Source organism: Trachurus japonicus, chromosome 13, assembly GCF_045865225.1.
Source record: "Trachurus japonicus isolate A0001 chromosome 13, Traja_1.0".
Lineage (NCBI taxonomy): Eukaryota > Metazoa > Chordata > Actinopteri > Carangiformes > Carangidae > Trachurus > Trachurus japonicus.
In genome coordinates this window covers 16016588-16086729 of record NC_140919.1, presented here as the reverse complement: position 1 = coordinate 16086729, position 70142 = coordinate 16016588, and the positions used below count along the sequence as shown (strand labels likewise).

Below are 70142 nucleotides of genomic sequence, written 5' to 3'. Positions count from 1 at the left end.
TTTACAGCTGAAAAGGAGAAATGACAGTCTATCAGCAGATTAAATGAAGTCTAACTCTTGTTAACTTTTTATAAACAGGTCATGTGACGACAGTTTACAATCAGGGGTCTCAAACTCCTGGCCCGGGGGCCACTTCTGGCCCATGGCCCCCCTACATCCGTCCCGCATCTTGACATAAAAAGTAAGGCAAAATGCTTTTAACAGCACTATTTTTTTAAACGTGCGATTAACGTGCTAACCTCGGGCCGCTCCGTAGTTTGGGGAAATAGAGAAGTTTCTTCTCTCCAGACGTGACCAAAGACAGTGACCACACAGATATACATATACTGACTAGATGCCGCCTTCTGCTTCTCAGCGTATGTCAATAGCGCCGCCATCTTGGTCCGGGGTTTCTGACCATAGACATATACGTCTGACAAGCAGTCCGACCCGGTCAGACCCTTGTAGAACAAATTTTAGCGTATATATGCATGTGGATGTGTGTCTGAGTATGGAGCCCCTAAAGGGACATGGAGGGAAACATTTTTTTGTGAGATCTCGCAATATTTTTTGCGAAATCTCGCAAAGTTTTTAACCTACCCCACAACCAGGGTAGGTTGTAACACAACCTGGGGTAAATTGTAACAGTTAGATTAAAAACTAAAAACAACTGAGACCAAACCAAAAAAACATGCATGTTCCAACACTAAAAGCATCTTCCTATGGTTCAGTATGATATCATATTCTGATAATACCAGTGAATGCTGAACATGTATGAATGGGAATCTTCAACAGGAGTTCAGAAGCAGATCATACAGTACAATTCCAGGAAAGATGGTGACACTTAATGACACTTAGAGTAATAAAACAACAAAGGTAAAAGGTGTAATAACCGTCCCCACCCCTGTCAGCCATTGTTTGACTAGCTGTACCACCATGGTGGTTTAAAATAAACTTTGATGAAATTATTATTATTTTACCTAAGAACCTGTTCTTTCATCTTATACAAGTTACCTAATTCAAACTTCAACGGTATCAATATTAGTCAAAATTTAGGCTTGGTCCAAAATATTAGTTTTTGGCTGTAAAACCTACACACTTATTGTCTTACAGATATAGTCTTACAGAAAAACTGAATGTTGAAAAAAATGTTGGAAAGCATAAGAAATACCCACATCTGGGTGTTTCTTATGCTTTCCATTCATTACCCAGGGGGCAAAGCAAAAAAACGGACACGGAGCGTTGTAAAAGGTTTGACACCAGAAATTATATCTAGGAACTTCAAGGATTAAAACCTGGGTGGACAACCCGGTCAACTAGCTGCTGGAAAGCTACAGGGGGCTAAAACCCCTTTCTGGGGTCATTTTGCTGGCGAAATGATGTAAATGCAAATATTTAGGTACTACAATGGCATAAATAGTCATACAACTATAAAATTTGGCAGAGAGTATCTTGACACATAGGGGGAGGCATGAAAAAAAGATTCTGGGGTTTGTTGCAACTCAATTTTAAGATATCTCCCTCAACATCCCAAAAAAGACAAAAAAAAGTACTGTTCGCCTGACAAATTCTCATGAAAATTATTATTTTTCAGCACTTTATGCAGAATATCTATGCTTAACATGTATATAGAAAATTTCCTTAATTCATAAGCTTCCATTTGAGTCCAAGATAGCCTTTCTATCTCAAAAGCCCCACTTGCTGTGGCCAACGGTCTTCTCTATCTATCTGTTCACTTTGGGGAGACCAGAAATAGAATGGTTTCTGATCATGCCAGTTAACATGTAGTTTTTCACGATAGGTGTTGCATTGTTTGGAGACAGCCTGTAGCTTTCCAGTAGCTAGTAGAAAGGCTATCTTGGACTCAAATGGAAGCTTATGAATTAAGGAAATTTTCTATATATATGTTAAGCATAGATATTCTCCATAAAGTGCTGAAAAATAATAATTTTCATGAGAATTTGTCAGGCGAACAGTACTTTTTTTTGTCTTTTTTGGGATGTTGGGGGTGATATCTTAAAATTGAGTTGCAACAAACCCCAGAATCTTTTTTTCATGCCTCCCCCTATGTGTCAAGATACTCTCTGCCAAATTTCATAGTTGTATGACTATTTATGCCATTGTAGTACCTAAATATTTGCATTTACATCATTTCGCCATCAAAATGACCCCAGAAAGGGGTTTTGGCCCCCTGTAGCTTTCCAGCAGCTAGTTGACCGGGTTGTCCACCCAGGTTTTAATCCTTGAAGTTCCTAGATATCATTTCTGGTGTCAAACCTTTTACAACGCTCCGTGTCCGTTTTTCAAAAAACTGGGATTTTGCCCCCTGGGTACATATTGCTGTTATTTCAAGCAAAAAAGAAAGAGATGGATTAATCGCGATTAACTCAGGAAATTTTGAGATTAATCGCGATTAAAATTTTAAATAATTTGACAGCCCTATTCATCATACAATATTTGAAAAACAAACCCCGTTTTCAGAAATATTTGTGATTTTTTTTATTTTTATACTTGTCTCGAACACTGAAGTGGCCCCCCACTGCATGACAGTGCCAGCAGTGGCCCCCAGCTCATATGAGTTTGAAACCCCTGGTTTACATGATAGTTTATGTGACTTTTGGCTCAATTTAACTCCAACAATACATACTACACTTAACTGTTAGGCGAGACCGGGGATGGTTGTAACAATGGGATGGTTGTAACAGCATCACTTTCACCAATAAGGGATGTACCCACTCATTCCTTGACATATGATGTGAATTTGCATGGCTGTGTCAATAAGTGTGTAGGTCTTACAGCCAAAAAACACTTTTTTAGGTCAAAAACTAATATTTTGGACCAAGTCTATCGATACCGTTGAAGTTTGAATTAGGTAAGATGAATAAGATGAAAGACCAGGTTCTTAGGTAAAATATGAGTAATTTCATCAATGTTTATTTTAAACCACCATGGTGGTACAGCTCTTACAACAACAGCCCATACAACAATGGCTGACAGGGGTGGGGACGGTTGTTACACCTTTTACCTTAAAGGTAAAAGGTGTAACAATTCTAAGTGTCATTAAGTGTCAGCCATCTTTCCTGGAATTGTATGAGCTGCTTCTGACCTCCTGTTGAAGGTTTCCATTCATACATGTTCAGCATTCACTGGTATTATCAGAATATGTTCTTAAAGACAGCTTTCTAATCTTAGGATGCACACTACTGTCACTGTTCTTCATTTAGCCGTCAGTGATTAATTCTTTTTGTTCATACTGGGCCATAAGAAGAAGCTTTAGTGTTGGAACATGCACAATAAACTTACATAGATGCATGTTTTTTTGGTTTAGTCTCAGTTTTTAGTTTTTAATATCACTTACAATTTACCCCAGGTAAACCTACCCTGGTAGCGGGGTAGGTTGTAACAGTGGCACTCCTTGCACTTGACATCAAATAGTGAATTCTGTGATATACTTTGAGAAGTTTGGGGCATTGATATTTGTAGAGGACAAATGAGGGTACTCTGTGTCAAAATTTGAGAGCCCTACCATGAACACAAAAAGTGTTACAACCATCCCGTCTCCCCTACACACGTCAAAGGTGCAGTGATGCAAGTTAATGCAAGTGTGCTCAATATTACAACCAGAGGCGGAGGCGGAGTTGGAGGTGGGCGGAGACCTGAGTCACATGACCGGACTGAGGTTGCAAGTTTAAAACTGCACTGAACAGACAAGAATCAACTTGACGATTTTGATTTGACTTTGACTTCTTTATGATTAAATATTTGCGTAATTCAAAACTTTTTTTTAATTTTCAGACAAGTCAGGTTTTGTTTTTGAGACATGATGCAGTTGTTCAGGTGTCTTCTGGTAGGGTTTACATTTAGTCATTTGTCAGAAGCTTTAGTGAGGAATATCAGTGAGCTTCAGTGCTGCAAGTAAGCCTGCAAACTACACAACTTACTAAGGTTGTCAGAAATAAATAATTGACACTCAGACACTAATTGATACTACAAATTAATATCAAATTAGATACATATTTGCAATTTGCTGATACCAACAGTGCCGTCTTCCCTTCCTCAAACTGAAACACATTTTAGTATCCTACTTCTTCAGATATTTCTGGCAATATGACTATATACTTTATAGTCTTTTTTGTTTTTCACACGAGAGAACTACTATAACTACTACGAGAAGTACTTTTATCACATCTTATACCTTTCAGTTGTGTTAATGTGTATATATGCATTTAGTTGGTCGTCAATTATTGTTCTTGAAAATCTGTCTGAGACTTATTGTGACTTATTTGGGAATAAAACTGTGTTTTAACTTATTTAAATGTGGAAACTGAGGTTGATCATCAGACTTTCTTGTAACTCGACTTGTTTTTTGACTCTTTTTACTCAACTTACAGCTCAGATTTGACTTAAACGACCTCTTGATTATTACTACAACTTGGGACTTGAATGTTCAGACATGAGACTGTTTTCACCTGCAGCACCTGTTTAACAACAACATAAACACAGGAGCTCATGCAGCCTGAAGGCAGCGGTGACACAAAGGTAGAAGAGAGGTAGAATTGTACACAATGTTTTATGTGTACATTTTGGTTCTAGTACTACTTACATAATTACAATGTATTACATTTCGTGCAATATCTACACACTTCTGCTTGTGCAACTGGGCATCGTGCAATACAACCTGGCACTTTAAACTGATGTGCACTTTAGGGCCTTGTGCAATACTATCTAGCACTTACATTCTTATAGGGAATCGTGCAATACAACTTGGTACCTATGCACTCCTGCACTTTAGCACTTGTCACTTATGCACTTCATCTCCCAGAAACTCCTATGGACCCGTCCCCCTGCCCATGGAACGTGTTTGAGTCGTCCTGTTGTCCTTTTGTTGTCTACATTATTATGTGTATTGTCATTGATCTGTTTTAACGTCATGGGACTCCGGATGGAAATTAGCACTTATGCTACAATCCGGCACAATTACATGTTTTTATGTCTATTAATGTGCACTGTCCCAAATAAACAAATAAAGTAAAGCCAGATCTGTTCCTCCTCATCAGACCCTCCTCCTCCTCCTCCTCCTCCTCCTCCCTGGTTTGTACAAGCACATCCTGGATTAAAGGCTGTGACAGTATATAAGTGTGTATTTGTGTGTGTGTGTGTGTTTGTAAAGTTTACTGGGTACATTGTGTGAGTTCAGCTGCTCTTTGTTACAGGAAACAGTGAATTGACGCCCACCGTTTGACCAAATTAGCGCATCCTATTGTCTCCGGCGTGATGTCGGGCTACGTGATTGCGCGCGAGCTTGGCTGTCATCATCGCTGCTTCCTGCACAGAAAACAACAACTCTCTCTCTCTCTCTCTCTAACGGGACTTTAAGGCGACACATCGCCGCCTCTCTCTCCCCTTCTCTCTCTCTGTGTTTTGTGGGATGCTCTGGTTGGATGAGCCCTCGCATCGGAGTCACCACCATTACATCATCTATTCCCACACAGCCTGACACGAAATGCGAGCTTTTTAATATTTAAACGGGATCCCGATCGTTTAGCAGCAGCAGCAGCAGCAGCAGCAGCATAAAGGACGCCGAGGGGGGATTAAACATGAAAACATCCACACAAATATCTGCGGGAATGATGATGATGGCGTTTCAATGAGCGGGGAGGAGAGGAGGGGGAGAGGAGGAGAGACGTGCACCGTCATCAGCATCTGTCCGCCAGCTCCCTTTGTGTTCACCGGAGAATGTGAATGGCGAAAGATGACATGGCAGAGGTAGATCTGGCATCAAACGGAGCGGAACCCCCCGGCGAGGCCTCGTTTCCCTACGAGGAGTACGAGTGCAAAATCTGCTACAATTACTTCGACCTTGACCGCCGGGCTCCTAAGATCCTCGAGTGCCTGCACACGTTTTGCGAGGAGTGCCTGAACACGCTTCACCTCCGGGAGGAGCGGCCATGGCGCATCAGCTGCCCCGTCTGTCGCCACCGGACGCCGGTGCCGGATTATCGGATACAAAACCTGCCCAACAACACCAAGGTGACGGAGGATTTTCCGCTCTACATCGACTCGGACCCCCTGCCTCAGGACGCGCTGCCGCCGTACCCTCCGCCGCTGCACCCAGCCCTGGTCGCCCTCCGCCGGGAGGAGGCGTCCGGGACGTCCACCAGCCAGAGCCAGAGCCAGAGCCAGGCGACCCCGTCCACCACGGTGTCCACGGCCACGACCCTCTCCCAGGACTCGGTGCGCTACGACAGCTGTCAGAGCTGCAAGAGGGTCGCCCTGACCACCGGCTGCGTCTGCGTGATCTTCTCCTTCCTGTCCATGCTGGTGTTGCTCTTCATGGGCCTGATCTTCGTGCACAGCCACAGCATTCCTCCGTCGCCGGCCGGACCCATCTGCCTGTCGGTGGCCAGCATCCTGGCCATGTTCTCGGTGGTCGTCACATGGCTCATCTGCTGGCTCAAATACAGACCGGACCATGAGACAGGCCGCGCCTCCGCCACCAGTAACTCCCGGAGAAACGCCTGATAGATACAGGCTGCAGGAGGGGATGCAGGGAGGGAAGGGAGGCTGCTGGAGGCTCAGACTATTGATGGAGATGTTGTGCTGTGGCTGTGTGGTGGTTCTGTACATAATACTGACAACTGATAACTCCTGCTCCCTTTACTTTTTCTATAGGAATAAATCTCGTCCAGAACGGCCTTTTTGATCAGTATAGCAAACACCCACAGGCCTTCATGTTGTTTGGAGCAATAGGCCGACATGATCCTTGATGATAATCTTGTTTTTCTTTTTGTTTTCACCCCCCCTTATTAAGTTATTATATGCACTTGAATTTGCAGAACAGAGCCCAGCTGATGGGCGTCTTGAGGAGTGAACTTCAGACTCAACCCACCCTCCTCCTCTCCTCTCCTCTCCTCCTTCTCCTCCCTCCTTGGTGTTGGTCTGAGATGCAGCTGGTTTGATGACTGAATGTGAAGTGTTTCATTTCCAGGGTTTGACACTCTCCCTCCTCCTCCTCCTCCTCCCCCGTCTCCCCCTTGTCCTGCTAAATGATATGCATATCCCACTATGCCACTCACTGTATGATAACTGTCCATGATGATGATGATGATTCACTCTTATATCTCAACACGCACACACATACACATACACACACGTATCGTATTGTACAGATATCTGGCGTTATAGCTATGTTCACTCCCAGGTGGTGGATGTTTTTGGTTTGTGATGGAGGCTCGTTTGTCCCTGTTGCAAAAAAAATACAACAAAACAAAACAAAAAAAAGACATCCAAACTGTAAATAGTCCACACACACACAGAGAGGCGGAGGCGGTGGTGTTGGTGGTGATTGGTACCTCTCCTGAACCCTCGTGCTTTAACTTACCTTATACAGGATGGCACTGTTTTCATTACTGCACCTCTTCCAAGGCAAAGGGAAAACATGACAACAACAAAACAAAAAAAAAGCTGGCTTGTGATTTTGAAAGAAAAACCTGTGTTTGGCTAAACTTTTGTGCATGTTAGGCTACTGAGAGGTCAAGGCTTCTTTAGTTTTTATGTTGTGTTTCCTTCTTTTGTTTTTTTTAATGGTAAGGGATGATGTCATGTCTCCTGACTCCTGTGCCTCACCTCATTGCTGAACCAAGCAAAAAAAAAAAACTTCACTGTAATCATGCACGGGGGCTCCCACCACTGACAGCACCCAGCCGGGGGGTGTCGGCAGGGATTTCCTCCTCCTCCTCCTCCTCCTCCTCTTCCTCCTCCTGTCACATTATCTACATATCGGTAGTGAAAAACAGGGTTTCCAGCTTTCCTTTCTTTTCTTTTTTTCTCGCACCTGGCTTTGGAGGAAGGTTAAAGAAGACACATGTGTGTCCGTTAAAGTGTTCGAACAGGTCCAAGTTTCAGCTAATTCCTGTTTCTCTCAGAGCCACGTGGTGTGGGATCAATCAGACCGCCATGGTGGGAAAAAATACAGAAAGACAAACCTCCACTCTGGTTCCTCAGAGATCGTCAGGAGTCGTAATGATAAGGATAAGGATAAGGATAATTATTACCTCTGGAAAAGCAGATCAGAATCAGAAAAGCAGCACCTTCTACATACAAGTCCTTTTTTAACACAATGCAATCACTGAACTGTAAAAAATATAATTCACTTTATATGGGAAAGGTTGGGATTAGCTCCAGACTAAACGAACTACAACTCAAGGCCTATACACTTCTTATTCTGATATGAACTGTGAACCGCTGGTCAATCCTGTGTATGTACAATCTAGACCATTTATTTATTGGTAATTCTCGAATGTGGCAAAAAACAAAGTCAGACACAGAGTATAAAGACTATCAAACTGAGATTTGCGATTTCTTTTTTTGCACTCCTCTGGGACCTTCTCTAAAAAAAGATTTAGTGAAGAAGAAGATTCGGACACCATGCAGAGTTTAACTTTGATATGTCCCTACCTCATTGCACTATAAGAAAGGAGGGGGAAAAACAAAAAGCAGAATATAACAGTTCAACATGAGCTCCCCTCAACCTCCAATGCTTGCTTCAATCATCCTGCTCAACCTTTACCCCTCCCTCCCTCTCCTAACTTCTAAACAATGCACTTTCCCCCCTTATTTGACACAAGTAACGGGGTATTTACCTTTGACTGAAAAAAAGTGAGCATATTGTATTTATTTCAGAGGACCTAGACAAAAACAAAACATAAAAACAATGTTGTTTGGTTTTTAAATGAGAATCTGTGGTTGTTGTTGATGATGAAGTTACCAAAATGTATTTGCACAGAGAAACTGTTCTTTCTTCTTTATGTGCTGTTTTACAAACATACAACACATTTCAGTAATAAAGACAAACGTGATGAGACCCAGCGCTGTCATTATCTCTCCTGGAGCATCGCAGCTGGTAGCCATAGAGACCGAGCCTCATCATCATCCTCATCACCATCACCATCACCATGCTTTCTCCCTCTTACATAATGACTGGTAATATAAATTGAATATGGGCCAGCTTGACACAGTTAGCATCCTGCTGTGCATCAAATATGCCCCCTACTGGAAGACAAAGGATGCTACATGCTATTAAATTTAAAAAAAAAAAGGGGGAAATCCCAGCCCACTCGTTCAGCCTGGTTGCATTTCTCATGTAGGTCTGAGTTGTGTAAACTTCTGGTGGTGGTGGCGGCGGCTGAAGGCTTGATTAAAAGTAAATACATTTTTCAATACGGGGCTGGATGTGCTGATGTGCTGTTAATATCACAGGCGGAGATTTGTCATATGTGTTTATGTGGTTTTCACAAAGCTCCCATTTACTTTTATATCAATTAGGCCATTCAGCAACAAGCTTTTCCTCACACACACACACACACACACACACACACACACACACACACACACACACAGATTAGATAAAACCCAGTGTTGACCATTCACCGTCTAATCACTGGTCACTATTGAGGCCTTTACACACACACACACTCCACATCGTGTTATTAACCAAAGCTTCCTTGCTCCATAAACACAAACACACACATATAAATGAATATATATGTAGGCTACCTCCTTCTACTTCTTCTCTCCATGTAAATAAATCTCTGCTCTCTGATTGGTCGGTTCGAGTGTGGCAGCATCAACACTAAAGCCTATTGTATGGAGGGCCTTGGCTGTATTTTTCAATTAGCCACAGTTACACTGATTAGGCTACTGGAAAATAGTTGGAGGCAAATATGTGTTTACAAATTAGCCATGACAACAAACAAAATCAGATGACACGTTGTTACGGTGCTAAAGCCAATGAATTTAATGCCTCTCATTAGATATTTAGGTCTGTTATAACGAGCTGCTTTTACAGTTTCTGTAAGTTGAATTTAGGAAAAAAAAAAAAAAACACTCCACTGTTTTTAGTCAAGACTTATGTATTTATGTTTTTCCTTCTCATTTATTCACATCCAGCTATGATTATTGTATTTTTAATTAACTATTTAAGTTATTATATGAAATACTTGTAGCATATATATGAATCAAACTGTATAAAATAGGCCATAGTAGCATTTAAAAATGATGATGAGATACATTAAACAAGAAGAATGCCAGATTTTAAGCTTTGATAAAAGTTGTTTAAAAACTAATAAACCTCTACATAGTGTAGAGGTGGTATCATAAAAGTATACTATACTAAGTAGTATAATAAGTATGTAGTTAGTCTAAAGCCTATACTGTCTCCACAGGAAGACGTATAAAGGCATTTTACTTTATGAAAACGGTCTAAATAAAGTAGGTTACTCCAATAAAGTGTGAATATATTACAATATCTTTGGTAAAATAATGAAATAAAGCACAAAAACAGTCAAGTCTAAAAGTCCCTGACGCAGCATGTGACCACGTCATCCCCACCATCCCTTATTAGTGCAGCCTGTTAATTATGAGGCAGCAGCAGCAGCAGCATCATCACTGGCGCATTGGAAACTAATTGATTTGACAAAATATGTGTTGTGTGTTGTTTGTGAAGGCTGGGCCCCTCCACGCGGAGCAGAGCAGAGCATGTGATGCAACTAATTTATTTCTCATCAAGCGAGATTTCTTGACTTTGAATTTCATCCCCCCGGTAATGGATTGGACACGGAGATTCAGTGTCGCCTTTTAAAAGAAAGGGCCGCGGTATGCATCATGCCTCACTCTCTGTTTTCCATTTGCCCCCCCACCACCACCACCACCCCAACCCCAACCCCAGTTTCTTTCTTTCTTTCTTTTTTTTTTTGGCTGTAATATCCAGTTTCACTAAGATCACTGACACTCCCCAATCGTCACGTTCGCGTGCGTAAAAACTGATGTTTTTTCCCCTCCTGCAAATGTGAGAAAGTGAAATAACTCGCAGCTTTTATTGTCTATAATAACTCAACTTTTACTCAAACCGCTTCACATATTCATCCTGTAAAAAGCCGTGCAGCACTTACTTGTGTTGTGTGATTTATAGGGGCTAACCCTAACCCCCCCCCCCACACACACACACACACAACATGGTAATAATGAAGCTCATCTGGTTTATTACAAATGTAAAAATCTGTTTTAAAACAAACTCACATTTCCCTGCAGCCTTTGAAGCGCTGTTATGGCAACTCGCAGGGTTCATTCAATGCGCATGATAATAATCTGGAAGCCCGGAGGATGATAATGACATCCTCATCCTCCTTAGCAGGTGAAAGACCCCCCGGTCCCGCTGCTTATTTTAAACCCAGCGTCCTCCCATTGTCCGCCTGCGTTCTTCTTTCTGACAGTAAAGACAACATTTGAAGTGCGTTTCATCAGAGGTAAATGTTAATTGAAACCTACTTATAACCTGCGGTGGGGGTATCCTCTCTTTTCTTAAATAAAAGGTGAATGACAGTGACCCCCGTTGTTACAGCTACAGTAGGTGAGCAGGGTGAGTGGGAGATGAAAGGGGCAGATCAGGTGCTGGGGGGGCTTTTATACGCTTTTAGTTTTGCATGAGCCACAAGAAAAGTTTCAGGGTTTCTGTTTTGACAAATACAGATGTTTGCCCACTTTACAGCTGGTTTTTTTTTATGTTTAACCTTGGTTGCACATTGGTTACACGAGGTTTAAACCGCGCTTGATTGACATGAAGATGGGGCTGGCTGACCCAGTTCCCGTGGTGCCGCCATGTGTCCAACAACATCCATGAGTGAAATTAAATTAATGACAAAAACTAAATTTGAATCAGGAGGTTCTTCGTGGCTGCAAATTTAATTCAACAAACTTTTTTCCCAATAAAAAAAAGAAGAAAAAAAAAAGAAAAAAAGAGGAAGCTCCTCTGCTGCATCGCACCGGTCCGAGGATCCACTTTGGCTCAAATGGCGCAGAGGACGGGATTGTCTTCTGTCCGGGTTGATGGACAGCTTTTGTCCCGGTTCAAAGCGCAGGAGCGGAACCTTTGCCTCAGTGATTGATTAGAGGGACTAAAGGATGCTGTGACCCCGCGCGGAGGGACACAGAGCTGCGGCTGCTGCTCTAACTCTCGTTATCTGTGATATACTAAATGCTGATTATTGGACTTTTTTTTTTTTTTTTTTTTTATTGTTTTGGGACATGAACACGCACCTTTCTCTCTACGGTGGCCGGTGGAGGAGCTAGACAGGACTGGTGCTTTACGGCCGCCCTGGCGTCGTATCCTGCTGTGGCGCACGCCCCCCACCACCTCCTGCCAGCCCCCCACCACCCCTCCAGACTGTCCTCGGCTGGCTTGGTGCTCAGCCCTGACAAAAAAAAAAAAAAAACCTCTACAATAAATTCCTTGAGGTGCACACACTTTAGCACCATTTGTGTCATATACGAGGCCGTGGGGTGGAAACAAATTAGGGGTCGCGCGCGATAGCACGCACTTGGACAGTTTGGAGACGTTGTTTTATACGCACAGATTAGTGCCAGACTGGATCTGAGTGATGGATGTGTTTTTGTTTTTATCAGCGAGGGAGGAAAGGATGACGTAAAGCATTAAAAGTAAATAAGGTAAATTATACAGCTACTGTTTCTATGTGGCTGAATATATTTGGATATATTCTTTATCTTGCCTTAAATTATATTATGTTTGGAGGTTTTGTTCAAACATAAAGCAATGGAAAATAATCCTAATGCAAAACAGTGCAACTGTAATAATTATATTTTAATCCAAAAGTTGTCAGATTTTATTGAGACTTGTTTTTGTTGTTTGTCATCATTTTGGTGCTGGTATGCGATGTTAAAATATAATGTAATATAAGCTGCATTTCTATTCTCATTTGCACTGAGTTACATTAAAAAAGTTGAGTTTATGTTTGTAATTCCACACTAAAAGTCAATGTAACCTACTTTCCACAGACTATTTATTGTGTTAATCTTTAAAAAGTAGGAATTAAAGATGATAAGTCTGACATTAGGTGGAAACGCTCACACGTGTAGCTACCACCACACTGTGTGCTTCTGTGCAGACCTGCTGTTAATTCATCACATTAACTAAATAATTATTCATCGTTTATTCCACTTTTTCCCCACAGTTCCTTCATCACGGGTTTGGAGACTGGTTTCACACACTAACAACACACACTCAGTGCCTCCACCGTGCAGCTCCCCTGTCCTGTCCTGTCCTGTCCTGTCCGGACGGGAGCTGCAGTGACGGCGCTCATTGGAGGAAAGTTTTCGGCCTCGTCCAATCACCGCGCCCAGCTGCGTGCCGGGTGTGCGCGCTCGGCCAATCAGAGCCGGGAGCGCTGCCTGGGTCGAGAGAAGAGCTCCGCTACTTTTGACGGTCTCCCTTCACTTTGAACCGGTGTCAACAAACAACAACAACATTATTTTCGAAGCTCAGCTGCAGCAGCCGCGAACCCAGGCGACTAAACCCGAGGAGACAGACAGAGACACAGACAGAGAGAGAGAAACCGACTCCCCCTGCGCGTCCAGCAACACATCTGACTGACTTTTCCTTCTTCTTTTGTCGTCATATCTGTGCTGCTCGGAGGGTCGTGGCCGGATAGTGAAGGCTGCTCCCCGGGCGCGGCTATCACCCACAACCCGAGGCTGCGACTGTAACCCAGGGAGGATTTTTTATTATCACCATTATTATTATTATCATTATTATTAACGGTTGAATCCGGGTGTTGGAGGAGTAACAGCAGCCACAGCGACAGCCTGCCCCCCCTCCCCTTCCCTCCCCTCCCCAGCCAGGAGGAGAGAGATCCCAGCAGGCACCGGGGTCGTGGTGGTGGTGGTGGAGGTATGACTGCGTTGGCGGGGTCAATACCCAGGATGATGCGACCCACGCTGGCTCAGAACTACCCCCGCAGTGGCTTCCCCCTGGAAGGTAAAGCACCACACGTGAAGAGACTTTTTTAGTGAAAGTTAGAAAAAGTCAAACAACTTTTCATATCCTACTTGTCTTGTCCCAAACATGAACTCATAAATACAAACTCTTCTTTGTAAACAATTAGTCTCCTGGCAGCAAAAGTGACATTTATAGTATTTTACTTATTATTTTTATCCATACTTTTGTGACTTATTTTACTTTTTTCCTGCAAAAAAATGTGGTTGAATTTGATCAACTTTTAGTGAACTTGTGTGCAGTTGTGTGTAATAATATATTTTGCATTTTTATACATAATTATAATATTTTAAGAAGTTAATTTTATGAAGTAGCATACTATTTACAGTTTTAATAAACTAAATATTTACTGTTAGCCATTTTTTGCAGCGTCAAAATAAAACTTGATGTGTTGTTTTTATCAGTGCATTGAGCTCGGTTAAGCCTCGGTGTGTGTGGATCCTCTCATATATTATAACTCTGATCAAACGCAGTGTCAACCCCGCTGGGTCAAGGCCGCGTCAACCAGCTCGGAGGAGTTTTCATAAACGGCAGACCGCTGCCCAACCACATCCGACACAAGATCGTGGAGATGGCCCACCACGGCATCAGGCCGTGCGTCATCTCCCGGCAGCTCCGGGTCTCGCACGGCTGCGTGTCCAAGATCCTGTGCCGGTACCAGGAGACCGGCTCCATCAGACCCGGAGCCATCGGAGGCAGCAAACCCAAGGTGAGGACCAGGAGATGAAGACTTATAGCACCTGATAACCTGTTGATATTCAGCTTTTGTATTATTTGTTTTTATTCTATTTTTTATAATAGACTGTGTTTGCCATCATGGTGCCCCCGGGTGAATAAACACTGAACCTTTTTCTGACCTCTGTAGCAGGGAACGACGCCGGACGTAGAGAAGAGAATTGAAGAATACAAGCGGGAAAACCCGGGTATGTTTAGCTGGGAGATTCGGGATAAGTTACTGAAGGATGGGATATGTGACCGCAACACCGTGCCTTCAGGTAAAGAAGGGCAGAAATGAACCAAATTATTATAATTATAATAATCATTATCATTAATAATATCATTATTATTATTCCACATGTTAAAATAGTAAAGTAAGGAAAACTTTCTCTAATACAAATCTGGAAAATATTTCTAATTCCTAATTTTCAATGACCTTTATATATTTTATGCATAAATATATACATATATTTTTTTTATGTTGTCTGTAAATATATATATATATATATAGATATATTTATAATTTTTTTTTATTTTTAACTGATGAGCAGTTTGTGGCTCCACCTTTGCAGTGAGCTCCATCAGTCGCATCATGCGGAGTAAGTTCGGGGGAAAAGGCGACGAAGAGGAGGATGAGGAGGAGATGGAGAAGAAGGAGCTGGAGGAGCACGAGCGCAGGGCCAAACACAGCATCGAGGGCATCCTGGGAGACAGATGTGAGTGCAGCTATCTATCCATCTATCTCTGTCAGAGTGTTTGTTCCTGTTGCACAGAACAAGTTGGCTGCATGTTGTTAACACACACACTCACACATACACACACACACACACACAGATTACAGACAGAGCTCGGTGGAGTCAGAGGTTTTTATCTGGTATAGGCCTATTTTTTTTATTTAGCGTTCAGCTGCTAACGTGTGTGTTAGAGCTGCAGCTGTGTGTGGAGAGAGGGAACAGGTCGTTTATTATCTGTTCATCTTCAGTCTGTGTCGTTTCCAGAGAAGCTGCGGCTGCAACGTGTTGATTGGTTTGGAGCAGAGTTTAAAGCAAAGTAAAGTTGCACGTGAAGTTTTTAAGCATGTTGTAAAGTTGTTGGATGGTGAAGGAGGGGTGGGGGGGGGTGAGTGTGTGTGTGTGTGTGTGTGTGTGTGTGTGTGTGTGTGTGTGTCGTCCTTTGTGAGGAATTCTTTATCGACCATATCTCTCCTGCTAATGCCTTTCCCATGAGGCCATACCGTAAATCAAGCAGCAGGTGATGGCTCTGTGCGGGAAAGTGTGTGTGCATGTGTGTGTGTGTGTGTGTTTAACTGTGTGTATGTGTGCATGTGTGTGTGTGTGTGTGTGTGTGTGTGTGTTCAGCAGTGGTTTAAAAGCTGTTTGGTTGAATGGCCGTGTTTCAGCAACTCTGCAATATTAGGATGCAATCATTTAAAGAGAAAACATTAAAACTTTAACACAGCATTAAAAATTCATCCGCCACGTTTAAGTGCATCGCGCGTGAGAATATAGTCCCTCTTGCACGTCACTCTGCGCGCGTTGTTTGTTTTATGGTTTAATCATTATTTTTATGCAACAAATCAATTTTTATTAGTGGTTGAAACGGTGATGTCCACACTGTAAAAAAAAAAAAAAGAAAAAGAAAAAGAAGTGACCACCTGCAGGACTCAGGGGGGAAATTAAAACTTTAAGTTGTTTCTTTTCTAGTTTTCTAAAGTGATTTAAATCATATTTATAGTATTTTTTGTGGGTGTTTTACAGTGTTGGCTCAGGCCTCAAAACCTTCATGGTGAAAACCGTGTGAAGCAAGTGTCACAGTCCAGAGTAAAACATATTTCCCTCTATAATTGGAGATTTGCGAGCGGTCTTGGGCTCAGTTTCTCTGCAGCTCCATTAGAACCAATTAGACCCATTTCAACGTCGGTCACGCTCAACTCGCTCGTTTTAACTCAAACAGCTCAACTTTTTTTCTCTTCTCCTTCTCCAAATGAGCTGAGTTAACACCAGTCGGTGCGAATTTAGACGCGAGAAAAACCAAACTGATGATGATGATGATGATAATTTGCGTGTCATCCATTTTTTTTTATTCAAATAAAACCAAATTAAATGTTTTTTTCCCTCCCTCTCCCCCTCTCTTTTCCACACGAGAAAAGTTAATTATACATTAAAGTGCAGTTCAGAGAAATTGAAACGGGCCATGGCTAATTCCTGGAAAGTAGATGAGGCAATTAACTCAATTTAACTACATAAATATGACTAATTTAGAAATGTAAACAGCCTTTTATTGCCTATAATGAGATAATAAATTAATAACATGGATCCACCTGAGCATCTACAGACTCCATCTCTTCTCTTTCCACTTTTTTTTAAAGCACTTTATGCAGCGAGGTGTCAACATGTGTCCCATCAGGAGAAAAAAAAAAGTGGAGGTGGAGGTGTTGGTGTGTGTGTGTGTTGGTGGGGGATAAAGGACCAGTGTGAGGAGACAAAATGTCCCCCAGATGAGTTGATCAAACATTTGTTCAACGGTTTCCATCTCCTCACAAAGACACGCCTCGCGCGCACAACGGGACGCTCGGGGATGAACTTGGGAGACAAAGGCGCGAGAGTCTATTTGGGGCTCACGCTTGGGCTGCGCGCGGACAAAAGGCCAGCTTGGAAACAGCTTTGGGCCGCGGCTGATAGAAGAAGGAGAAGAAGTATAGATGGAGTAGATGAAGAAGGAGAAGAAGGAGGAGGCGGGGCCTGTTTATAATTCAGACCGGAGAAAAAAGGAGGAGAAGTGGAGAGGTAGAGTAGAGCTCCTCCACAGAAAAAAGAAAAGAAAAAGAAAAACCCGACAAAACACATTATGAGGCCGCAATGAAGGATGAATTATTCAGCGAGCTGCTCCGGCACCGTTCACCGAGAGAAAATGGCCGTTTTCACCTACAAAATGTTTCCTTTCGGGGTCGGCCAAAGAACGCGACTGCCATTCACACTGACAATGGAGGCCTCTGAAATCCACTCACGTATTGCTGGAGGATGCGTGCTCGCCCCCCCTCTCCCTCTCAACCTCCACCCCAAAAAGGCCTGTGCACACGCGGAAGAAGAAAAAAAAAGTGCACCAAACGCTTAAAAAAAACCTGCAGGTTTAAAGATGCGCAGAAAGTTACAGATCTGTGCCAGTCAGGCTCGGGAGCGCGCACGCATATTTATGAAGAAGGGAGAGAGAGTCCGTAAAACATAAAAGTTGACAAGTCAATAATAAACTCTCAGGTCCCAGATAGACGCTGTAATTTCGCCTCTGTAATAATATGTGATGTAAAAATAGCTTTACGCGCTGATCTTGGTTTTTCTGACTTCAGTAATTTCCTCCGCGTCCTTTTTTATTATCGTCACTGATTTAAAATGAGAAAAAATAAAAAAATAAACGACATTGTCCGATTGATGGAGTTCAATGGTCGCGTCTGTCATAATATTCAGACTGTAATTAGTCAACACGAGTTAGGCCCGGCTATATATGAGCGCATCCTGCTGCAGCTCCATCACTGTTGCTTTGATGAGTCGCCAGTCCCCTCCCCAACCCCTCCAACATTAATAATGTCTTCTAAATGATGTCGATATTGTGCTATGTCACATTTAATGACGGAGGGAGTGTATTAAAGAGTGTTTTTGGTGAATGGGGACCAATGTTCTCCCCGGAGAGCCCCGGTCTGGCCCGGAGCGCATGCAGCCGCACAATGGGGGCCCCGGCGGCCACCACCACCACCCGTCCTGCGCTGCATGCGCACAACTCCCAAAACTCACCCCCTCTCTCTCTCACCCTCCCTCCCTCCCTGCTCCTCCTCCTCCTCCTCCTCCTCCTCCACCACTTGCTCCTCCAAATCTCTTCAAGCAGATTAAATCGACTCCTTTATTTCATCTCACTTTCATCTGGAGAGGCAACACCGCCCCTCTCCCTCTGTTTCCTATTCTTCCTCCTCTGTTTCTCGCAGCCTGCGGCGCACAGCTCGTTTCATATCTGGGCCGCATCCTCCTCCTCCTCCTCCGGAGCGCACAAAGGAAAAGTCACTGCAATCCCACTAAGTTTCTAATTAAATTCATTATTAACCTTTGTTGAAGCACTGGTGACAAATATATTATGTCACATTTCCAACTTTCGTCAAAGCAGCACATCTGATATTTTAGATGGTATAGAGCCTGTCAGCAAATGAATTAACACCAAACTATCAAAACAGCGCCTTATCAGATCAATAATAGAAAATACAAAACCACATTTTCGGCCCTGTTTTTTATTACCTGTTGCTGACTTTTCTGATTAGTCACAGCTTTTGTGAATGGAGGCTTTAGAGCATTAAAGTGTTCAGTAAAAACTCTGCTGTCCACTTAATTGAATATTGAATGACCTATGTAATAATACCAGGCTTATTCTGTCTTGACGAGTAAATTAAACCACATTTTCTCTCAAATCCCAGCGCAATAAGTTAAAATATAAGTTAGAAATCCATACTCCATCCATCCATCCACCCCCCACCCACCCCTCCACCCCTCATACTCCACCCCTCTCCTCTCCACTTTCTGGGAGATATTTATATATTTGGCTGTAACGCTGCAGCACCCTCCAGGCCTGTTGTTACTGGGCCGGCCCAAACTCCCAGCGTCAGAGTAATTAACCCTGGAGACAAAGTTAATGATTAAAACAGTCACGGTGTCCCTGCTGCTGCCCCCCACCCACCTCCCCACCTCCCTGCCTCCCCCTTCCTCCTCCTCCTCCTCCTCCTCCTCCTCCTCCCTCCTGCTTCACATTTTCACAGTGTATCTTTTAGAGTCCATACTTCGTTAGGTGAAATTAACCAGATAATACAGAGGAGCCTTGTTGAGGGCCGATACATTTCCATTTAGGCCAGCCACGTGTGTGTGTGTGTGTGTGTGTGTGTGTGTGTGTGTGTGCGCGCGCGCGCACAGACACACACACACACACACACACACATTCCACTCTGCAATGCAAACAGTCAAAGGGATAACTTTATTTGGTGAAAGGGGATCCTGGAAAGGGCTAATTGAATAAGCCCGGGATCTTTGAAAAACCCCTACCATGGTGAGCGCAGTCATCATGTCATAATTAGGTTTATTGAGGTGCATTCCTTCAATCTGCCTCCATTCTCCCGGGCTCATTGTATCCAGGGCCCGGGCCAATAGCCGGGGGACAAAAGGGAACCGTGAGCGAGACAATACATGAAAGAGCCATAAAGATTTAGTTTGGCTTTGTCACAGAAACGGAGCAGGACTTTGTTTGTGTAAATAATGCCCGTGAATGAAGGAAACTCGGGGGCTGCTCTGCCACTCGGGGTGAAGGATGGCGTGCTGCAAATGTAATATGTGGGCACACACAACTGGAGCGGTGCCAGGGAGCGGCTGGAGGAAGAGGAGGAGGAGGAGGAGGAGGGAGGAGGAGGGAGGAGGGAGGAGGAAGAGAATGGGTGGAGAGCACAGGAGGAGCAGTGTGTTTAGTGGGATGATGGTGTTTACAGAGGCGTCTGACTTTTCTACTGTTGTCTGAGAAATTTTAATATCTAAATTTTTCAGACATAAAAATATGCAAAAGTGACATTTTAGATATTTTACAGTTTGCACATTTTGATTTAACCTTCCTCTTGTGTTCGGGCCGGCACCGACCTGTTTTTAGGTTTTAAATGCATAAAAGTACCACATAGTTTTTGTTTACTGCATCAAGACCTTTTGACTTTGTCAGGAGCCTCTATTTAAACAGAATAAAAAAAATAAAAAAAATCACAAACTTGACATTTGTGTTGTTAGGGTCGGTTTCTCCCCAGTTATAACGATAAAAACAGTAATTAAAGTTAAAAACTGAAATCACGAGTGCAAAACCGACCTTTTCATGGATAAGGAAGCCTAACAACATAACCAAGAGTTTAGAAACAAACGGGATAATAAATAATTGTTTTTAGTGTGTTTTACAGCTGATTTAAGACTCGGGTCAAAACCGACCCCAACACAAGAGATGGTAGCAGAAAGTGAAGGTTAAACTCATATATTCTGCTGTTTCGACACTTAAAGAAACTTTTTAATCGATTAGTTGATCACCAGAAAGGATTAAAACATGTAATTTTAGGATTTGGTTGCGTTTATCGGTCAAAATTTTTAGGTTTTGCTCCTTTAAGTCATGAATAAAAATAAAAAAAAAAGTTCAACAGATGGACGAGATGAATGAAAATAACAGTGGAAGCTGCAGCTCCGACAGTTTCTGTCTCATCAGCTCCGACAAAGGACGGCACCAATAAGCTCTCGATGGATCCTTTAATAGCTATTGGCTATTAAACGGCCTGAAGCAAGAGCGCTCTGTCTGTCCGCTCAAAGCATGAATGTGTCGCTCAGTGAGTCTCTCTGGGCACGAGGGCAAAGGGGGACACGAGGGCCAAGTGGTGAGCACCAAATCACTCTCCTCTTACCCCGGGGCTCTCTCCGTCCCTCTGTCCCATCCACTCCTCCCCCTCCTCCTCCTCCCCCCTCTCTCTCGCTCGCTCTCTCGTGAGTTTTTTCTAATAAGCCCATGCATGATGACTATTCAAGCATGAAAACATAGTTATCTGCAAATGAATGGCTGCTCTATGCTTCATTAAAGCCTCTTTTTCCTTTCACACTCTTATTGTGACCCTCTGATATCAATTCAAAGGGCAATTAATGAATGCACACCAACTTTGAAGTCAGGGTGATGTCTGAGAGGGAGGGGGGCATGTGTGCATGTGTGTGTATGGTGGAGTTGAGAGTTGAGGAGGGGGGGTATTTGGGGTATTCCCCCCTTCAAGACCCGCTGTAGCGCCCCAGCCTTCACCCGTGATGGACTAGTCACATTGAGCCGAGAGCGAGCGAGAGCCCCAAAGACGGTTTGAAGGGAGTGAAAGAGTGAAAAGGCCCAGAGAAGGTCAAGTAGAATGGCTCGCCTTAGAATAAGGCCCCTCTTTATCTGCTGCAAGTATGCACTATAGGCACAACAGCTGGGGGGGGGGGGGGGCAGAGAGAGAGAGAGAGAGAGAGAGAGAGAGAGAGAGGGGTTGTTTTTTAATGTGCATGAGTGTGTTTGTGTGAAAGTAAGGAAGAATGTGTGCGTGTGAGAGTGTGTTTTCGTCTCGTATATTCGTGTGTTTGGGAGCTCGACAGCTTCTAATGTCTGTGGACGTCATTGTGCGTGTTACTCTGGGGGGGTGAGGGGTCGAGTGTCAAAGTTTACAGAGGCCAGCCAGAGGCCAGTAAATGCAGCACGGTGCTCTGATGCCACGGGGACGGGACGGGACAGGCAGCTGTCAATCAGCTGACTGATGAAGCCTGACTCTCTTCACAGAGCTTTGTTAACTAATTAGACCACAAGCTTTTTTTTCGTGTGTGTGTGTGTGTGTCGGGCTGGGAAAAGAGATTTAAAGGGATAATTTAACATTTTGGCAAATTGGCCCATTGCCATAATCCCTATAGTCATAGCAGTATAGGTTCGTTACCTTTAATTGTCGGCGCAAGCTATTTTTAGATCGGCGGAGCAGAGCCGCGTTGCTCAGAGCTACGCTACGGAGGCTAATGGGATTTCTTGGTTTCCCTCATCAAACTCATCAAATACACAATCCAACAACTCCAAAACGCTCTGGTGGACAAGTTGTGACCTGCACATTCACCACGCTATGAGATAATAACAGAACGTCACGAGACAGAGTTGTTTTCGAGGTAAATTCATGCAAAACAGCTGATGCACGTTGCCTTCAGGGGCAGTTTTTCAGCAAGCAGTCTCTGTATTTGCCTAGAAATCAACTCTGTCTCGTAACCTTGCGTTATTATGTCATAGTGTGGTGAATGTGCAGGTCACAACTTATTCACCAGAGCTTTTTGGAGTTGTTGGATTGTGTATTTGATGAGTTTGATGAGGGAAACCAAGAAATCTCATGAGCCTCTGTAGCGTAGCTCTTAGCAGCTCGTGGCTCTGCTCCGCCGTTCTAACCATATCTGACCATAGGGATTATGGCAATGGGCCAATTTGTCAAAATGTTGAACTATCCCTTTAAGTTAATTTATTTAAAAAAAAAAATATATATATATATACTGTATATACACACATAATGAATGTTTGACTGTGTAGAACCCGATTGCAGGTATTTCCTTGTTCAAACAGGGATTCACTGCCAAACCGTTCCTCACTCATTCATTCATTCATTCATTCATTCATTCATTCATTCATTCACCACCTGAGAGCTGAAGTTCGGAAACACAGATCTGCCCTCAGCCCTGTAACATGAATGCAGCATTATAACACGACATTACAGGCCTCAACATGACTTAGGCTATTACACTGAAAACCATAAATGAAACCGTGCTGGATCGGGTTCTTTACTTATTTTGCTTGAGGATGAGTTTAATATTAAATATCAAATGAAGACAAAACAGAAGTTGTGATATAATTGGTGCAGATGTGCAGAGGGAGGACGTGTCACACTTGACACTGAACTCGACTTTATTCGTCATATTAGCAACATCACAGACGAGAGTCAGAGCCTGCAGCAGATCTTCACAAGACGCTAACAAACTGACTCATGCATTTGTGTTTTCACGCTTGGATCACTCTAATGTCTTTACTAAGAAAAACACTGACGAACAGCAAAAACTCTTCAGCAAGAGTCTTAATCAAAGCTAGGTGATGAAAGTGAATTACATCAGTGTTTTTACACCGACTGATAAGATTTCAAAATTGAAATGTAATTGACTCTTTAAGCCAAAAATATGAAAATAAAAAGGTTTTAGCACCTTCCTATCTTTCAGATTTCTGATCCGTTCGCTCGGGTCACTCTACTCTCAAAGTTTAGTGGAGCTGCAGCAGATCTTGGATCACACTCTCACCACATGTCAGACGACCGGCCGCTGTTAATGCGTTCAAGAAGCAGCTCAAATCTTATTTTTATGGTTCTGCTTTTAATGAGTTCCACTTTTATTTGAGATTTCTTTTTTATGGCTTTTTATATCTTACATTTGCTTTTACAAGTATCAGTAGTTTCTGACCACCAGTATCTGCTCTGTCGTCCTGATGTTCTCGTTTCTTTCAAAGCATTTTGAGCTGCATTTTCCCTTATAGAAATTAAAGGAATAGTTCACCAAAAAATGAAATTCATTCAGTCATTATTGACTCACACTCATGCTGATGAATACTCCAGAGTAGTTTTTTATTCCTCAAAGTGCATCTGGAGACCCAGGAGGGGTTCGTAGTCCCAACAAAATCCTTATATGAGAGTAATAGCACCCGACACAAAAACGTCCATAAAACTACACAAAACCATTTAATATTCCTCCTTACTCCTCGTCCACTGCAGTCTAAGTGTCCTGAAGGGATATAGTCCAGAGTTTACTCGAAACAACGTCATTTAGGACATTTTTACAGCCTAAACAGTCCTGTATTGAATTTGCCTGGTGCGATTAATCGATTAATCGCATGACCGTGAGATACATTCAATACAGGACTTGGATTGCAGCAAACGAGCGGTATGGAGGAATATTAAATGGTTTTTGTGTAGTTTTATAGACTTTTTTGTGTTGGGCGCTATTACTCTCATATAAGGATTTCGTTGGACTACGAACCCCCTCCCGGGTCTCTAGATGCACAATGAGGAATAAAATATTCCATTTTTTTGTAAACTATTCCTTTAAGTTCATTATCGATTTTCTTTTTTTTTTTTGGGTAAAGTTGAGGGGAAACGGAGTGTGTAGTAGTTTGTGTCACATGAGTGGATGATTAGCAGCAGCAGTAGCTGCAGCCTGACAGCGGGGTGGAGATGATGAAGCTGTCAGACTTCCTCCCTGTCAGTGAACCTGCTGGCTGTTCACCTTGTTAGATCTCCAACCGGCTCCCCACCGAGAGTTAAAAGACAGGAGGAGAAGAAGAAGTAGTGTGTGTGTGTGTGTGTGTGTGTGTGTGTGTGTGTGTGTCAGGGGGCTGCGGAGGGTCGACTTTCCCCCCGTGGTGCTACAACAGGAAACAGGATTAGAAACACACGTATAGCTACAAATGACAGGTGATCATTTCCTGCTTCACCCCCCTCCTCCTCCTCCTCCTTGACGACCGCATCCGACGCATTTGTGCTTTTTCTTGTCAGGTCATTTTTTAAACTTTTTTTGCGCTGAAACGAGACTGTGATTAACGACAGTTTAATCTTGTGTGGTGACGCACATCATTGCTTTTTTTTTTTTTTGTATTTTCACACAACACACACAGTCGCAGCTCTGGCACACTCTCATATACAGGGCAGCTGTGAAGGTTGAAACTCCTCCTTAGCAAGTCAAGTGGGTTCAACCTCCTCCGTCATCCCCTCCCTCACACACACACACGCACACCATCTTTTTCTTAACCCAGCAGAAAGAGTCGCAGATGGGTCCATAAGCTGTCAGTAAAGCCATTATTCGGCCCAGCATCTGCCTGCCTTGACTTCTATATACTGTTTAATGCAGTCGGCCAGTCACTTAGTCCCCCGGCTGCTGAATAGGAGCAGCATGGTCGGCCCGCCCAAATAAATGCTGCGTTTGTCTCCTCTGCCTTTTGTTTTGTGTGTGTGTAGGGGTAGGTGGAGAGAAAGGAGGGAGGGATGGAGGGAGGGAAGGGGTAAATGTGTCAGAGCCTCGATTTACCCTCGGTATTAACCAGGAGAGTTACTGGGATGTCCGAGGAGGGGTGTAAACAGTCCACATATGGTCCGTCAATTCCCCCAAGATCCCCCAAAATCCAAGTTTTGTCACATCGCCTTTCTCTCACACACTTGTGTACTGTCTCATGTCTCAGTGGACATATTTAAGCCTTTGTGTCCCCATCCAACTCCCCACCAACCCACCCCCCTTCCACACAGAAAAAAAAACTCTTTCCAACAGTCTGCTTCAGCCGATTCCTTCTTCTCCTCCTCCTTGGGTTTTTCTCTTTTTCCTGGGATGGCGTTTGCGCGGCGGGAGCCATTTTGGGGCTTTCTTGGCTCCGGAGAGGTTGTTTTGGCTTGGAGTCCCGTGCACTGTGTGCCTCTCAGGGCTTCAGTTTGGTTAAATTAAACAGTTTTCCTTTCTCCTCTAACCCCGTCCAACCCACCCACCTTCTCACCACCCCCCCCTCACCCCCTCCTTTTCCTCCAACTGCTCGTCTCTTATTTTGCAGCTTAATGCTCCTCGGCTCCCGGGCGATCTTGCCGAGGCTGCTCTTTCCTCCTGCTCAGATAATTTTACCCTTTTAAGGCTCATATTTTCTCATATTTCGATGAACTGACAAGAGCCAAGACCACGTCTACAGCAGCAGCTGCCCCCCCCGCCTGCCTCTGCCCCTGCCACCCCTCACCCCTCCACCACCCCCAACACACTCGCTCCCTCTTAAGCCGAGGTGGAGCAAAAGTATACAGAGAGAAGTCAAGTGTTTACAGGGGCCATAAATACAGCATTTTAAGATATAGCATATGTATACAGGCAGGGAGCGATAGGAGGGTTAGAGTGGATAATTCGATTGGCTAAGGCTATTTGACGGTGCCAAATCGATGTGATCAGATCTTAGGGATAGCGAGGCGATGACGGCAAACGGGGCACTCTGAAACCACAGGTTTACACGGCTGGAAAGAAAAAAACAAAAAGAGAAAAGTCTGGGAAGTAAAAGGGAAAAAGGTTTCACCCTCATCTCTCCATCTCCTCCTGCTCCTGCTCCTGTTGCTGCCGTCTCCTCCTGTCAGGAAAGGAGCTAATACGACGCTAAGATGCAGATTTGGTATCAAGCTTCATTATATTTCATCCTGTGTGTGTTTTTATTAGTATTGACCACAGTTGGTTGAGCTGCATAAAGTCGGGGGGAAACACAGTGTTGGGCACATGTGTGTGTGCGTTTGGAGGACTGCAGTCTTTGGGTGTGTGTATGTGTGTGTGTGTTTTAGTGTGTTAATTAGCGAGCTTCAGGTGTGATTAGGTGGCTCCCTGTCGTCCAGGTGAATCCTCATCACCTGTCGCTTTGACTGAGGTGGAGCGATGCTAGATTGCTGCTTCAGAAATGAGAGAAAATGTTTTTGTTTTAGATTCTGGTTTTTAAAGAAATTAAGGTTGTTGCAGTTTCCTAATTGGTTCATTTCCAAAGTTAAGGACGTCAGAGAAGCCGTTATCGATCAGGAGCTGGATTCATCACCTGGAAGTCACAGTTTTAATGTTGGAGCTAACATGGAGCATGTTGTGATCTGGTGAACATCCTGAACATGTTCATTAGTATCTCTTTGTGAATTTTGCCATGAACTAAAGGTTATGATACTATTTGTAGATTTCTATAACAAGTCACTGATCTTTAGACGTCTTCTTATAACGATGAGGAAAGAAAATCTGGTTTCTTGTAATCACGTTCCAACAAAATGAGAAAAGCAAATAATTAAACGGGACAATTAAAGGTTTTCTCACTAATTGTAAAATCCAGTCTTATATAGGCAGTTATTGCAATTTGGGTGGGAATGGTCATTTATGTTTTTTATATTAATTTGATGTTATTCTGGTTTGGTCTTGGTCCCTTTACGTCTTCTTGAGAATATGATTTGTTGTCCAGGGTGTATAGTGCTGACAATGCACAACTATGTTGACACACACTTAAGCTGCTAATAAAGTTATTTTAACCCCTTAGGCATGGATGCAAATCCCAAGGGGATCAATTTCTGAAAAACATGAATTGTCCCCCCCAATAGAAATACCTTAAATTATTCAACATTGAACAAATATATTTACAGACTTCACCTTCTTCACATTTTAGATTCACATCTAAAAAAGAAAGGACTGAAATGGTGGAACAAATAACCAGAACCAGAAATCTCTGGTCTCCTCTACTACGGTGCAAATGAACAGACGCTGATGACATCAGCAGGCTTTAAAAAAACGCCCCCCCTCAAACTTAGGGCTTCATTTTGATATTCATCCATAATCAATAAATCATGCATAAAGTAGTCCCATACACCGTGTAGAAGCCAAAATATATTTTTGCCTGCCATTTTGCTTTAGGTTTTACGTCATTGCGTTGACACATTGAGAGGGTGTGTTTTTTTGTTTTTTTTTATTGTGTGTGGTGGCGGGAGTTTTGAACACAAAGAGAGAGAGAAAGAACTAGAAGCTCATATATTTTTTGTTGACCGTCAATTCACCGTCATTTCACTTTACCATTATCATTATTATTACCTATTGAAAGGGCATGTATTATTTTCCCCTTTTGCCATAACTGCTTGTTGGCTCTTTTTTGATTCTTGTTACAATAAACACTTTAAACTGATCGTGGACCCCCGTGGAGTTTTTGGACGCGTCACAAAAGAGCTTTAAGTTCCTCGGCGGCTGAAGTTTGTTGAAAGACAGCCGCAACACACCGGGAGAAAAGAAAGATGGTGAGAAGAATTGGGGATCTGGGAGGGTCGGAGCGAGGCATTACATGCCCCTTAAAGACCCTTAAAATTATGATTTACTAATATAACAATTAAGTAAGCAGTGATACGCACTGTTGGCTGTTTAGGACGAATTAACAAGAAAGGTGAGCACGAATAATGATTCCCTGTGCAGTACTTTTTGAATGATTTGGCAAGTTGTGATTTATGGTGGCATGGTATGAGCTGCATATGGGCAAAAAAAAAATCACTTTTGTGTGCCCCCCCCCAATCAGATCTGCACCCCTGCCCTTAGGAATCAGAAACTCCCCGACCGTGCACAACCTCAGCTCTGTAATGACACAGAAAGAAAAAGGAAGTGTGAATCTTTTAGAGTCTGTGACTTGTTGGGAACTTTCACCTGCGTAGAAAAGGACTCACAAACTGTGGATGTACGACAACGACGTCAACAAGAGCAACAACGACAACAGCAACAACGACAACGAAAACCACCACAGATGCCAAGACAGACTCTCTATCCCCACGGGGACATTTACATCCACAACAACAGCCCCCGTTGCCCCCTCAGGTGCTCTTACAGTTCCCTCTGGAGGAAGGGGCTGTGTGGTTTTTTATTTTTTTTTATTTTGGGGAGGGGGGTAGAATGCCCCCCGGCTGTGCCCCCACCCCACCCCCCATCTATCCCACCTCCTCCACCCCCAAACCCCTCTGCAGAACCTCTTTATGCCCCCCACTCCCTCCCTCCCCTCTCAGCTCCCCCATGGGGCAGGTGACAGCCCTCCACTGTGAAGGGCCGAGGGAGCCATGACGGATTCCACAGATGGAGCGTGGAAATCGCCGGCAAAGACCTCGGCTCTGTGGAGCAACAAAGAGCCGAGAGTCAGAGAGAGAAATATGGGTGGAAAAGAGAGAGGGAGAAGGAGAGAGAGAGGGAGAGAGGGGAGACAAAGAGAGGGTGAGGAGGAGGGAGGAGAAGGTGGCGCTTGTTTAAAGAGGGTGGTGCAAAAAAAAAAAAAAAGTGTGTTTGTCGAGGCCGAAGTTCGAGTTTGTGAAAGTGAAAAATGTGCAAGTTGGATGTTTTCTAAAAGCCGGCGGCGATTTTCTTTTATTTATTTTTTATCCCATCCCGCTGAGGATCAGTGTAGCGGCCTGAACCGACGTCGCTATCGTCACAGCCCATCGTCTTATCTCCTTGTATCTTAACAGTAAAGTGATGTAGCGATCCAAGTGGAGTGGACTGGAGCAAATGAGCCCCCCCACTTCCACCCCCCCAACCCCCACCCGCCTCACTCCTGCTCCGAGTTCCTCCGTGAAGGATCTGAAACCAGGACTTTATCACCACCAGACCGCCGGGCCGCCCCGAGACTTCAGGAGGTGCCACTCTGTCGCTTCTTTTGAAAAAAACGTCCTGAAACCCTGGTAGCAGTCATAACCGATAGGTAATTCCAAAGTGATTAAGGATTTTCCCGGCCGCCTCAGCTTTCCCAGGGCCCAAATCCCTGTGAAATGCTGAGGAACGTGCACGCTGCTAAAAAAGTCGCAGGGGGAGCGAGAAAGCATTCCTCGCAGCCCTCCTCCATGCAGGAACCGGAGGGGGAGGCTACAGAAAAAAAAAGGCCTCATCTCTTGTTTTTCAGCCATCCTGTCCCAAAAAACTCCCCCCTCCAACCCCTCCACAGCGCTCCACACCCCGAATTCCTTCTTCCCCTGCACCGGCTGAAACACTGCAGATCCCTGCATCTATCTGATCTGATGTGCAGCCATTTTTTTTTATTTGCGTGTGCGGTCCGGTTAAAACTCACACATCTTGATTAAGAGCTAACAATCTACGAGTGCAAATATTGCAGCAGAGGCTTAAGGCTTATATGTCTCCATTTCTCTCACTCCCGCCCGCCCGCTTGCCCCCCCCTCACCCACCTTTGAAAATATTTTACTTATTGCCCACCTCATGCTTGAATGTTTCTTTACCAATTTGCTCCTAATGCATGTTAAGTTGACTCCCACTGCTATTGGTGTTGTGAGGAGAAAACCGCCGAAGGGGCAGAGAGGATCAGTTTCACATGAGGGGCCCTGAGCTATTTGGATTCTCTTGTATTTTATTGTTGCTTGCGAGGGGGAACTAATACAGTGTTGCACACAAAACTTCCCCCTAATGCCGAGGGGGAATTAATTAAGTGTAACACAAAAAAAGTGGGCGCTCTGGCCTTGGTGAACTTTTAGACTTGTGGGGATGGAGGATGGGGGGTGGGTGGGGTTGGGGTTGAGGGGTGGGGGGGGGGCACCAATGGTGTGTTTGAAGTGCTGAGTTAAAAACCCGAGCTGCTGGTTTATGGGACGTGCAGCACAATGGTGTTAATGCTGATCTGAGAGCGAGATGAAAAGTAGAAACACAAAAGCTGTCGAGGCTCATGATGTCACCGAGGCTCAGCCAAGACTAGGATAGCACGGGGCAAAAATACAACTTATATATACACACATACTCTCTAATTCAAATTTAGGGCATTGGTTTAGCTACTACTGAAACATCAGCTGCTTTATCGACTGGTAAATCAACAGTTAATGTCATTAATTAGGACAAAATTTAATTATTCTTTAGTTACAGCTTCTCAAATGTGAGGATTCACTTGTAAAAAAACTTAAGATGTTTTTATAAGAAATCAAATCAAAGCAGCTGATAAAGGGTGGATGGTATCAACAGTATAGAAAGTACACTGGCATTAATTCACATTGTGCTCTGGATTCTGACTGTGGCAGCTCTGAAGTAGCAATAACATAAATGATTCCTCATGGCATTAAAATAACTTTAAACTGGTTATGCATGTTTTCTTTTACCACAAGAATTGTTCTTAAAATATCTATGTAGCCTACTATGTGAAATGCTAGTTATACAGCTGCCATACCAGAAGCATTTATAAGATAATTTAAATTTAAGATAAATTAATATGTGATGATATATTTCCTCGATGTGTGTGTAAAAGTGGATGACCTGTCTACAGCTCCATTACTGAGGTTTAATAAACAACATGAACACAGACGGACGTGGAGCCTGGTCACAACAACACGATTAGTTTAATAAATTTCTACTTCATTATAAACTCATCGTATCCCGGAATCCACCTGACTGAACAGACACTTTGTTCTTCAAATGCTCCTGGATATAAACCCTACCATCTACACACACACACACACACACACACAGAAAGTAGTCACACTTGCATCTGCGCACACACACACACACAGACACACACACTCTTAAAGAATGGCCCCTGGATCCAAATTAGCCTTTTGTGTGGCTTTTAGTCCGGCGTTCCCCCTGTGGTGCCCTGGAATCTTGTCCAGTGGGATTATTCCTTATGGGCTCTGAATATTCCTCCTGAATGGAGGTCTGTTTGGCCACAAGACCATGAGGAAGACTGACTGTCTGTGTGTGTGTGTGTGTGTGTGTGTGTGTGTGTGTGTGTGTGTGTGTGTGTGTGTGTGTGTGTGCAGAGAAGAAAACACCTCCTTTGTATAAGAGGGTTACGTTGAAACAGAACAAATCGAAGTAACTTCCTGGTTATAAAAACTACACTTCTGCATTTCGAGCCTGTTTGATCAACTTCTGACCAAGTCTCATCCTCCACCTCCTTTTTTTTGTGTCTTTTTTCGTCCGTGTTCAAGCAGCGAGTCACTCGGACGAGGGTTCGGACGTGGAGTCGGAGCCCGATCTGCCCCTGAAGAGGAAGCAGCGGCGCAGTCGCACCACGTTCACGGCCGAGCAGCTGGAGGAGCTGGAGCGGGCCTTCGAGAGGACACACTACCCCGACATCTACACCCGGGAGGAGCTCGCCCAGAGGGCCAAGCTGACAGAGGCCAGGGTGCAGGTACCAGACGACACACACACACACACACACACATTTGTTTGGATATCTTTGGGAGGACACTCGTTGACATAATGTTTTCCCTAGCCCCTTACCCTAACCTTAACCATCCAAAACAAATGCCTAACCTTAACCATCACTCTTAACCTAACTCAAACTTAACTTAAACCTTTTTTTGAAAAGTCTTAACCCTCAAACAGCCCTTGGAAGGGGTCTGAGAAAGTGAGGACTGGCCAAAATGTCCTCACTTTCCCAAAATGTCCTCACGCTGATGGTTTAAAACTCAAACTGGTCCTCACATGTATAGCTATACAAGTACAAAAACACATACACCTGTTGTTGACTGTCAAGTTAACAGGACAACAGCTTCACTCATTCAACTTTAACTCAAATGAAACATTTTTAAATATTAACCTTGTGCTTTTATTCACTGTCTGACCATTTAAAGGCAACCTGCTGGTCTGAGTTGGCTCCCACACAATAGCACAAACACACACACATACAAGCTCACACACACAAGCACACACACCTCTCATCCTCTGCTCTCAGGGGCCCAATCGGGACTTTCCTTTTTACTAATCTGGAGTCCAGTCAATTCTCCTCCACAGGCTCCATATGGGAAGTGTAAGCGAGCCCAGCATGAGCTCCGACCATATGGACACGGCATGTCACTCAACCAGCCATGACAGACACACACACACAACCACACACACGTTTCTTCTGCTTTTAATGCATTACCGACCTTAATTCTAGCTTTCTAGCTTAGATATTGGCCAGTTTTCCCTTGTTGAATGTAAATGTGTCTGTGTATATGTGTGTCTAAGCACTGTAGTCCAATAAGAACACGTAAACTAAACACACGCTGATCGAACGCCGTCATCGTCTCCTCCCTCCAGGTGTGGTTCAGCAACAGGCGGGCGAGATGGAGGAAGCAGGCGGGAGCCAATCAGCTGATGGCATTTAATCACCTGATCCCGGGGGGTTTCCCACCATCGGCCATGTCCAGCATCCCCCCCTACCAGCTCTCTGACAGCTCCTACCCCCCCTCATCTATAGCACAAGGTACATAGAGAGAGTTGAGTTGATAGTGATCTGAGGATCAATATAACAAATTATAATTTCTGAAGGAAAAAAAAAATCAAAGACAGCTTTGTTCAGAGCTCAGGGATAATTTATCATTTTACCCAGAAAACTCAATATTTTAAATTTGTGGTGGAAATTATTCACCACAGACTGACGCATAAGAATTTATTTGAAGTTTTTCGAAAAATCACCAAAAAAACGAATGAAAGATTTTAGGTCTGTTTATGATGTTCATTTTAGACATTATGACATGAGATTGATGTTTTTTCATGTTATAGACATGTTTACAAATATATTTATATGGACCGCAGCTGTTTTGCTCCTGTTTAACTGATAATTCAACACAGCACCAACGCCTCATTACCATATACATCCCGCCTCTAACTTTGTTTTCCCCCCATCATGCCTTTGGTACTGTCAGAGCCCCCCAGCACGGTGCACCGGCCCCAGCCTCTGCCTCCGTCCTCGGGCCACCAGGGCTCCGGCGCCGGGGGACAGGGTGAAGGAGGCTCCGCCTACTGCCTGGCCTCGGGACGCCACTCCTTCTCAGGCTACTCGGACGGCTTCGTGGGCCCCGGGGGCCCGGCTAACCCCATGAACCCACAGGTAAGACATTGCAGCCTGAGATGCGTTCAAGTTCACCAGCAGCACTGATATACAAGGCGCCGTTTACAGTAACAAGTCATTTTCAGTCTCACTCTTTTTTTAGTAAATTTAGACTCAGAGGAACGTTTAAGGAGAAATCTGCTCAAACTGTGAGATTAGATTCAATAAAAATACTAATATTCACTAAGAAGTTAATCCTTTAACACGTTTATTTTAATCAAAAACAGGCACTGGGCTGATTATAAAAACATAAAGTTGATTTGAATCAGAAGTTTTAGGTTTGTTAGCTTTTTTTTTTTTTTTGCAGTGCACTAATTGGGCAGAGAGAGGTCTGTGTTCGGGAGCACGTAGCTCTGCAGACCAGAATAGTTTTACTTGCCACATCGGAGTTGGGCAGAATTAGATTTGGACATGATTTCAAAGATTGAAGCCGGTTGAGGTTCGCGTGATTTATCTTGTCAAAGGCACACGGCTTCACTGTAAATCAAGAGCTCAATAAGCTCGTGATAAATCAACACAATCTGTTTTCTTTTAAACCGTTTTCAAATAACGTTTCACCCCAGGTGTGGAGGACGTAACGTTCACACATACAGTATATACACACATATACACACACTTTTCACCCAGTTTAAGCCCATAAACTCTGCAGATGACACACACTAGTAGTTGTAGACGTTTCGGTCACAGTTGCAGGAGGAGAAAGTGAGATGACACCAGAAGGACGCGGGACAATGGAGCGCGTGACAAATGAGAAGTGAAAAGACAATTACAGCCAATTATCCAGGCATGAAGTCCCAAGGTCTCTGCACCTAGACGCAGGGCACAGGCGGAGGAGACAGACCAGTTAGACGTCCTAACAGGCAGAAAATGAGATTTCAGCCCCGGCGCAGGCACCACTCCTCAGAGAGAAGGCCGCAGCGGCGCGAATACGCCAACGTGCATGGATATACACATACTTACAGATGCGCGTGCGCTGCCCAAGTTTCGCATAATTACAGACACACACATGCACAGTGTAGATAATTGATCCACTCCATGACATTTTGAGGATCAGTTAAGGATTTTGCAACATCTTTTACACAAATATTACATGACATGGTTGAGCAGCATGCCTAAGTCAACTTTTCAACCTTCCGTTTTAGGCTGCACCGAATGGTTACTGTAGTTTTTAATTATTTAAAAATACGAATTCTACACATTTTCTCACTGTTTCGTTGTGCAAGTCTGTGAGAGCGGAGGAACTCGATGTACGCCAGATATACACTGTGTAATGCAAACTATTCTATACGTTACAACACAACACAACTGGATGTCATGGTCATGTATACACACACACAGACACACTCGATGCCACACTGCAGCCCTGAGGGAAGCCTTTTTGCGATTGCATTCTTAAAATGTTTGCCTCCACATTCCTCCATGTGAAAGCACAGCGTCTAATTTATTTGTATATATTTCATACGGCGCAGGAGGAATGTCCCGTCTCTCAGAAGTCGCCCCCACCTCCTCACCCCTCCGTCCGTCCTCACCCCCTCCTTACATTCCCTGCTAACTCCTGGACGCACTGATTTAGGCCGCTGGCAACGGCAGCGCTCCAATGTGAAACACTGTCGACGGCCAGGCCAGCAGAAGAGGCAGGGAGAGAGAGGGATGATGGGTAAACGCTGGCTACATGATAGACTGATCCCCCCCCTTAACGGTCGGGGTGACACGGTCAGATGTGATGCTTGTCACAAACGATAATTTGTCCAAATAATCCTCATAATGTGATTATTTTACCACTCTGAGCCACCGCGATCTCAAATCAAACATGTTTGACATTTACGATTCCGGACAGAAATAGCCGCAACAAGCTAACGAGAGCGATGCAGAGCGAGCAGAGCAGGAAGTGTCACCGACCGGATGTTGTGTGTAGTTTTTTCAGCTCACAAACATAGCAGCTAATGGTCACAGACGAGATACGTACAGTCTGTGCTGCTCTTTGCTGCGTAAAAGAGTGTTTTTTTTCCCCAAAGTCGCATGAGTTTCTGTGAGATCTCGTGTCCTAGATAATCTCCGTAGTGAAATCGTCACCACGGCCGGCAGGTGTGTGTGTGGTCCCGTCTCGTGGTCTTGTTGAATCGTCTAAACGTGTGTGTGTTCAGAGGATTATAATGTTAAAAATCGGTTGAAACCATCCTCATGTCTGCGGTCGTGATCTCCCACGTTTTTGAAAACAGCTTCAGATTTGAGAGCGTTAAGGGGCACGTGTCCTCGGCGTCTCGCTGCTGCTGCTCTCTCTCCTTCTCTCTCTCTCTCTCTCTCTCTTTCTCAATTCCTTTCGCTGTGTTTTGACAAAACCTTCCAAACGCAGGTTAATTTTTTAGGAAAATGTTACTGGGCATGGGAGGAAACACAGCTCCCTCTTCCAAATCAACATAGACTCCTCCATTCACCTCCCCTACTTGGGAAATGATTTAAGCAGGACCATGTGTGTGTGTGGATGTAGAATAATATGTCACTTAGAGGGCCGAGAGGACCCAAAGAGCAGCGTACCTGCTTCTTATTAGGACAACTGGAGGAGCCTGGAGGCCTTTGCTGTGCTGAGAAGGACCTGGGATATGATGCATATATATATATATATAAATACACACTATATACACAGAGATATCTATGTGGAGACAGCAGGTTGAGTTAGCGTTACTCTCTAAGTGACAAAGCCAGCCTCACTTCCCTGTTAACGCTTCACTGAGCACTTTGATGACAGACAGGTAAGCTGAGCGAGCGTTAAAGGTGAGCCGGGGGAGTGGGGGTCTTGCGGTATCTTGCGTCTGTTTTGAAACCAGTTGAAACACTTTGCCCCACGGCTCTTTTCCGTTCTTTTCTGGCTAAAGGAATACCCCCCCCCCCCTCACCCTCCCTCCTCCCCAAATTCGATTATCTGGTCGCTAATAAAGACCAGGTCAAGGCGAGCTAACGGATTTCTCAAAGCTGCAAATCTACGCTGAGGCCCGAACGCCGGCTTCGAGCTCGCACAGACCTTCCCTTTGTGTTATCTGTGTCGACATATCTCATTCGGAGATAAGTTGTTATCTTGCGGCCGTGGGTTTTTGGAGCGGCGTCAAAAAGGAATTTTAGAATAAGCGGAGCTGTGGATCTGAGACAAATTGCTTAATTCTTCCTCTCTGGTGCTATCTCTGTCTGGGACGACGGGGCTCGCTGGCAGCCGTTTGATGTCCGCGACAGGGGGATTTCCTATGTGTGTCTGAGTGTGTGTTTGTCTTGCTGTCTGTGTTGATACATATCACATACGCTCCTGTGCTGCTGCGCTTAAAAATGACAGGTTTTAATGTGCGATAAACGCTCGTCACAGACTACATTTTTGGGGCCGATGCCAAAAAATATTCTGATAAGTAATTAATTGACTAATATTCCTAATTTACATAAACAGAGTTTTTTTTCTTTTGCCTTTTCTTTCAAATATGGTTCAAACACTTGTGGTAAATCTGTTGTGGAGGCTCATTTTACTGTTTAACAATAAATAACTTTTATTACTCACTCTAGCTCAAGTGCAGCGCTGCGGTGAAACTCTTGGAAAGGCTTCCAGTGTTGTGTGGGAGCAAACCTATAGAAATGAGAGAACCACAAACTGAATAAACATTATTTTTCTCCTGTGGATCAACCAATACAGGGGCATTGTTTCTAAATGAAACCCAGACAGTTTGCAGCACGCCTGCGAAGTTTGACGGCATAAAAAAAGAGTCTTCACGCAGACGTTGATACTGAGATGACTGAGAAAGGCTCAAATCAGCTGATTAATCCATCAGGGGCTGCACGATACAATATTATTACAATACAACATGGCTATTTTTGCAATATCCCAAGTATTGTACCAACAAATTGTGATACACTGCGATTTATTACCATTCTGCGACTGCACATTAGGTCCCCAAAAGAAAGCTTTAACTTATTTTATCTAATAGGATCAAGTTCTCAGTCCGTCCATCTCACTTAAATAGTTTTTATTCTATCAAAATGTGATTGTTGAGCAGACTGTCTGACTGAAGTGCTGCAGTTTTATTATAGTGCTTCCATTTGTGTTTGCCGTTTATATAATAACAGATCGATGCTTTCCACCACCGCTTAAAAAAAAGAAGAAGATAATGAAATAGAAATAAGACGTTTTACAGCCGCGGGTCTGGGTTGGGGCCTGGGATGTTACAAACCCCACATTGCAATGATGAAATTCATCCTGTTTCTCATTATTCAATTGATGATGTCTGCTTGAGCAAACAAATGGACGGTGACCAACGCGCTGTCTTTGCTCATTCTCAACACAAGTTAACTGTGTTAGCCACAGGTCCTGCCAACAATAGACGAATTCTCCGTGGTCTTCATCTCCCTCTCTCTCTCCTTCTTCTTCTTTTTCTCATTCTTTCTTTCTTCGGATCAGGTGATGGGTCTGCTGAACCCGGGCGGCGTGCCACACCAGCCCCAGAGCGACTACGCCATCTCCCCTCTGACGGGCGGCCTCGAGCCCCCGGCCGGCATGGCCGCCAGCTGCAGCCAGCGCATGGATCACATCAAGGGCCTGGAGGGTCTGACCAGCGTTCCCTCCATGTCGGCCCTGCCCTCCCTGCCCAGCTCCCAGTCCTACTGCCCCCCCTCCTACAGCTCGCCGGGCTACACCGTCGACCACGTGGCGTCCTACCAGTACGGCCAGTACGGACAAAGTAAGGTCAATAGACTCCACCTTTTTTTATTTCCAACTTCTGCACCCACACAAATATTTCAAAAGCTGTACACAATGTGTTTTTGATTGATTGATTGATTGATTGATTGATTGGTTGATTGATTGTCTCAGGGTTTGGAGATCGTGTGACCATAAAAACAATAACGCCAAAGGATTGTTTTTTTAATCTCTGACCTTCAGCAATTTGAAAACCTAAAACCGCTGCCTTGTTTTATTGCAGCCTTTCACTGAAAAGAATTAAAATGAAAACATCTGAACCAAATCAGTCAATACAGTTTATGATTATCTGGCTTTTCTAGTCATCCAGGCGCTGGAATAAAACTAAATATCTATATATAAAGAAGGGCAGTCGTACATGCAGCTGACAGCACATACTACAGTAGGTAGCTGCAGCGCTGCCTGTTAAAGAGAGCGAACATTTCTCCGGGTCCAATCACGCCGTCTCAAGTGTTGGGGTTAATTGTGCAGATCTGATTCCATCTGTGAAGCGATGCCGAGCGCTGCGGTCGGGTTATAGTGCCGAGTCAGCTCCCATCAGGGTAAAGTGCAGCCGCCCTCGGAGAATACTTACCTGTCCGGCAGCGAAAGGCTCTTTTCACTTCACATTACTGTCACTTTACAGGAGGGGGGTTAAAATCAACTTCAAACAAGTCCACGTCCAACTCTGGAAGCAGCATCGCTCTGCGCTCCAGCGTGATTACAGCGGCCACCGTTTCCAATTTTGGTCCACAGGGGGTTTGACCAATCAGGTTCATCCACTGACCTCGTGGCAACCTCCAGACGAGCGGCCCCCTTCAAAGAGCGTGGCAACGGTCCAACGAGTCCGACTGCGTGTAGGCTCCGTGGGGCGGCAGGTATCGAATGAATATCTAACTTAATATCCGAGAGCAGCAAATGTCTAATGAAATATCTCGGTCAAATATCTCAAAGTGGACAGAATAAAGAATTAGGGCGACACACATGAAAAACCACGAGCATGTGGCACCGTGCGTGCACACGCGCCACCGGGGCGGCACGCGCACACCCACATACACCTCCGCAGCGTTACGAGGCCGAGCGAGCGAGCGAGTCCATCTTGATGTGATTAATCAGTGCGACTGGATAGCTGGTGTGCGGTTGGGTTTGGAGCGGCGGAGGAAAGGTCCTTTCTGGGGGTGGACGGATCCTAATAGCCTCTGGCAGGGTAGCGATTAGAAACAGGTGCTCGCACTGAGGTCAGCTGGGGAGGCAGCGTGGAAGCAGCGGCGCTCCAGGTTCCAGTGCAGCGGCAAGGAGCCGGGCCCGCGCCGCAGCCGCACAGTAATGACACAGCGTTAAACACTTGTTTGTTTTTATTTAGGTAATGTCTCTGTTGCTAAGCAGGCGTGGGCGGGCAGGGTGTTTACCGAGGTCGCCTGTCAGTCAGAGTCTCTGTACTTAGTGCTTTTTCTGTTTTGTTTTATTTTTTAAATACCTGTACAGTCGCAGTCACACAGGAAGCAGACACATGAACCACATCGTTCACTGTGTATCGACGCATAACACGAGTTTTAGCAGCATTTAGCACGTAGCCTCAGCTCTGCCACCAAACACTTCCCTCACTCCAGAAAAAAAGCTAAATATTGTGTGTTATATTATATAAACTGTTATAACCTGTCATATGAAATATATCTAATTTGCCTAAAGCGCCTCACACTCTGTTTCATATGTACACCATGCAACCTTTAATTGTTCAGGATAGGATGATATAACTTAAAATCACCGTATGTGTCATATTTTTTAAATAAAATAAATTACATTACAACTAACCACACTGCCACATGAACTCTATTATACACATGACTGCAGTGTCAGTTATTTAAAAACACTAAAGCACAGGCTGATTATACTTTAAGTTATGACCCTGTTAAGTTTCCTTTTCTTCACTTGTGTGTATGTTTGTGTTGGTAGGTAACCGACAACTATTTTATTGATATGTACTAAATTACATTGTTTAAATTCACACATAAAATCAGCGTTCTTAAAGAAATTGAGGTCATGATCTTTATATTGTGTCTTGATTTTGGAGGTTTTACTGTAGGAGAAATGAGAAAGTCAGTTTTAAATAACTAAAAACTAAAAATATTTGGCATTGATTTTCAATTTTTGCGAAACTAGAAACAGTTAATTTGAGTCTTTTGTTTGTGCAGACTTGACTTTACGATCTCAGTGGATGTACAAATCATCACTACAGCCCTCGGTCGGGACACGATGGGAAGCTTAAAGCGCCTTGAGACAATGTGTGTTGTGATTTTGCAGCTTATAAATAAAAATTGGATTGAATCTACTGTGGCAGACGCTGCATGTGATGCATATATCCGATCTCATATTGTTCCAGTTTGTGTCCCCCCCCCCCACCCACCCATCCACCCACCCACCCACACTGTATTTTAACCTGCAGTTGCTTCACACTTCTGTTCTCACAGCTCTCTACACTGACCTTACACCCCAAACCGCTGTTAGCACATGCTATGCTAACAACAGCCATATGTTAGCGGAGTGGCACGCTAAAAAAATATCGGCCTAAAATTTATTACAGCCATATATCTCACCCATTTTTTTCTTTTTTAACTCTTTCTTCCTGTGTTTTTTTTTTTTCTCTCCAGGTGCCCTTCCTTATCTGAGGCCTGAAATCACCTGATCAGAAACTTCAGACTTTTGTGTACAGCAGTGGAAGAAAAAGAAAAAAGAAAAAAAAAATCTGCTCAAATCTTTCCGGACCAAACTTTTTCCCACCATGCACCAGGACACACGTTCACTACTGCAGGACTTATCGATTCTTTGGTGGAGAAAATGGACACGAAATAAATAATTAAAGAAGGGACCACAAAGAAGGAATATCAGACCAAAAAAAAAACAAAAAAAAACTGTGTGACTGTGAACATTGCTGCATCGCTATAGCAGATGACCAGCAGAGGTGTCAGCGCTTATAACGTGGTGGTCGGTTCGGTCGGAGTTGTTGTGACCAAACGCCAAATAAAAAAAAGAAAGAAAAAAAGAAAGAAAAAGTGACCAAACTTCACATGGATGGAAAAAAAACAACAACAACCCAGATCTCTCCTCGTCGCAGACCACCGGACGTGTTTACATATCTTCATATGAAATTCCGTGTATTTCCAACTTAATCCTCTCAAACTGTATCTTGCGTAGTGGGGTGAGAGAGAGAGAGAGAGAGAGAGAGAGAGAAAGAGAGAAAAAGAAAAAAGGGCTTTGTTGATTTTATTGCATTTATTTGAGCGCTCTGCATCCCACACATGGAGAGAAATTCCAGAGAGAAAGAAAACAAACGTGAGCAAACGAATCTGTGGGTTTTATGGTATCAAGAAACTCTAATGTACACCACAGCTGTACTGCAGAGAAAGTTCATTCAAACATTCCTCCTCCTCCCCCTCTCTGTCTGTCTGACTCTCCCCCCCTCTCCCCCCGCTCCCCCCTCCCTCCTCTCCTCTCTCTGTCCCTGTGTCTCATTGATGTTTCGGACGGTGAGGGCGAGGATCTCGGCCTTTTGTACTTTCAGAGAGCGACTCGGAGGAGGTCAGGGGGCGACTTTAGGGAAAGTGACAGATGAGAGAGTAGAGGAGAGGCCGAGTGGCTTTAAAGGTGGGGGGATAGGCAAGATCGATCACAGGGTTAAAAAACAAAACAAAAAAACCCCTTAAAAAGATCCTCTCCTGGAGAGTGAAAGCCACCAGGTCACAAGTCACGGCCGAGAGACACTTGAGAGACAGAGAGAGTTGAGACTTAAAGACGGCCACTCTCCCTGCTGACCAGAAGTGCAATATCATGTATCTGTCAGAGTCGACCTCACCATTAAAACTGTTTCTGCCTCTGAAAAAGTCTGTACGAAACACGACTCAGTCACACACACACTCTGGATTTGGTTTGGATCTGTGCAGCCAGCAACACGTGTGCCTTTGAAGGTCTTTTTGGGTCCAAAACAAATAGGAAACATAGTTAATAATGCTGTAATAGTAACCGAGAGGAGCACATTTGTAAAGACTTAAGTCGGCGCAGCAGTGTCACGAGCAAAAAAAAAAAAAAGAATGAATCAAGGGAAAAACTATGTAAACAGAAAATTAACCAGGAATGACAAAGCCAAAATTGTATTTTGTATTGTTTTGTGTTGCTTGGGGACCTTTTTTCTCTCTGTTTGTTTTTTTTTGTGTTGTGTGTTTCCATTTTATAAAGTAAAAGAAGAAGAAAGAAAAAAAAGGCAGGAAAATTTGATTTAGTTTTCTGTTGCATTCTGGACATATTTATTGTCACAAATATATTGTATGTCAACAACCGTGTCATTAAGTAAAAAAAAACTAAATATTTTCAACATGTGACAAAAAAAAAGGAAAAAAAAAACTTTATCCATCAAATTACAGAGTGCCTCCATATGCGCTCTTGTTGTCGTCCATCTGTCTATGTTACAACGAACCAGTCCTTTCATTCCTTTGATATATTTTTTTGTATTATTTGACAAAGCGATGTGACATAACGTCATGTGTACGAGCGCATTATCTCTACTATTTATAATAAAAATAAAAACCCTGAAAATAGCTGCTGTTTTATGCACTTTTTTTGTGTAAGTGTGTGTCTGTGTGTGTTCATTCACATCCACTGGTAATTACTAAATAGAGTCTTTGTATTTTATTTTGGTGGTGAGTTTAGAAAAAAGAAAGCAAGTGACTGTGATTCACTCTATAGAAGAATCTCAGAGACAAATATGTACTTTTTGAAGGCGCTCATGTGAACCCTCCAACCAAAATAGGCCCGGCCAAATGGGGATCACCAGACATTAGATTTGACACAGAACACAACAGGCTTTCTCACGGATGGCTGTAAAAATGCTCAGACATCTGCATTGGTGTGTGTATTAATACCCCGCTGACCCCCGCTACTGTAACAAACTGACTTTTGTTTAACAACCTCTCAGATGAAGAGAACAGGCCTTAAAGCGCTTTTTAGACAAACAGCACAAAAAAAAAAAACTCCACCCTCTGCAACCCATCCACACACACACACACACACACACACACACACACACACACACACACACACACAGGGCCCCCTCTGTGTGTGTGTGTGTTTGTGCACCACATGCATTCATACATTATGTTCATGTTCACATATAGTGTTGTTTCTGTGTGTGTGTGTGTGTGTGTGTGTGTGTAGCCTGAGGGTATTAAGCCCTAATTATAACATTCTTCTGATTAATCGTGTCTGCTCGCGAGGCGCGGAGAGGGTGGCGCTGTGTGTGTTAATGTGTGTGTGTGTGTGTTAATGTGTGTGCGTGTAGCTTGCGCAGCCCGGACCACACACTCTATAAATAAAGTCTAAGTCAATAACAACGTGAAGGATCACTCATAGTCTTGTCAGCTCTGTTTGCTAAGCCTGAATTATTCAGCCAATGAGAGAGGGACACTGGGACACGCACACGCCAACAAACACACACACACACACTGGAAAAGTACAAGCAATGGCGCTCTAATCACCTGCAGTGTGCACAAACACTCCTGCAGACACACACACACACGCTGCATGTCGGTTCATTTGAGCGCAGCGCACACATGCACACACACTCTGTTTGCTTTCTTAATCAGTCCATACCATTAAAGACGAAGACAAATCACACCTGCAACGCTCCAAAGCTGAGACATTACTTTTATTAATGAAGCCTCCCCCTGCACTGAAAAGCCTATTATTTCCTTTAATACACCCCAGAGTCTAGTTAATGGAACTATTTTAATGGCGTTTCATACTGCCAGATAATGACAAATTTTCGGATTGTTGGACCTTCGCCTGGGCGCCGCGCTGCCAACAGGTCTGTTCGCTCAACACACGGCCATATTCAAATAAGTCCAAATTAAATAAGCTGATTTTTCCTCTAAATGCACCTTTTTTTAAATGGAAAAATGTCCCAAAGACAAAAATGCAATTTGTTAAACCTTTCAAAACGTCTTCAATTAACATTTGTTATTTTTTCAATCTTAAAGATGTTGTTTTATAGCAGTTTATAGTTTTTCTTGCTGTGTTTGACACCTGTGTGAACACCATCGTTGGCTCTGGGCTACGGTGCAATTATTTATCGAGGTGTTCATTAGTTGTGTTTTTTTTTCAATGTTGTGCATATAGTGTGAGCTGATGTTTTTCAGGACTCCCCTGCTGAGACAGATGTGCTCCCACTGCGCTGTGCTTGTTTAAGACTTCTGAGTGAAATAAATGGAAGAAATAAAACATTTTTAATCTAAAACCTCATTACACAGACAAACGCACACACAAAGTAACTTGATCTGTGGTTTTGATTTTTTTTTCTAACACACACACACACACACACACACTGAAGGAAACACTCACAGCCTTGTACAACCATGTGATCCAGTAACTCAAATCTAAGACAACCCCCTGGGTTTAAGAATTTGTTTTTTTCCTCAGTGTTGTGATCCAACATGACCTCCAGATCATGCCAGCAGCTGCTTCTGTCATTCTCACCCACCATGTTTGTGTGTGTGTGCGTGTGAGAGAGAGTGTGTGTGTGTGTGTTTGTGAATCTGCATCCAAGTCTCTACCATGTGCGCTGTGACTCGTTTGTTGAAATGCAAAGTGATTAACTTAAAAATGATTATGTAGTTAACACACTGCGTAAGTGGATCACACACACAGCTTTGAGTCTGACGCACAGTGTGTGTGGTGTGCGTGTCAGTGTGTTAATGTGTGTGTGAGTATGAGTGTGTGTGTGTGTGTTCACCCCAGATGTTCCACATTCACCCTCCAGTCCAGGGTGAAGAAGATAAAATGGAAAAACTCTGAATTCCTTTGGTACATGAATGCGTTTGTGTGTCTGTAGGTGTGAGACGTGAACAGTGTGAGCAGCAGTTTAGAAACAGATGCATGACGGCATTAACACACCTATCACCTATAATCTATCAATACATCTACGACAGGACCGACTTGTATGTGACCCACACTCCTCTGTGCACCAGTGGAGGGTTAAAGAAACACTCATTTTAATTTAGAAATTACATTAAAGTGACAGAAAGTAATGTGCAGCTTGAAACCTAATTCTATATTCTTTATTAAATCAGATGCCGGCCACTGATCTGACACTGGTGCATTCAACTAAAACTAAAACTTATATGATGTATTGTTGTTCTATGAGCTGGCTCACGTACAAATGCAGAGAGATTCTTCTTTTATTATCTAGTTTTACAGTCATCACGAATAAATAAATCTTTAAAAACAAAACAATGACTGACTTCCTTTTAATAGCTGTTAAAGCGCAGCTCAGTGTATAAAAATAAAGTTGTAAACAGAACAATGAAAAACAGCAGCTTCAGAACTAAATAAATGCAGGAATAAATATTAAATGTTTAAGTGCAGCCACATTGGAAAAATAACTTTAGTCTCTATCTTTCACTGTATAAAACTGTGCAACAGCAACATCAAAACTACATATAATTTGCAAGCAATTGCAGTTCTTTCTTAGTTAAATACTTAAAGATGTGATATCAGTTGGATGCATTTATTTGCATACATGCATTTTGAAGCTGGCATCTGGATCGCAACATCTGTATTAACATTAATTAATTCGCTTTTTTTGTTTTGCAGATTTCTAAAAATTTAGGATGAGTGGATCAAAATGTTTTTGCTCCACTCATCCTAAACCATCTGTTTTTTTTCTTTCAAGCATTAACTGGTTTTACAATTTCTTTATTTCTAGTGACTTAACTTTGTGTTTAACTTTAACATGAATCTTTCCTCCGCTGTTTAAAGACGTTGCGCCGCTCTCGTATCGTCTCTCGCTCTGCACAGGAGGTCGCCAGGTGGAAGGAAGTGTTTCGGGCCGGGGTGTCTGTCTACCCCTGTACACACACACACTCACACACACATTTAACCCCTGACACTCCCCAGCGTTCACACACTCTGTCATCACAGGTCTCGGCTGCTGCTGACCTGAGCACTAACACATGCTGGGGACAACTTAACCTCTGGACCTCCGGACGGAAAACACATCGACAGGAGAGAGCGAGAGGGAGGGCATCTGAGGGTGTGTGTGTTTGGGTGGGGGGTGGGGGGGGGACAGATGAGGATGTGTGGGGATCAATGTGTGTGAGTCAACAGATGATGCACCACTGTAAACCGATACACTCCCACATCATCACTCTCATTTGTTAAATTCTCTATCTGGTCTCCGTACCGTCTGCGTTCAGTGGGCGACATGTTTCTCCTTCAGCGCGCTCGGCTTCCTCCGAGTCGACTCGACGACTCTGGGGCTTTGGAGGACCTTTCAAAACCCATTAGCCCTGAAGTTTAAAAAAAAAAAGGATGTTGGGTTATTTTAAAAACACACACAGTTTTATACTCAGGTGACTCTGGAAGTTTGACGTTTCAGGGGCTACGGTGTTTCCGCCCGACGACAGAAATGTGTTTCGTTTTATTTCTCGGTCTGACTTGTAAATTTTTTGTCGTTCTTTATTTACCCTGGCTTCGGGTTCTTCCCTTTCCCCTCTCGTAAAGATGGCGACGTTGGTTTGTCAAGCGGTCGGCGCTGCTACCTTTGAGACCGGACCGAACGAGGTATCGGATGAACTGACATGAAATTTAGCACAAACATTCATGGTCCACAGAGGACGAAGCCCGTTGACTTTGGAGATCCCCTGACGTTTCCTCTAGCGCCCCCAACTGGTCATTCAATTAGTCAATGAATTATCAACGTTATAAACTTCTGACATGAAATTTTGTAGACTTCAAATCAAGGCTGCAAAATTAAAAATTGCAATACAGCCAAGTTTAATGTGTCTCAACAGTATTGTGACATAAAGAGACATGTTTGTTTGGTACAAGACCTGGTAAAAATCACTTAATTTTATAGTTTTGTTAGTGTAAATGAAAAGCAACGATAACCATCATCACTGAAACTCCAAGTTTCCCTGAAAATCAATGCTAATAACTTAGGTCCCTCATTATCATGAGGTCACAATCTTAGATTTAATAAATTTTACAGATATTTTTATGACCAATATTTTTGGTTTACGACCAAATACTTAATAACTAATGATAGCATCCGTTGCACTTTAATTTATTATTCAATAAGCCAATTTTAGCATGCTAAATTTAACTGCATTCATGTGGTAAACATACCTGTTAAACATTGTCATTGTGCATGTTAGTTTGTTGACAGCATTCAGCTCCAAAAAGACACAGCTGTCCTCAAAAACAGCCTCAGAGACACTGGACTCTTTTAGTCTCATTCTCTGCATCTCTACATCCTACGGGGAAGTTTAATACCTTTTGATCTCAAATGTATTTACTGCTTTGCAGCTGCATTTGCCCCGTGGGAGTCAATAAAGTTTCATCATGATTTATTTTGTTTGAACTAAAACAGGAACAAGGAGAAATACTGTGGCCACCAACAGGAAGAAGTTGCCATCGTCCCAATAAATGAACCAACCAACATGAAAAAAATTCTTTCACTTCAGCACCAGCAGAATTTCCAGTGGTCCATTTCTCCTCTGTCCATTCATACGCTCAATATGCTCCAGCGCGTTATGGTTAAATCTGGATGAATTGACTTCTGGGCCACTTGGGGACTGTGGAAATGAGCTGTAAACACAACTATCAGCCTTGATGTGGATCTGGGGACCTTGTAAACAAACAGCTGATTATCTAGCACATCCAGCAGAAGCAGACATGGAGCAACATTGTCATTCAATTAGAGTCATGTTTCCGGACATCTGACTGAAGTCCAACATTTTCTTTTGGCTGTTTTTTTTTTTTTTTTGTCTCCACCAACTCCTACTAGAAATACAGCTTAGAAAAAGCTTTTTTTGTGTATAGTAGCATGCTGATATGTTCCCTGGTTCGTTGCTAACCGTGTCCATCTGCTGTTTGATGCCATACAGGTCACATCGCATATAGAGTTTCACTTTTTACGGAACAACTGAATTGGCTGGAAACTATTCAAGATCAAAAAATGTCATTGTCATTTGACACCAAAGTTATATACCTATGGAGTAAATTAGCAAATGTCATCAGCTTTAGTGAGCCAGAAAGCGTGCAGCATGCTGGGACTGTACATGAAGTAATAAAGAAGAGGGTTAAAGTTGACTGGAAACCGCTCCAGGTGAGTAAGGAATACGGTTTGATGCTGAATTAACACGCTCCAAGACTGGCAAATAAACAGCTGCTAATGCTAACACAAGGGTCGTTTTTAAATATTTAATGCAAATTTATCACCCCTTTTTTGTATTTCTTCAATATCTCATCTTTTTCAAGTGTTTATCAATAGGCAACTGTGCTTTAAACAAAAACAATTACTGATATTTTCCAGAAACCCACAAAAACCTCAAGGTGGAATAATAACTAAATAAATAACATGATGTCGCCATCTGAGTGGTAACTGTTAGTAGAGATGGTTTAGTTTCAAACTATGGATCAAGCCATTACAAAACATAACATAAAATAGTTAGGGGATGGGAATCACCAAAGGCCCTGCAATACAATATTATCACAATGCCTGTGTCTCAATATAGTATTATTGCGATATTAAAAATGTTGCAATATGCTGCAATATATTACAATTTTCTTAGCTGTTTTCAACGGCAAGTGATGCATCTAAATGAAAACTGTTAACATCTGTTTTTTCTAATAAGATAAACTTCTTTGTCTGCTTAGATTGGTACTTGGTGTCCATATATTGGTATAATATTGCCATGCAAAATATCGCTGTACTATGCTGTATCTTTTTTTCCCCCCACACCCCTAAAAAAATAGTGGGGATACAAGTAAATTGCATTTATGAGTTATTATGTTAAATTTGACAGCACCACTATCTTTAAATAAATCGACGTACATCAGTCTATCTCCCTTTCTACTTATCCATCTGCTGTGAGAGTCTCCCAATACAGAAACTAAGGCCAAAACAATGAGCTGAAAGAAGTTAAAGTGGAGCCGAGATGAGCAGCCGAGATAGGAAGCGTCCATTACGACTGTCCACTACAATCATGTGGTGCAGTGTTAACGAAACACGTTTGTGGGGGGGGAAACAGTGTGTTTATTTTAGCATAAACACTGGAAACATGAAGAAACTGCTGGTCTGGCCAAAGAAACAGTCCGGCTTACTCAACCCTGCAGACCCCATATGGACAGAGCCAGTGTTTCCACAATGTTTATGCTAAGCTAAATTAAGCATCTGGTGGCTGTGGCTTCATTATGAGCAGACAGACACGTGGGTGGTATCAATCTCCTCCTTTAACTCTTGGCAAGGCAGCGCCGAGCGTTTACTTTCCAGCATCAAACTATTCTTTTTATTATAAGAATATTAATTACAGCTGCTGTTGAATAACTCAGCGTTCCCTCTCGCACTCGTCTGTTCTGCAGCACAGTCTCCAAATTAAGTCATATTCGGCCCTGACTGGGAGCGGAGCATATGGACAGACAGTTTATAATGTAGGATTAGCTTGATGAAGATATTTTGATACCATTTTTTCCATCGTGAAACCTCGCCACTGCTGGAACCGAACGCCATGACCCGAGTCCAAAAAAACGGAGCACAGCTGCTGTTCAGCGCGATGGAGGTAACTACAGACCTTTGACAGCTCCTTTTTTGAAATGACAGATTTCGCGAGGAGTATCACTTTAAGGGTAGAAAACCACAGCCAAGAGACTGTTTTGACAGCAGTGGAGCCGAGCAAAAATACCCAACAGAAGAAGGCAGAAGGCCTGACTTGATTCATTTTTTATGGCATCACATGATGAGAGAGGGAGATGACGTGAAGGAAGCAGAGAGGGCGAGAGAGTAGAGGACTGCAGACAACAATATGTACAGTGTTTTTTCTTTTATATGTGTGTCAGCGGAAGCTACAGTATGTGTGTTGCAGCTTGCATGTGTTTCTCTGTACAAGCAAAAAAAAAAAAAAAAAAGTAATTGGCAGACAGTGACGCAGATCAGAGATAAAGCGGCTGGAGGAACGAAGGCAGACAGGAATTTCTAGGAAATGACGGCTAGCAAAACAAGAGCAAAGTGACTCCCAGTCCCATCTACTGTATATGAGCGAGCAAGTGAGCGCCGTGCCGCTCTGCAGACTTTCACTGGCTTCCTTTGCCCAGAGTAAATCACATGTCCTCTGTGTGTGTGTGTGTTGTGTTGTGGGCGAAGAAAGTGTCGGAAGCCAGACGGTGACTTCAGTGCCTCCTGAGCGCAGCACTGCCCGCCCCCCTTCTGCGACTTACAGCAACAGTGTTAATATCACGCTACAATAACATGCCACGAACAATCCTGAAGCATCCAGGTGACACTGTTGAGCGTTGATTGCGCGCACACAAACAGGAAAAGGCTGAAAAGGTTGCAAGTTAAAACAGACTTTCTGGGCAGGGGTGTATTTCTGTCTAATCTCTCCTGACAGTCATCTGGAGCAACTGAGAGACATGTGTCGGCAAAAACCTGGCTCATGTGGGTTTACTTCAGTTTAAAGCAAAAAAGCAGCAACAATTCATATCTGTTTTTCTACTTCATCTCCCACAGATGACTGAGAGTCAGTCAATAGCCCGTTCCCCAGTCGCTCTTTTTCTGCTGGTTGGTCTTTTCAGAGAGAGAGAAATCTACTGGATAACAGGAAGTGATGGGTTTTATGATGGGGATTTGTTGGGATTCACATGAGCATGAAAGTCGTACTGCAGAGCGCATCAACAAAGCACACGACAGATGTAATTGTAATGTTATTGCAAATTCACTTTGCTGCTGAGCTTTAGATAAGAAATTTGATATGACCGTTATATCCATGTGCTGAATATGCAGCTAAGGTTAGCAGATGGTTAGCTTAGCTTAGCATAAGGGCTGGAAACAGGCTGAAAACAGCTAACTTAGTTTCGTGTAGCCTCTTTGCTCATCTAAGTAAGGCTGTAGCTTCATACTGAGGCCAAATCTAATTTCTCATTCCCTTTACCTACACGTTACAGAGTGGCAAGGTGTTGGGAGTAATAATATTGCCCTACGAAATGGTAGGGCAAAAAAAAAAAGTGGTACAAAAACTCCATTGATGCTGGACTTTGGGACTGTTGTGCAAATTAGCCCCAACAATGTAATATTAGTGAAGAAAACAAACATCTTTTCTATGAAGAATAGGGTGGTAAAATATGGACGCAAGATTGAATGTGATAGAAAATGTTAGTCTTAAAGGGATAGTTCAACATTTTGGCAAATTGGCCCATTGCCATAATCGCTATAGTCATAGCATTAGGTTTGTTACCTTTAATTTATTGTCGGTGCAAGCTATTTTCAGAACGGTGGAGCAGAGCCTTGAGCTGTTCAGAGCTATGCTACGGAGGCTCATGGGATTTCTTGGTTTCCCTCATCAAACTCATCAAATACACAATCCAACAACTCCAAAACGCTCTGGTGGACAAGTTGTGACCGGCACATTCACCACGCTATGAGATAATTCAGAACGTTACGAGACTGAGTTGTTTTAGAGATAAATGCAGAGACTGCCCTCTGAAAAACTGCCCCCGATGAGAACGCGCATCAGCGGTTTTGCATGAATTTACCTCCATTATCGACTAAATGTTGACTGGCCGGCCCAAATATGCCAATCGATGCTGATTTAACGGACGTGTTTAAGAAGCAATGCCCAACAGACCCGACAGTAGTTGGTTGCTGTTGTTCTCAATACGTTATGTCTCACGATGTGGCTCAGGTTACAGGTTAGAGAGGTGAGGCTGTGACAACCTCATTTCACAACTCTTCAACTCTTGGGCGGCGTTGTCAGGCTTACCTGCTCTGGACCCGTTTCCCAAAAAATAGCCTCCTTTAAAGGACTGCAATATTTTGATTTTATTAAGAAGAATAAAATTATTTATTTTAACTTGATCCACATTTACTAATGATTCAATATTCTATATATTATTTACATAAAAGACTGTGAAAAAAGTTTTTGTTTTTTCTTTTTACCCAGACATTTCAAAACAACACGTTTTAGAGCTGTAATTACAATACCGTGAAACCGTGATATTTTTGCTTATGGTTATCATACCGTCAGGATCTCATACCGGCCCATGCCAATGTATAACCCACAGAACAAAAGAAAGAAAAAAAAGCAGATAAGCACATTTCCAAAAATGTTAAAGACCATAATTCATATGTAGCCTGGCAGAGTGAATAGAGGGTTGCTGGTCTGGCTTCCCAGAAATATAAACATCAATCCTTATATTTCAAGTTCAGACTTAAACGCAGAGGAAAACATGCTGCGTTTTTCTTCTGAAGAACAGCAGGTAATTCGTGTCTGTCTAACCTGTTGCCTCTCTCTCACTCTTTCTGTGTGAGTGTGTTAAAATTGTGTGAGTGGAGACAGGTGTGCTGCATGGAGCTGGACTCCACCAGCTGCAACCAGTTGCACAATGAAGACCTCCATAAATCCTCAGCCACTTCCACTCCTACAGGTCTACTGCTCTTCTTCTGCCCTGGGACCCTGCACCACCTTGTTTCCACCTCAGCTCCTGGTCCTCAGCTACCAGCGTTGAACTTCCTATCACCTGTTCTCCATCTTCACTATATTTCATCTTTACCCTGTCTCCTCTATTATATCAATGTGTTTAAAAAGGAACTAAGATTTCTCCCGTGGCTATGCTACATTTTTACCTTAAATTATAAAGCTCCGGATTGATTGTGATAGTTAACTACTGTACATGACTTGTGACTTGTTACGAGTGACAACGGAGGCTCTCTGCCTTCCACCTGACGTCTTGTGGCTGAAAACCAACCTTGCAACATCAGTGTAGTACCTGGCCGCCGCCCCGCCGCCCCAGCTCTCTTTTCCGCGCACCGCGACACAAATGCGCTCTGTAACTGATAATCTTTTCTTAAGACTACAGAGATATACACGTCGTAACTTTGTATATGTTATATAACGTTATCCATTGCTCCACAGATTGATTTTTCGCCGGCTTCGTTGTAAACAAATGCACATGGCCAGGCGGAGGGTTAGCAAAACAGAGGAAAGAGAAGCGACCAGACTTGCATAGTTTCCCTTTAATCACCCGAAAGTTCTTGAGCTTTAGCAGAAGGAAGAATTTCTATTTTGTGAAGCTAAAACACAGACATTTGCACATTTTGTGTCCAGTTCTGTTGAAATAATTGTGTAAATATCTACAATAATGAGATTGATAATAAGATCCTCATCTCTACACGCCTAACAAAGTATATTTTTGAATATTTCAACTTTTGTTTTCGACTAAGTTTATCCAGCGTTGACTTTTAATTTGTTTATTAACCACTTGGCACTTCCAGTTTATTTGTATTTTTGATAGAGTCACTCCCAGTTAATGTTTGGCATCATTAAAAAGCCGCCTGATTGCACCATGAACTCCAGTATTCAGCTTTTACTGGCAGCCCCATTCAGACCAGTGCACTTGTATTTAAATATAACAATCCATCTTTTATGTCCGGAGATTATGGGGTGTGGTTGACATGGATACCGGTTCTTCATCAAGACCCTTCACTGTTGTATTGAGAGCGACCATATGACTCAACTGAGACTCATCATGAATAAAGACACACAACAAACATCCATTATGTAACTGTTTTCAAAATAGAGAAACAGATGCTTTCTGGGGAATTCAGAGCCAAACACAATGCATCATGGGAACCATAGGCTGTAATAACACTCAAACAAAAGCAGGACCATGTGGATATTTTGCCAACTCATCACATAATTTTAGAGTCTGACAATGAGAGCAGACGTTGTAAAACTGAGAGACTTCCATAATTACACTAAATCTATAAATAGTAAAAGGCAGTTTTGATTTAAAATAACTGGTCATGGGGTTTTTCATTGTAGAGGAATCTGTTATAAAGTTAACAAGGACTCCATGGATAATGATAAGACAGGACAGTAATCACTTGGACCAATTTTGGCTAAACAAACATAAATTCCCACTTTTACATGTTGATGGTGTGTATATTCCTACGAATTAATAACTTCTAATCTATATTTATGCCAAGGAGTAAGTAGTAAGTATAAGTGCGGTCACTAAATCAGCAGAAAATGAGAGGGGAAAAATATGATTTACGTCGCAGTAGTTTTAGCTCAGTCAAATATGATGCACATTGACGATGGGACAGTGCGTGTCTTTGTACAGTGTGTTACAGGCCGTGTATATGACACACTGTCACATCGGCAGCGATTCATGCCACTTATCCGCCTCGGTCGTTTCATCTGCGGCTCTGTGGTGTTGCTGTGCGATGACAGGGCAGCTCCTATGGGTGCATATCTGAGACTCTATAAGTGCCTCATGGCTCCGGGGTTGTGCAACAGAATCGCCTCCGAGCGCCACGGCCAACGCAGTGAGGTTTTGGCCTGGGAGCGTCTCGCGGACGCACTGGCAGCCGTGTATTTGCGGTTACGTCATGTTGGCGAGTGTGAAAGTCGAAAAGACAAGAGAAAAGAAAGAGATGTAAATGCAGAGTGAATTAAGATGGAGAAAATGCTAAATCAACACACAGAGGAGGAGGTGGAAGGAGGTCGTAGGTTGTAGTTTGCACAGACACGTCCCTCGGTAAGGGTGTGGCGTTCAGGGTTTGTTGTGTTTGAGGTAAATTTGGTAATCCCCAAGACGACAAGACAATGATGGCTTTGCGGAGTAACTCTCAGATCCAAGAACAAGCAGGGATTTCGTAAAAACAAATGGACGACGGACACAGATATTAACAACGGGCCAACAATGGATTCTACCTACGCGGAGAAACATGGCGTCCGTGCTGCAGAGCTCGTCTTGTCTGTCAGTGGGAGAGCAGCGTTGGGGCTGGGAGGTATGTAGCAGCACCAGCAGACAGCAGCAGCACAGGCTCTTTTGGAGAGGTATGTGATGTAAAACGGTGGAAGTGGGATAGCAGCTGAGGCTGTCCAGCGCCCATGAATCAGGCTGAGGCACCGTGAAGGAGCGGCCCTCATAGGAGCCAGATGGGCCCTTGGCTCAACGCTGGCAGGGATGAAGGAACACACACACACACACACATATATATGTAGAGAGAGGCTAGATGGGAACAAACAGACTCTTATGTGCACTGCAGATACTGGGAAACACAGGATAAAGTAAGAAACGCCAAAGGACGCAACATTTAACATAAAACCGTTTAGATTGAGGCACGTGCATAACGTGCACATGCATGTAATCCACCAATATACACGACAATAGCTAAGGCAAGCAGAGACAAACAGTTTCTAATAACAACATCTGAGCTAGTTCAGAAACTTTAAGCTTAGGTTGCTTGACAACTACTTAGACAAGTGTTTTCCATTGTGGTCTTCAATGATCATAATGTCATGCAGAAAGAAGCAGGATGTCTGAACAGATTTCCATTTTGTCCAAACTTTAAAAAAAAAGAAAGAAAAAAAAGTATTAAGTTTAAACACTTTTTTAGTGCTTTTTGAAATATGAAAATAAATCAACTGAAGAATCTGTGTTATTTTGAGCAGTAATAACCTGGCAAGTCGGTTCACATGAAGCTTAAACCCTTTAAAGACGGAGAAGAAGAAGAGGAGTAAAACAACAAAGAGGACGCGAGGGCGCAGTGAGCTGTGGCTGCAACAGATACTCTGCCCTCAGATCACTTCAGCAGGTCAGTTTCTCAATGGGGCCTGAAAAGTGTATGTTTGCTGCAATGAATGGTTTCCTAAAGCCCATCATCCCTGTCTGCTTGACTTAAGGTAGACAGACTGTGACTGATTTCAACCCATGGTGAACCCATATGATCCAAGTTTACAGGCCACAAAAGGAGACGGGTCCAGGGGAAAAAGAAAAAGAAAAAAAAAAAAAGCTGCAGTTTATGGACTCTAGATAATTATCGAGGTTTGTGTGACGGGCTTGCTGACACTTTGCTCTTTAGAGAAAAAAAAAGTACTGATAAGAAATTATGCTGATTATTTAGAGATTCCTTTTAATTTATTTTTAATCAATATAAAATTATTAAATGCTGCAAACACTCATTGCTTTAATATATATTTAAAAATTCTTTGTCTGGCTATCATAATAAAATCAACCCGGTTCCTCAAGTCAGTTCAAACAAACCAGCACTAACAGTAATGTATACTCAATATATATTTAAATAAGTATAAATTTTGGAAGGTGTTGTCCTTGGGAGGTCTTTGAGTCTCCACATATCTGCACACGTTCTCATTTTTCCTGAAAATAAACACACAAACTGCACTGGCAAGAGTTTGTATTCAATAAAAATGATAATAATCGATAAACATCTGTGGCTTGTTCAAGATCAAGTTCATAAACATTTCCATGATTTCTGACGCAGTGCCCTCTGTGGGCCTGTCCGGAGCAGTGTGCCACCACCACGGCTTCATTCGCTGTGACTTGACAGCTAATTATAGTCTCCCAGAGGAAATACAGCGTTTTGAAATACGGCCGTATTGATATCTATCAAATTGCTGTGGCAGGATTTGGTTTTTGTGGTGTCATATATCCAATAAATCCGATCCTTGTGAAGGCAGAACAAAGGGCGGTAATTATGAACAGATAGTAAATGAAAGCTTTCACATGAGTCACAGAGCAGATGTTCAGCCACCAAAATATCCAGAATACATGAAACCGGATTAAAGTCTGTTAAACAAGTGCGATGATGATTCATGAAACACTGCGAGAGAGAGAGGGGCGGGGGGGTTCATTACCAGTAACAACATAACAGACGCAGAAATTGAACAGTTATTTCAAGTCGAGCTCAGATCTGCAGCGAACTTAAGACGCGTTACAAACAAATAAAACAGAAACAACATCGCTGAGACAATTTTCACTGGCTGAGGTTTGTTCAAATTACATCCTGGTGTCACTCTGTTTTCTGGGGTTTTATAAGGAATTTCTGTGTTGTGCTGCATTCAAGGACAGTGGGAAATGTTAAAATGTCAAGTTCAGAGCACAGATTAAAGTTATAAATCCAATTCTCAGGGATTAAAATGTTTTATAAGAAGCTATTAAAGTGATGTGGAGGAACCAAAATACCTCTTGGAGAGCATTTTGTGCTCTTTAGCTCTGCAGAATCTGCATCATTATAAAGTGATTTTTATAATAATAATAATAATAATAATCTAACATTATTTTTGGTAGTTTATGTTTGTGTGTGTTTCCATTACACTGTCAATTAGCTCTTTTGAGATTTATTTTTTGTAAAAACTGTGCACTACATACTCATTATACAAGACATCTTCATTAAAGAGGAATATTTACTTTAACTTGTGTCTCTTTATGTTGTTTGTTTGCAGGATAACGCAAAAAGTACTGAGCTAATTTGTACCAAAGAAAACCTGATTTGACTTTAATTTAAGGCGCTGAACCAGGAATTTTAGATGTTGCTTTTATTGTTTTTCTCAGGGGAAAAAGGATATTTAAGTAAGTCATTTGACTTTGGTGTAGATTCCGACAATAATCTGAATCTGATAGGGAAAAAAAACAAAAAAAAAACGCTGAATCTTCATTACAGAGTTGTATTTCCTAAAGAGCATATCGCAACAGCCGCCAATAAAAGCACGCAATAAAATCAGTGGTTGCAACATAGCATTGGCACAGTTCATACTGCTGCATTGAGCTGTGTGTTGCATCTAAATGTGCAGTGTTATTTTGTTCCCGTTAAAATTTGTGAGCTGGAAAATTACAAGGACACCTGAAGGCAACACTAACACACAGAGGCTTGTTTCTTGCTGCAGAGGCTGCTGTGCTCTGCGGGACATATAGACTGCTGAACACAGACCTCTGCTGGACACTTGGTGTAAACGCCGCACACAAGTGAAACCTGCCAGTCTGCAATCACGTCTGCAACAGTTCGGTCCTGAGTGGAGAGATGTATGAGTGTCTATAATGTAATTACAATCAAATTAAAATCCTATAACTCTTCTGTAATTTGAAGATGACCCGCTCACATGGGCAAGTTATGACTCTGGTGATATTATACTTTCATAAACTCACAAGAGACATAGAAAACTAGTCAAAATCTAAGACATAAAAACAGACTAAGGCAGAATATTCAGTCTCCAAGGCCGAGTCAAGCTTTAAAAACACTGGATATACCAATTCCCATAATGCAACTCGATCATATCCTGTCTTTCCAGCTATGCCTCTGGCTTGTACTGGCTGTGAACTCACAGTCTACATACAACCTTAAATTGAGTTGACCCTGATGACATTTTGCACACTGCAGGTGGTTTCATGTTAAGATAAAAAGCTTGAGACACTTTTATCCACTGACCTAAGAGGATTTCTGTAAACAGTTATATGTTCTATATTAGGAGAGTAACAGTCAAACCTTTGACTTTAGAGGAGTGATTTCTGTCTCTTCTCCAGCTGGACATCCTGCACGGAATCAATCTTCATCTGAACCTCGGCTCTGCTGTTTGGTTTTGTTGGCCCGCGCCGCTGCACAGGCCTCTGGGTGGAGATATTTCTCCATTTCTGTTCTGGAAAGTTGAACATTATTTTAATCTCATCATCATCATTCATGATATTGTGCTGAAGTGAATATTATTATCCCCTTTCATGGCCGTCTGAGACTGATATATAAGGAGCTGTCAGTGTAGAGAGAGGGGGAAAAAAATCATACTAGTAGTGATGGAGCTGTTTAACTTTAAGATGAGATTAGAGATGACTTTATGGCGTGTGCGACTCCCAGAAAAACAAGCTCTAATTTCTTAAACATTTCTCGCATTAACACCGTCAGTGTCCAGCAGATAGCGCGCATGTCCCACTTACACCTCTGTTGTTTACACAGTACATCCCTCTCTACATCTGTCACAGCAGGGTGGCGTCTTACCCGTGCAGCCCACTAGGTGGCAGTGGCAGCCTGCTGATAACTGGAGCTGATGAACCCATTAACCCGCTCTTTCCACCCCAGAGTGGGAGAATCCTCCTCTCCCCCTCCCCCCACCCCCCAGCACTGTAACAGAGATATGAGCCTGTCTTATGCTGTTTTAACTCTGACATGCTGTAGGACTGCCTGACTGGGCTGTGGGGCTGATTATGTATTTATGTGTGTGCCTGTGCCTGTGCATGTGTGTGGGTATGGGAATATGTCTGTAGGATGAAGTAAGTTGTCATGGGTCCGTCTTGGTTTCCATTTCCCACTGCTCACTCCTTAAAGCATGCACACACACACACACACACACACACACACACACACACACACATTCCTCTCTGCATACTGCTGGCTAGAGCTGCATGTATATATATATATATACGTGTGTGTGTGTGTGTGTGTTGCTGTGGCCTCCTGGGCGCTGAACCCCTGCCCAGACTGCTAATGCTCTACCTGCTTCTCATTAAAATGTCCCGTTTGAGTCCGGCCATCTGCACCAGCTGGTTGGCAAACCCTGTGCCAACCGTTTGATGTCGGCGAGGAGCACAGCGACGCGCTCACGACGGTGTCCCGACACCAGACTTAAAAAGACGTTACTGCTTTGTAGTTTTTTGTTTTTTTGTGTGTGTTTTTTCACCCCTCTCTTTCATTTTTCTTCTTGAAAAACCTGAGAAGAGCAGCACTGATGTTTTCATCTATGCTGGCAGGCTCATAGAGAGCCTGGGTGGTGGTGGTGGTGGCATCGGGCAAAAGGTATACTTCACCGAGGTCTGCACAGTTTGAGCAGCCCGAGATGTGCCGGATTTGTCTTGGCAGCCTCTTAAGCAGAAAGTGGAAGAGGTGATGTAGTCGTAAACAGAGAGGAGGGGGAACAAGGCTGAATGCACAAATTGTCTGGCTGTCGAAAAGGGACAAAATATTTCTATAAACCGTCGACAATCTCCGCCTGAGATTCAATTCAAAGCTCCAGTAATGGCTTCGACCTGCAGTTACCTCTCTGTTGTTGGCTCAAACAGACGCTGTTCTGTACTGCTATCTGCGTTTTAATATAATTTATAAATAACATCAAAAGGTCCGTTCAACCACACAAAAATACACACTCTATGAGTTGTTTTTTTTTTTTTACATTTTACTGTATCTGTGAACACGGGTGTGCAGCTACCACTGAGAAGCCTGAGGTCATGTTCGATTAGTTTTCCTGGGAATGTGAAAGCTTTATTGATCCGTTACGATTTTACACAGATTCAAACCCACATACAGTGAGTTTTTTTTAAACTTCACTATAATTAGACTCGATAAACTTAAATTAGGCTACTTTTAGGCCAACCAAACATAAATGAATACTGCTGGTAACAGTATTGATTCCTAATATTTCATCACTGTTGGAAGTGAAGAGTTCAGTCGGTATTTTTCTCTCAACTTTCAGTAACTGCTTTATTATGTGTGTGTGTGTGTTTTTTTTTATTGTCGATTAGTCCCTGAACACCGAAAAACTCCTTGATACTCAATGCTGCAGATGCATTTCTTTAGATAATCAACAAGTACTGAGTTTTGACAGCAAGCCTAACAAAGATATATGAAGTAAACTCACCACTATTTTATCCCTGCTGGTGTGAAACCAGACTCTAGGCTTTAAGAAACACAGTTTAGAAGAAATCTAATTTAATAAATACAAGATGAAAACCCATGTTAAAGTGTGGTGGCGGTGGGAGGGCTTGGGCTCAGTGTTTCTGAGATCCTGCAGATCTCCGCCTCCCCACCTCAGCGTAATGGAGGTGAAGGGAATTCTGTTTGTGCTGCTCAGCACAGTGAAAAATTACATTTGAAAAATTCAACAGTAAGAAACACCGTCCTCCATACTGTGGATAATCCACAGAGCACCGTTTTCTGAGGGACGGCTTCTTCAGTGGAAAGTAGCTCCAGTGAAAACAGCAGAGTGACAGATGTGGTTTATCTAAAAGAAGCCTTTCTTTAAAAAAAAAAAAAAATATATATATATATAATATACACACATCTTTCTTAGACTGATGTTAACCACTGCTCCTCTAATAAAGAGGCAAGTGAAGTGAGTTATACTGGGTTTAGCTTCACTAAATCCTCGCCTGAGAGATAACAAACCGTGCCCTCATGTTTTTTATCACCTGCATTTGTGTCAGCGACACCTCCCCTCAGAATAGGAATCAGTCAGTGACTGCTTTGGCCCCCGTGCTAATGTTGGCCTGTGGGGCAGCCAGATCTGTCTGAGGGAAATATGACAAGGTTTCCGTTAGATGTCTGCGAGGTGGGTAAACATGTGCTCAGAGATACTGGATACGGGGAAATACACCCACAGGCGCTGGCTGACACATGGCCGAGCTAATCCTGCTTTCAATCTCTTCATCTGCCTCTCCCCCCCTCTTCCTCTCCCTCTCTCTCTCTCTTTTTCCTGGCTCCCCTCGTTCATCGCTTCATCATCTCCCACACTTGTGAAAAAAACTCAAGTGCACAAACCAGAGGGTCTAAATGAGGATGGCTGGAGTGTCGGGAGGCAGCGGTTTTTAAACATATGTAATGGTCGCCTCTCCATCATGCGCAGCCTCTTAGGGGCCTACGAGTTGCCAGACCTGCGCTGCTGCGAAAGGCCCCACCGAAACATTACGATGAATTAATCATTGCCTTTTTCCCCTTTCCTCTCCCTGCTCCTCTCTCTCCATCCCTGCTCTTTCTCAAACCCTCTACCTCCCTCCCTCTGTTCTGTGCGCCAACATTACACTTTATCCCTCTCGCTCTCTCTTTCTTTGCAGAGTCTCTTTCTTTCTTTTTTTTTTGCTCTCCTCCTTACCTCTTCCCATCATCCTCATCCATCTCTCTCGCAGCTTAAATCCTTCTCTTCCTCCCCTGCAGCGTGTTGTACTGATGTGTAATGTTGACCCACTTTATCTGACGGGAAGCAGAAGAAGAAGAAAAAAAAAAGAAGTAAGCAACGACGGAGGGAAAGGAAAGATGGAAGGAAGGAAAGAAGGAAGGAAGGACTTCACATCTCTCCTCCTCTTCCTTGTCTCCCCCCTCCCCTCCCCTTGCTGCTGCTCATGTCCCACAGTGCTGTGTTTAAGGTAAATATTTTTACAGCACCACTCATCACAAGGACTTCTGGGACGGCCCTCCCCACCTCGCCAACCCCGCTCTCACCGCAAGATCAAATATTCATATGCCCTCCCATCGTCTCTCTCCCTCCTCATCTCTCCATTACTCAGTGTGTTTAACCCCCCACCGCCTCCACACACCCTCCATCCCTCCCCACATCATGTCATTTCTGCTTCTGTCACTCCCACTCATGCTTTTTCGCCCCCTCATGTTTCACATCTCCATACTTCAACTCCCATATCGCTCAGCTCATGACATACCATACCAGACTATACCATATACTCTCTATACTACCAGTGTTGGTTGATGTATGCGTGTCAGGGATGGGTCACGCTTCACATGCAGTTAGCACATCATGTGGGAGTGATATGCACAGTCTATTCTCTCATGTGGACTTATAGGTTTCCAGCTATAAGACAAGTTAAAGGAGCTGTGCGACACAAACTGATGTGCACGACGTGATGACAGAGCAAAACTGATCTTTCTTGATGGAGGCTGAGAGCAGAGAGGATGAAGAACGGAGAGAAGCCCCTGCTGGGTAAATGCATAACTTCCTTTAATGCATAACTTCCTTTTGTCTTCCAACTCTCTTCCTGAACAGCATCGTCACCTGTCAATCAACTTCTACTTATTAATATCGCTTGCACCTATAGACGCTTGTAAGGTCCCATAATAACCACAGAGGAATGGGAAAATACAACAGGCTACATACAAAATAGGCTACACACCTTAACAAATTAATACAGCTTTACTTATGGAATTAAATGCACAGCGAAGCAAAGTGAGTGCCACTAAGCTCACTAAAAGGCCCGGCAATAATATTACAGGAATTATATGGCACAATTATAGCCTACATAATTATACAGGGGACCATATGTAATTATACCTACAGGATTGCAGGATGCAGTAGTTGTGCTGCTAACAGCTAATCGGGATCACAAACAAACCAAGGGTGTGTGTTTAGGTAGCTAAATTCAATGTTTGTTAAGTGCAAAAAAAAAAAATGCATTTCTTCAACTTAGTAGACTTTGGTAAAGCCATTTAGATTTTAGACCCCACTTTACTACATTTAACAACAACAAGCAATGGCTACTAGCTCACAGATGTAGCTAGATATTTCTGATAAGCTGCATGTGATATCAACCAGTTGGCTAAAGCTGCCATTCAACTAAAGCATGAGTAACATATTCATCCACTTTGATTCAACATTTTAAGTCTTAGGCCTATGTCACAATACCAACAGCCCACGAGTTACAGCAAACAAGAGTAGCCTAAATAGACTGTAGCCTACATTAATAGTTCCTAGGGCCAAAACCTCCTACTTTTTATACAATTAGGCTATTACCAGAGGCTATTAGCCTACAAGCTTCTGTTATAAATAGCCTAACTTACCTCTTGAATATAATCCAGAATCAGTCAGCTATCCTAACCGAAGTTGTTGTCAATCATAGGCTACAATGTTTTTTTACAAAGTTGCCATATAACACTGGGGAAAAAATGTAAAAGTATAAACCCGTCAACATTTCTACCAACTGTTGAGCTCATTTTAAGTTGCGACAGTTAATTCATATTCACCAGCATCAACAACCAGCAAACCCAAACACAGCAGTGGGATCTAATTTGCCTACCTTTTTCAAAGCCGTCCGGTTATTTACGTTCCGTTTATCCATTGTTGTCTGCCGATATAAATAAGAACACAACGTGTTTTCCATAGAAGTTGTCTAGTTTATGGATATTATCATGGGGGTTGCTTGAATCACCTGTCTCTTTCATTTCCGCCATCTTTCCACCGTGACAATCTCCCGCCAGTCGTAGAACGGCTGCTATTGGCTACTGCCCCTGTCAATCACTCTAGTTTGACTGAGGTAACGTTTGCCCAATCCAATGAGACTACACTAACACACTTGCTCGGGCTACACACCTGAAATTAAAATTCGCCTACAAAACAAATTAAAAACACACGAATTTGGCGATAGGTCTTTCATAAAGTTTATCTTATTCATTTATTATTAGATTTTTTTTAATATGGAAATTGACAAAAAAAAAAGACACTTTTCTGAACCATGTATGAACTGATATAGGCTAGCTAGCCCATTAGATTTTAGTTTTATTCTCATGCAAAACAAGCACATTTTAACAAGATGGCAATGGCATCACCTATTATCTTTACAAAATGTGGCCTTTCGAGTTTGACTCAAGACCTCTTGGCTCACCTGTTGTTATAAAGACAAAAAAAATGGCTAAATAAATAAATAAGATATCATATTGATAACAATGATAATGGTTTGATGAGGAAAGTTTATTCCTTGAAGCAGGGAAAAATCGATTTGTTTTGAACTTGCAGAATAGATTAATTCCATTCTCATGCAAAACAGGAACAGTTAACTGCAAGATGTTGCCTTTCAAGTTTATCTCAAGACCGGGTGGCTCAAAATACACTATACTTTGGCCCTACAATTGGGTATGCCATAGGTTACAAATGCAAGTTTAATTATCGGTCCAAATAAATGAGCTCCAGCCTCCAGGTCCTGAGTCTGTGTAATATTATGTTATACAGGTGGATCAGAAAAAACCCAGTCGTGATCAGACAGAGCTGATGGCTATAGTTAGCCAGTTTGGTGACATGTAGGTGGGAGAAGGTGTCAGATTTAATGGGGGTTTATGACTTATTCCATTAAGCAGAGAAAAGTTGATTTATTTTCAACTTGCAGAAATACCAGGGAAATGTATAGGCCTTATAGGGAAACATGACAGCTGCCAGTCTGCATTATCAGTATGTCTGAATTTTGATGTTTTTGTATGTTGTATGTTTGTATGTAACAAGATCTCCGTAATCACTGCTGTCTGCAGGAATATTTTGCTGATGTTTCTCAGCTTTCTGTCTCGTTTCCTGCAGGAGCAGCTATACTGATAAGTGAAACTCAGGCTGGACAACAGAAAGTGATGACAAGGGAGGGGAGAGAGAGATGGAGAGATTTAAGGGGCATTTGAAGAGAGTGATGGAAGTCAGATGGGTGGAAGACACGTGGCGAACCTGCCTCTCCTGCCTCTCCCTCTATGAATATTTGATGCCGAGGACTAAAACCAGCGCTGTGAACTCTGAAAAAGTGTGACATCTGAAAATGCTAGAAGGAGAGCGGCTTACAACAGAAGCAAAACGCAGGGCGAGCTGCTGCTGCTGCTGCTGCTGCTGAGACGTCTGAGAAAAAGAAGGGAGGTGGCACGTGAGTGTGTAGAAGCATGGCAGGGTCGAGAGACCGGAGACTGTGGTGCACACACACACAGTAGACCTATTATTATTAGGGATAAGGTAGAGTCAGGTGGATGGAGGGGGGATCAAACTAAGTATCATATCATGAAAATAAAATTGTTTATCGGTGGAAGAGCACATTGTAAGTAAAAACAAAAACAAATCAAGTTCCTTCATTGCCTTCAAGAGTATATTTCTGCTCATAATATATCCATCTCTAGTCTCTAATCTTAAATCTTAGTCTGATCTAACCACTTGAAGAGGAGAGAACTGACATGTTATCCTCACCGTGGAGGATTTTATACCCTTGTGAAGACATTTGGTCATTATAAAATGTACAGGAGCACACACACACACACACACACACACACACACACACACACACACACACACACACACACACACACACACACACACACACACACACACACACACACACACAGATGGAGGCTTGCACACACTGACACACTGTGGGCAGGCAGGGCCATTGAAATATTGATGGGAGCTCTCTCCTTGCCTTAATGAAAAATCGTCCTCCGATAAATGTTTCATCCCTCCAGATGCATCACCTAGCCATTTTTAACAGATGAGGCAATTCGCTGTAGAAACACAAACGCTGGAGGGGAAATGGGTCTCACCGCAATTTGTTGCCATCAGCATACAACTGAGAGGGACAAAGCTGGAGGAGACTTAAAAACACAAAGGGAGGGGGAGGTTGGAGGAGAAAGTAGTGAGCGTTTTACATCCATATTCTCCCTCCAACTGATCTCTCTTAAACTCTTTACATAAACGAGACTTTGAATGGTGATTGTGTGTTGATGAAATGAATAAAGTCAGATAAGTATAACCTGTACTGACTGTGGGAAATTCACTATACATGCACTGAGCTCCTAATGGATACATAAAGTTATTTTTTAAAGTTGAACTTGAGGTGATGAAGAAATGCTGATAACTTTTCTGCCAGTCAACTTATCAGTGAGTTATTGCAGCTCTATTATCAATGGACATACTGTAGAGAAACCTCACCAATCTCATCCACATGAAGAGTTATTGATCAGTTAGGTCAGTGAGATTCATCCTCTGAGCACCTGGGACATATTTGCACCACATTTCATGGCCATCCATCTACATTTTTTTTTAGATAGTCCAAAGCCTCTGAAAAAACAGCACAAGAGACTAAATTTAAAGGTGCTGATTTAAAAGAACATCAACAACACAAGCTACTGGCAGCGTCTTGTATTCCTGGATCGATGTCTGATAACAGGAAAAAAGTGAATCTGTCTCAAACATCATCTCTAAAAGTCAACATTTGGTGCCAGTCACTCACTCAGAACAAAAAGCCAAGGATGTGTTTTTCCCACCCTGAGCTCACCACTCTGAGTGCATGTTTAGTAGTCACTCAGAGTAGAAATCCATTGCAGAGGCAGTGAAGATATCAATTTTTCCAACAACAGGCAGCAGAACCTCTATAAACCTGACTGCAGTGCAGCCAAACACATGTAGTGCTTTGAATGGGAGGTGTGGCTGTTGGTCTCTGGGAACTGGGAATTCAAGACACTGAAATAATAACAGCAATAACTGGCCTGACAGAAAAGAAAAGTAAACTGTATCACCTCATCATAGAATCAGCCACAAAACCGCACTGAATATTGGAAGCTGATTCTACTAAATGTTAACAGCACAAATGTAGCTCAGTTTTTCCCATAAATGATCATGCAATGTTTATTTTGGACTGCCACACCTTGATGTTAGCTTCTCATTACCTATTTGCATGCACAGGAAGCTCCGTTTTAATGTATGCCCTTGCTGACGAGGCCTCAACACAAGTGTTTAGCATTAGATAATGAACCTCTGAGAATGAGGCAGCAAAAGCTTCTCCCCAAAACCAACCCAACCGAACACATTTTTATTTTATTTAACAGTACAAAGACAACATGAGTGTAATCACTTATGTCTTGCTATATCCTTTTAATGTTGAATAAATTCGAGTACAGAATCTCTCATTTTTAGCTTAAATCCTGCTTGAAGACTTCAATGTTCTCCCACCAATGTGTGTGTGTGTGTGTGTGTGCATGTTTTATTACCCCCAGGGTGTTGTACGCTGACTCAACATCTGAGGGCTGGAGATAATAAATAAAGTCTATACAGGCAGTGTGTGTGTGTGAGAGCGTGAAAAGTATATGTTTCCTATCAGCGTGAGCCTCCGACCCACTAACCCACTTTATGCCATACCAGAGCAGCCCATGGTTTTCGCCATGCAACGCAGCGTCTGCTGTTTAGCTCACACCACCTGCTTGCCTATATTTGTACACTCATCATATACTATATATATGTAGCCTATCTATGTATGTATCCTACATGCCACATGTCTTAACTGCTAAAGGGCCCGCTGAAGTTTGCACACACGCCGCTTCAACTGTCCAACTGTGGTGCCATCAATAATTGAGTGTTGCGATCAAGAGAGAATGCACAAATAGTTTCGCAAATAGTCACAACAGCAATATGGCTTCCTCCCTGCCTCCCTTCATCTGTAAACACTGAGTTACATTGATGCATTGGAATGATTGATTGTCCAAAGGCTTGATATGTCATCCAAAGCATGAAAAACAGCAGGAACGTTTTGATTGTTCATGCATGGTGTAGCTGGGTGTGGCTGCCCTGGGTTAGATTACAGCCGGGACTTGTTTGGGACATATTTTCCTCCTCAGCGACTGTAATTAGAAAAGCCTTCATGCTCCTTCGCTCATACAGCTAACCCATACTGTAACTATATAACTCCTCTGGGCTATTTTCCCAAACTCCTGCCAGACTGTAAATGACTGCAACTTGTTTGATTGGCAGCGCATGAGAGCTCGACATGGAAAGCAAGCTTATATGCGCAGAAACTGGTCGTATTAAAATGCATCCGTCCTTATTAAGATTCAGAGAGGATTGGCTGATGCTGTCTTTATGGTGCTCTCTGTCTCTTCATTGTTATTGAACGAAAACCCATTAAAGCCGGGCTAAGACTTGGCAAGCTTGCAGGATGCTGCCAATACAACTCAGCTGACATTGTCGGTACCCTTGATACCTCAGCCGTTCGCCGGTCTCATGCTGAATGATAGAAATATTGGAATTCAACTGATTTCCCTTGGCAAAGCCCGCAGACACTTTCCCAGCTGCAGTTAAACACAATACGAGAGGTGAAACAGCTAAATTGAAAAGATAAAATAGTTTCAGCAGGCGTTTTTTAGAGACAATAGTGCCAATCAGGATGGGTCTTAAAGGCATGAATAAGGGGAGGGCTCAGTCAGTGCATTCTCCCACAATATATCCCTCCATGCCAAGGGACTCAGAGGAACGCAGTAACAAAATGGCAGTGTTTCTCAGTGCTGTATTAGCAGCCATATTGCTATTCTTGTCCTGCTGCTTCGTTTTTTTTTTTCTCCTAATGGTTAATTCAGTCACCTGCTCTTTGGCTGATCTCTGCAGTGGCGTTCCAAACCAAATGCACGTGTTTGCAGTTCATTTAGGCCAACGCTTGGCTGACCACCAACATAAACACACTGCTCAATGGTGGCAGTGGTCCACTATCAGCTCGGTTAATGGTCTGCTTATGCTACCATGGTTGATTATTGGCGTACCGACATAGGCGCCTGACTGCTAAAATACCAAGAAAGATCTCTTGTTGCACCTGATAATGTGGAAAATCCCACTGAACAAATCAAAAAAACAAAAAAAAACAACTGTTAAATATTATGTCCTGTTGTTCCAGATAATGTGGTTACATTTCCATTTTAACTGGTGATTAACGCATAAACACTGAGGCATGAGTCACAGGCCCGGGTCACACTAGAGATGTTGGAGAAAACAATTGACAACATTCGGCTACTGGGGGTCAATGAATAATTTGCAGAGCAGGTCAAAACCTCTTCCCTGTTTTGAATTGAATATCTTATTTATTTGAGTGTTGAGCAGATCAAGAAGTTTCAAGACTTTAGGCTATTACAATGGGCTTTCTTCTGTTTTTTCTCAATGTGCCTTGCAATGTGTGGATTTACTGTTTAACTGTCATCTTTTTTAATTAAAAGATCTTTGTTTTGATATTTTTCCCATAATACTTCGCTTTAAAAAAAAAAGAAAGAATTTTGTTTGATTTAGCCTATCTGTGTTTTTCTGCAAAGTAAACATTTTTTTATGTAAATATATAATAGTAATAATGAAAAAACGAATTAACTTTAAACCCCACTGAACACCTGTTGGAGAATTTCATATCTTTCAGTGTGTTTCATCTCTTGACCGAGATTATAGTTGATCATTGACCTACACGTGACCTAAAGTGGCCTCCAGGGGGGGACAAAGTCCAGGTGACCGCAGCCAAGGCTATAAAGAAGAACTGGAAACCTGCTGCCAGGGCAGGGGCACTGGAAAAAGATGAACTTTAGAAAGAACAGAGGAATGTACTTCAGCCTTGACCCCATTTCCCACGGTCAGAGAATTACGACACCATCATGGATGAAAAGGGAAATGGCAGTAACAGTAATTGTGTTAATGGGGTTGTATATATTGATTGTAGTAGTTATGGCTTTTGTGAGATTTCATGTCACTCTTCCTGCAGTTGCCTCCATTCAAAACTGCCACTTACATCCTTGGACTGTTTCCTATTTCATTAAAACCATTGTCACTGATATTCATCATTACTGTAATAAACTGTTGAGGAGATATATAGCCT

At 42.9% G+C, this 70142-nt stretch overlaps 2 protein-coding genes and 1 long non-coding RNA gene across 8 annotated transcripts; 2 read left to right on the top strand and 1 right to left on the bottom strand.

Moving 5' to 3' along the window:
* The first annotated feature begins 5315 nt into the window (after positions 1 to 5315).
* On the top strand, positions 5316 to 7722 carry rnf228 (ring finger protein 228). Its single transcript, XM_085794981.1, has one exon. It carries the CDS (start codon positions 5722 to 5724, stop codon positions 6499 to 6501), a length of 780 nt encoding a protein of 259 aa, XP_085651107.1. The 5' UTR covers positions 5316 to 5721; the 3' UTR covers positions 6502 to 7722.
* Positions 7723 to 13282: 5560 nt separating this feature from the next.
* Positions 13283 to 41045, top strand: pax3b (paired box 3b). Of its 6 annotated transcripts, none has more exons than XM_085794979.1 (9): positions 13283 to 13807; positions 14299 to 14534; positions 14691 to 14748; positions 15115 to 15258; positions 31590 to 31789; positions 32683 to 32848; positions 33291 to 33499; positions 37908 to 38187; positions 40832 to 41045. In XM_085794979.1, the coding sequence occupies exons 1-9, from the start codon at positions 13723 to 13725 to the stop codon at positions 40864 to 40866; spliced, it is 1413 nt and encodes a 470-aa protein (XP_085651105.1). In that variant the 5' UTR covers positions 13283 to 13722; the 3' UTR covers positions 40867 to 41045. The 6 variants fall into 6 exon arrangements, with proteins under 6 accessions (XP_085651105.1, XP_085651106.1, XP_085651102.1 ...); XM_085794980.1 differs by having other exon boundaries at positions 37908 to 38192; XM_085794976.1 differs by having other exon boundaries at positions 14691 to 14820; positions 33291 to 33475.
* LOC146975742 (uncharacterized) lies at positions 32717 to 61979 on the bottom strand. Its single transcript, XR_015037451.1, has 4 exons — positions 61880 to 61979; positions 58513 to 58663; positions 37014 to 37079; positions 32717 to 32836 (listed from the first exon to the last, which is right to left on the bottom strand). It is a non-coding gene; the product is annotated as an uncharacterized LOC146975742 (long non-coding RNA).
* Positions 61980 to 70142: the final 8163 nt, after the last annotated feature.

Coding starts and splice junctions, on each gene's coding strand:
- rnf228 (XM_085794981.1), top strand. CDS start 5,722: ATGGCGAAAGATGACATGGCAGAGGTAGATCTGGCATCAAACGGAGCG.
- pax3b (XM_085794974.1), top strand. CDS start 13,723: ATGACTGCGTTGGCGGGGTCAATACCCAGGATGATGCGACCCACGCTG. Junction 32,849..33,290: donor CCCCTCATCTATAGCACAAG/GTACATAGAGAG, acceptor TGGTACTGTCAG/AGCCCCCCAGCACGGTGCAC. Junction 38,188..40,831: donor GTACGGCCAGTACGGACAAA/GTAAGGTCAATA, acceptor TTTTCTCTCCAG/GTGCCCTTCCTTATCTGAGG.